This window comes from Triticum aestivum, chromosome 7B (genome assembly GCF_018294505.1).
Source record: "Triticum aestivum cultivar Chinese Spring chromosome 7B, IWGSC CS RefSeq v2.1, whole genome shotgun sequence".
Lineage (NCBI taxonomy): Eukaryota > Viridiplantae > Streptophyta > Magnoliopsida > Poales > Poaceae > Triticum > Triticum aestivum.
The window spans coordinates 728583166-728655254 of NC_057813.1; the positions used below are offsets into that span (position 1 = coordinate 728583166).

Here is a 72089-nt window from a genome sequence, read left to right on the forward strand (position 1 = left end):
TATTTAGTGCTAAACTTACGGAAAATATCAGTATCCATAAATGATTTAACACAATCAAACTTAGGTGTCATACCTGACTCCTTACCTTCGTCGAGGTCCCAATCTTAATAGTTGCGTTTAATTCTATCCAATAAATTTCATTTGAATTCAATAGTCTTCATCATAAAAGAGCCAGCACAAGAGGTATCGAGCATGGTGCGATTGTTATCAGAAAGCCGAGCATAAAAATTCTGAAGAATTGTCACTTTTGAGAGCTCATGATTGGGGCATGAATATAACATTGATTTAAGCCTCCCCCAAGCTTGAGCGGTGCTTTCTTCTTCATGAGGCCAAAAATTATCTCTTATTTACTAATTGGAGGCACCATACGAGGCACCACATTAATCCTTATAATTAAAAAGTTTAAACCGTCCAATTAATTTATGATGTGTTTGTAGCCATCGGATGAAACATGAGGTCCCATGTACATCAGATCTCACGTAGGCAAGTCGTCATGTACTTGGTCTCTCTCCTTTTCTCTCAGGAAAGAAAAAAATCAGGGTTGGAACTAAGAAGTTTAGGCCCGCTTCACCTATTCCACCAGCGTGAGACAGTTTTATTTCAGAAAAAACCAACGTGAGACAATCAGACTCCTCTTTCCATCTCTTTTCTAAAAAAAATAGAAGGAAGAAAGATAAAACGCATCTAATCACTTTCCATAATAAAAGGAAGAAAACAACCCCAATTGAACTGCCGATGCACTCGCGAGGAGAATTCATCTCCTGTGTTCATGCGCCTCCAGCTGCAGCAGCCAATCTTCCCTAACAACAAGTCAACAACCAACAACAACATGTGGAGCAGGCAATGATTCCCCTGCGGACACTCCAGCAGCGGCATGCTTTCTGGAAGGCCGGACTATTCGAAGGTAAGCATTAGAATTTTGTGTTGCTAGCAATCTGCAATCACCAATGAGGGACAAATTTCGTATTCCTTTTTTAATGGATCTTAGTTCCTTATTCTAGAAGCAGATGTGTGGATGATTTCCATATTCTCGGAGGGCAAGAAACCTCGAAGACCTCCATGAAAATAAAAACACCAACAAGGAATGTACTTTAAGGAGAAGGAAACCTGCAGGTCGGTTACAAAAGAAGCTCATAAGCGCGTTGTCCCGATAAGGTGAAGTGCCTAGGAGGCTAATGCCAGGAGACAATGATGAGTACAGGCCGGCAGGAGGACAGCCGCTCCATGAGCTTCTTCGGAATACCTCCAGACCCGGGGCTATTGTAGGCTCGATATCATTGTGTGTGCGCTTTAGATTTAGGCCGTTCATATGTGGGTGCTAGCGTGAAATTTCCTAACACTTTGACACATGTCTCTGCCTCCCCCATTGTCTCTCCAATTTGTGCGAGATTAAACTTTAGCACCATCACTATCGAGCGCCAAGTTCATGCAGCCATGTGCAGCAGCAGTGAGCCGGTAAACTAAGCGTGTCCACCTCCCTAGAAGATCATGTCAGATCTAGAACTATCTTGCTTAGCTATGGCTCATGCGTTGAATTGATTTTATAAGATCAATATAATTTTGACTTGCAAGTTCAGGACGACCCAGATGTTTTTTGTATGGACTGAGTGGTTTTAGCATAATTGCAGGTCTCATAACAGATTAAACTTTAGCACCATCACTATCGAGTGTCAAGTTCATGCAGCCATGTGCAGCAGCAGTGAGCCGGTAAACTAAGCGTGTCCACCTCCCTAGAAGATCATGTCAGATCTAGAACTATCTTGCTTAGCTATGGGTCATGCGTTGAATTGATTTTATAAGATCAATATAATTTTGACTTGCAAGTTCAGGACGACCCAGATGTTTTTGTATGGACTGAGTGGTTTTAGCATAATTGCAGGTCTCATAACATGAAACATTAATATGTCCGCTAAGTTAAACAAGGATCATTCAGTAAAGTTGATATGATTAGGATAGTCGGTTATGCAATTGATTAAAAGAACACATGTTCCAGTCGGTACTCTCCAGCCATTGAATCTTATTAACTGCCAACCAGGCACAAACAGAACATATATGTGTATCTATGTAGCTTATTGCAGCCAAAGTTTAAAGTAGGAGGAGTCATACCAACCGTATTTGGTGAAGACTTGGTTGCCGCAGTCATAGGTGAGGTAGCCAGGTGTATGCATTGCAGCAAACTAGCGCACCTGAAACTGTTCAAGTTCGGCTGTTGCCCGTTACCCATGCCTTAATTCAAGAAGTGTTCTTTGACCCACCGTTTCATTGTACAACCCGGCCAAATTGGGATGATTCCTAATGTAGAATCACTAGAAGAAAGTTCTGCATGTATCAATCTGTTCTCAAGACCTGATTAGGTGCTATACAGAGTTCTGCACGTACCAATCTGTGCTCAAGACCCGATCATCTGTTATTTTTAGAAAAGTATAGTTGAAAAGGTTCAAAGTAATTTTTGAATGGTTACAATGCTTTTTCTTACCAGATATGTGCAACTAGATAATAGTTTCTTATTTACCTAGCAGGAGCTGGCAGTGGCGTCGTCTAGGGTACAAGGGAATTGAAAAGGATCTGTAGAGGGAATGCCATGTGCTACTAACAGTTGTGCAATGGTATGGCGAGCAAGAAAAGGAAGTACAAGGAGGTCGTGCTAGCCTAGGGCAGAGGCGCATCCACGACGTATGGAGGCACATGGAGCCAATGGTAATGAATGTTGAGTACTTAATATAACTTACAAACATGTTAAATCACATTAAGAACCATACATACGTTTAGGAAAAAATGCATAGAGGGTCAAAGGAACTCTCATAGTAATTTGAATTTTTTTTTGGTAAATATGAGTAGCTGAACGAGTCAACTAAGTAACAAGGAACTAAATTTCAGTAGGATTTCCTACAAATAAAAGAGTACAAATTTAGTGAAATAGTATATATACGATAGATGGCAAACTTGCAAGGACAATAATCATGACACCTTAAAAGGATAGCAATAGGTTAAACAAATCATGCGACATAATCTTTTTGTATGAATCATTAATTTGTATTCGAAATTGATTGGGTTTTCCATCGAGTGATTGTATGTAAAACAGTTATGTGCATAGGCGCCCCGTCGTTTGATATTAAACTATGTTCACATTGTACGCAAGGAGAAATGGTCAGATGGTGAAAGAGAAGAAAGGGTAATTACTACTAGCATCTTACTGCGAAAATCTAAAGGTTCTGTAAGTGATCATGGTGGAGATATCCACACCTGTGGTCTTCAATTCACTTGATCAGGGATCACCGGATTGGATGTGTCCGACTGTGTTTGTATGACTAGAACCTTGGTCATGTCGAGAATACAACTTTTCTTCCTTAAGTATGTAGCCATTTCATCACAACTACAATAGTGGTAAATTCTAAGGTGGATTGACGAATTGATACGTTTTCAAGACCCGTGTCTTCTTCTAATGTTCTATGATGTTCTTTGTGAATTATGGTGTGCCTAAATATTTCAGCCTTGCACAATATATGTTGAAATGTTTGAGTTAAACTATATAGAAGAGAAACAGTAAAACAAATACTATTCCTTTGCTTTTACTATTTAATGTGTATGTAGTTTATTTACACGAATCAATAATGTAATCCTTATTTATAAGAAGAGGATAAAAAATACCTAGCCGTGCGGATGCACGGGTTGATGACTAGTATATATAATTGCGATCACGATGAACAAGATGCATAGGGTAATACTTTTGATGAAATTCCAATTTCAATCTTTTATAGTTCCATGATCCCGTATCATCACATAGCCTATACCATGTCAATGCGTTTTCCTTCAAAGATAAAGGGAAGACCTTCTTCTTAACAACATCATCGGGTATACCTGCAAGCTTAAATAATCCACAAACTTCATCCACATAGAGTAGATGTTCATCAGGATGCTTTGTTTCATCTCCTGTAAAAGTATTAGCCAGCAGTTTTTCCATCATACCCGAAGGAACTTCAAAAGGAGTTTCATTTTCAATAGGTTCAGTAGGTTGAGGAGCAACTCTTTGCTCTACTGGACGGGGTGAAGATACCCCGAACAAGCCCCTCAGAGAATTACTTTCCATAGTAACAAGTGACAGAAAATTTCAGCACACTATATAAATTTTTCCTTATCAAATTCCACTTACCAAAGGCGCTACACTCCCCGGCAACGGCGCCAGAAAAGAGTCTTGATGACCCACAAGTATAGGGGATCTATCGTAGTCCTTTCGATAAGTAAGAGTGTCGAACCCAACGAGGAGCAGTAGGAAATGATAAGCAGTTTTCAGCAAGGTATTCTCTGCAAGTACTGAAATAAGTGGTAACAGATAGTTTTGTGATAAGGTAAATTGTAACGAGCGACAAGTAACAAGAGTAAATAAAGTGCAGCAAGGTGGCCCAATCCTTTTTGTAGAAAAGGACAAGCCTGGACAAACTCTTATAATAGGAAAAGCGCTCCCGAGGACACATGGGATTATCGTCAAGCTAGTTTTCATCACGTTCATTTGATTCACGTTCGGTACTTTGATAATTTGATATGTGGGTGCACCGGTGCTTGGGTGCTGTTCTTACTTGAACAAACATCCCACTTATGATTAACCTCTATTGCAAGCATCCGCAACTACAACAAAAGTATTAAGGTAAACCTAACCATAGCATGAAACATATGGATCCAAATCAGCCCCCTACGAAGCAACACATAAACTAGGGTTTAAGCTTCTGTCACTCTAGCAACCCATCATCTACTTATTACTTCCCAATGCCTTCCTCTAGGCCCAAATAATGGTGAAGTGTTATGTAGTCGACGTTCACATAACACCACTAGAGGCTAGACAACATACATCTCGTCAAAATATCGAACGAATACCAAATTCACATGACTACTAATAGGAAGACTTCTCCCTTTTCCTCAGTAACAAACGTAACTACCCACAAAGCATATTCATGTTCATAATCAGAGGGGTAATAATATGCATAAAGGATGTGAACATATGATCTTCCACCAAATAAACCAACTAGCATCAACTACAAGGAGTAATCAACACTACTAGCAACCTACTAGCACCAATCCCGGACTTGGAGACCAGAATTGGATACAAGAGATGAACTAGGGTTTGGAGATGAGATGGTGCTGGTGAATATGTTAACGGAGATTGCCCTCTCCCGATGAGAGGAGCGTTGGTGATGATGATGACGATGATTTCCCCCTCCCGGAGGGAAGTGTCCCCGGCAGAACAGCTCCGCCGGAGCCCTAGATTGGTTCCGCCAAGGTTCCACCTCGTGGCGGCGGAGTCTCGTCCCAAAAGGTTGTCTCTGATCTTTTTCTCATCGAAAGACTTCATATAGGAGAAGATGGGCATCGGAGAGCCACCAGGGGACCCACGAGGTAGGGGGGCGCGCCCCAGGGGGGGCGCCCCCCACTCTCGTGAGCAAGGTGTGGGCCCCCTGGCCTTCATCTTTGGCGATGATTTTTCTTTATTTATTTTAAGACATTCCGTGGAGTTTCAGGACTTTTGGAGTTGCACAGAATAGGTCTCCAATATTTGCTCCTTTTCTATCCCAGAATTCCAGCTGCCGACATTCTCCCTCTTCATGTAAACCTTGTAAAATAAGAGAGAATAGCCATAAGTATTGTGACATGACGTGAAATAACAGCCCATAATGCGATAAATATCGATATAAAAGCATGATGCAAAATGGACGTATCATTGGGTTCGACACTCTTAGTTATCGAAAGGACTACGATAGAGCCCCTACACTTGTGGGTCATGAAGACTCTTTTCTGGCGCCGTTGCCGGTGAGTGAAGCGCCTTTGGTGAGTGGAACTTGGTAAGGAAACATTTATATAGTGTGCTGAAATTTACTGTCACTTGTTACTATGGAAACTAATCCTTTGAGGGGATTGTTCGGGGTATCTTCACCCTGACCAGTAGATCAAAGAGTTGCTCCTCAACCTATTGAACCTACTGAAAATGTTTACTTTGAAATTCCTTCGGGTATGGTAGAGAAACTGCTAGCTAATCCCTTTGCAGGAGATGGAACATTGCATCCCGATTTACACCTTATCTATGTGGATGATGTTTGTGGATTATTTAAGCATGCAGGTATGCCCGATGATGTTATTAAGAAGAAGGTCTTCCGTTTATCTTTGAAGGGATATGCATTGACATGGTATAGGCTATGTGATGATATGGGATCCTGGGACTATAAATGATTGAAATTGGAATTTCACCAGAAGTTTTATCCTATGCATCTTGTTCATCTTGATCATAATTATATATATAACTTTTGGCCTCGCGAAGGAGAAAGCATCGCTCAAGCTTGGGGGAGTCTTAAGTCAATGTTACATTCATGCTCCAATCATGAGCTCTCAAGAGAAACGATTATTCAAAAAATTTATGCTCGGCTTTCTCTCAATAATCGCACCATGCTCGATACTTCTTGTGTTGGTTCTTATATGATGAAGACTATTGAATTCGAGTGGGATTTATTGGAAAGAATTAAATGCAACTCTGAAGATTGGGATTCCTATGATGGTAAGGAGTCAGGTATGTCAACTAAGTTTGATTGTGTTAAATCTTTTATGGATACCAATGCTTTTCGTGGATTTAGCACTAAATAAGAACTTGACTCTGAGATAGTAGCTTCTTTCTGTGAATCATTTGCTACTCATGTTGATCTCCCTAAGGAGAAGTAGTTTAAATATAATCCTCCCACTAAAGTAAAAGTAGTTGCACCTGCTACAGTTGAAGAAAAGATTATCACTTATAATGATCCTATTGTTCCTACTACTTATGTTGAGAAACCACATTTTCCTGTTAGGATAAAGGATCATGCTAAAGCTTCAACTGTGGTTCGTAAGAGTAATACTAGAACATATACACCTCCTGAGCAAATTGAAGTTGAACCTAGTATTGTATGGTTAAAGATCTCTTGGCTGATAATATTGAGGGGCATGTTATTTATTTCTGTGATGAAGCTGCTAGAATTGCTAGACCCGATGCTAAGAAACATAGACCTGTTGTAGGCATGCCTGTTATTTCTGTTAAAATAGGATATCATTGTTATCATGGCTTATGTGATATGGGTGCCAGCTCTAGTGCAATACCTCATTCCTTATATGAAGAAATTATGCATGATATCACACCCGCTGAAATAGAAGATATTGATGTTACTATTAAGCTTGCAAATAGAGATACTGTTTCATCAATTGGGATTGTTAGAGATGTTGAAGTCTTGTGTGGGAAAGTTAAATACCCTGCTGATTTTCTTGTCCTTAGTTCCCCATAAGATAGCTTTTGTCCCATTATATTTGGTAGACCCTTCTTAAATACTGTTAATGCTAAGATTGATTTCGAAAAGGATGTTGTTACAATTGGCTTAGGGGATATGACACATGAGTTTAATTTTGCTAAGTTTCGTAGACAACCCCATGATAAAGAATTGCCTAGTAAGGATGAAATAATTGGTCTTGCTTCTATTGCCGTGCCTCCTAATGATCCTTTAGAACAATATTTGCTAGACCATGAAAATGAAATGTTTATGAATGAAAGAATGGAGATAGATGAAGTATTCTTTAAACAGGGTCCTATTTTGAAACACAACTTGCCTGTTGAAATCCTAGGGGATCCCCCTCGACCCAAGGGTGATCCCGTGTTTGAGCTTAAACCTTTACCTGATACTCTTAAATATGCTTATCTTAATGAAACGAAGATATATCCTATTATTATTAGTGCTAACCTTTCAGAGCAGGAAGAGGAAAGATTATTGAAAACTCTGAAGAAGCATTGTGCTGCTATTGGATATACTCTTGATGATCTTAAGGGCATTAGTCCCACTTTATGCCAACACAAAATAAATTTGGAGGAAGACACCAAACCAGTTATTGATGACCAACGACGGTTAAATCCTAAGATGAAAGATGTGGTAAGAAAGGAAATACTAAAGCTCCTCGAGGCAGGTATAATTTATCCCGTTGCTGATAGTCAGTGGGTAAGTCATGTCCATTGTGTCCCTAAGAAGGTAGGTATTACTGTCGTTCCTAATGATATAGATGAATTGATTCCGCAAAGAATTATCACAATCTATAGGCTGGTAATTGATTTCCGTAAATTAAATAAGGCTACTAAAAAAGATCATTACCCTTTACCTTTTATTGATCAAATGCTAGAAATACTATCCAAACATACACATTTCTGCTTTCTAGATGGTTACTCTCGTTTCTCTCAAACACCAGTGTCAGCGGACGATCAAGCAAAGACTACTTTTACTTGCCCTTTCGGTACTTTTGCTTATGGACGTATGGCTTTTGGTTTATGTAATGCACCTGCTACCATTCAAAGATGAATGATGGCTATATGCTCTGACTTTTGTGAAAAGATTTGTGAGGTATTCATGGATGATTTATCCGTTTATGGATCCTCTTTTGACGATTGCTTAAGCAACCTTGAACGAGTTTTGCAGAGATGCGAAGATACTAGTCTTGTTTTGAATTGGGAGAACTGCCACTTTATGGTTAACGAAGGCATTGTCTTGGGGCATAAGATTTCTGAAAGAGGTATTGAAGTTGATAAAGCTAAAGTTGATGCTATTGAAAAGATGTCGTGTCCCAAGGACACTAAAGATATAAGAAGTTTCGTTCGTCATGCCGTTTTTATAGGAGGTTCATTAAGGAATTTTCTAAAATTTCTGGGCCTCTGACTAATTTATTGCAAAAAGATATCCCTTTTGTCTTCGATGATGATTGTGTAGAAGCACTTGAAGTACTTAAGAAAGCTTTGATTTCTGCACCTATTGTTCAGCCACCTGATTGGAATTTACCCTTTGAAATTATGTGTGATGCTAGCGATTATGCTGTAGGTGCTGTTCTAGGACAAAGAGTTGATAAGAAATTGAATGTTATTCAATATGCTAGTAAAACTCTAGATGGTGCTTAGAGAAATTATGCTACAACTGAAAAAGAATTCTTAGCAGTTGTATTTGCTTGTGATAAGTTCATACCATATATTGTTGATTCTAAAGTAACTATTCACACTGATCATGCTGCTATTAAATATCTTATGGAAAAGAAAGATGCTAAACCTAGACTTATTAGATGGGTTCTCTTGCTACAAGAATTTGATTTGCATATTATTGATAGAAAGGGAGCTGAGAACCCCGTTGCAGACAACTTGTCTAGGTTAGAGAATGTTCTTGATGACCCACTACCTATAGATGATAGCTTTCCTAATGAACAATTAGCTGTCATAAATGCTTCTCATACTGCTCCATGGTATGCTGATTATGCTAATTACATTGTTGCTAAATTTATACCACCTAGTTTCACATACCAGCAAAAGAAAAAGTTCTTTTATGATTTAAGACATTACTTCTGGGATGACCCACACCTTTATAAAGAAGGAGTAGATGGTGTTATTAGACGTTGTGTACCTGAGCATGAACAGGAACAGATCCTACACAAGTGTCACTCCGAGGCATATGGAGGACACCACGCTGGAGATAGAACTGCACATAAGGTATTGCAACCCGGTTTTCATTGGCCTACTCTCTTCAAAGATGCTCGTAAGTTTGTCTTGTCTTGTGATGAATGTCAAAAAATTGGTAATATCAGTAGACGTCAAGAAATGCCTATGAATTATTCTCTTGTTATTGAACCATTTGATGTTTGGGGCTTTGATTATATGGGATCATTTCCTGCCTCTAATGGTTATACACATATTTTAGTTGATGTTGATTACGTTACTAAGTGGGTAGAAGCTATTCCAATTAGTAGTGATGATCATAACACCTCTATTAAGATGCTTAAAGAAGTTATTTTTCCGATGTTTGGAGTCCCTAGATATTTAATGACTGATGGTGGTTCACATTTTATTCATGGTGCTTTTCGTAAAATGCTTGCTAAGTATGATGTTAATCATAGAATTGCATCTCCATATCATCCACAGTCTAGTGGTCAAGTAGAATTGAGTAATAGAGAGCTCAAATTAATTTTGCAAAAGACTGTTAATAGATCTAGAAAGAATTGGTCCAAGAAACTTGATGATGCATTATGGGCCTATAGAACTGCATATAAGAATCCTATGGGCATGTCTTTGTATAATATGGTTTATGGAAAAGCATGTCACTTACCTCTCGAACTAGAACATAAGGCATATTGGGCTATCAAAGAGCTCAATTATGATTTCAAACTTGCCGGTGAGAAGAGGTTATTTGATATTAGCTCACTTCATGAATGGAGAACCCAAGCCTATGAGAATGCCAAACTGTTTAAAGAAAAAGTCAAAAGATGGCATGACAAAAGGATACAAAAGCTTGAGTTTAACGTAGGTGATTATGTGTTGCTATTCAACTCTCGTTTAAGATTTTTTGCAGGAAAACTTCTCTCTAAATGGGAAGGCCCTTACGTTATCGAGGAGATCTATCGTTCCGGTACCATAAAAATGAACAAATTCGAAGGCACAAACCCGAAGGTGGTTAATGGTCCAAGAATCAAACATTATATCTTAGGTAATCCTATAAATGTTGAAACTAATATTATTGAAACCGTAACCCCGGAGGAATACATAAGAGACACTTTCCAAAATGTTTCAGACTCCCAAAAGGAATAGGTATATGGTACGGTAAGTAAACCGACTCCAAAACAGTTCTAATGGAAATTTTTCTCCGTTTTGGAATATTTAAGAAAATAGGAAAACAAGAAGTAATCCGGGAAGGACACGAGGCACCCACGAGGGTGGAGGCCACGCCCTACCCTACTAGGCCCACCACCTGCTTCGTGGGCACGTCGTGTGCTCTCCGGACTCTGTTTTCTTGCACAATACTTCTTTTGGTCGGTAAAAATTCATTATACAATCTCCCGAAGGTTTTGACCACCATATCACGCAAACATCTTTTGTCTTTGTTTCGAGCTGTTTTTGCCGCAGATTAGAGCAATATGTCGTCCCAGGATTCGGAGGGAGAAAGCTATTTGGCTGATTACCTTGCAAATCCTAAGGTTTATGGGGACTTGGAGCATTGTGGCTGGACCACTAAGGATTAAGAAGACTATGAACCTAAGGGAAAGGAGGAGACGAGCGCAAATGAAGATGAAGTCCCGTTACCACAACCTGGGGACATGCATGTGGAGTTTAAAAAGTCAAGCCTCCCTAGTAGGGAAAAATGAACCCAAGATCGAGTTTATCCCTTTTTGTCTCTTGCAGGAAAACAAATAGGAACTATGAAAAAGGATATTAAGCCTTGAGCAGGAGATCGATGATCTAATTAAGGGAGCAAAATTCCATTCTCAAGCGCAAATTAAGGAAGAAACCTGCATCATCAACAACTCCATCATCACCACCTCCGAGGACATAATCACATGGGTATGGGCAATCCCCTTGGCAACTGCCAAGCTTCGGGGAGGTGTCCCGGTATTGTATCACCATCACACTCCTATCTTTACCGTTTTTTTTAGTTCGATCATTTTGGTAATATCTTGATCTCGTAGAATAAAGTTTTCGTATGAATTAGGTTTGAGTTTTGCTTCGTGATCCCTCTATGTAATCGAGTCCGTGAGCTATATATAATAAATATTAGTCTTGAGTCAAGGGCTTTGCTATATTACAATGCTCTTGAGAAAATAGAAAGAATAAAAAGAAATAAAAGAGACCATATTGATCTTATGGATAGTAATGACTTCACATATAAAGAGTATGGTACATAAAAGTTGTTGAGAGTTGGCAAACATAGTTTTGGTCATTGTTTCAATTAATAGGAAGTAATAAAGAAAGAGAGGTTTTCACATATAAATATACTATCTTGGACATCTTTTATGATTGTGAGCACTCATTAAAGTATGACATGCTAAAGAGTTGATGTTGGACAAGGAAGACAATGTAATGGGTTATGTTTTCTCGCATCTTAGTTAAAGTATATTGTCATTGATCGTCCAACATGTTGAGTTTGCCTTTCCCCCTCATGCTTGCCAAATTCCTTGGACCAAGTAGAAATACTACTTCTGCTTCCAAACATCCTTAAACCTAGTTTTTGCTATGAGAGTCCACCATACCTACCTATGGATTGAGTAAGATCCTTCAAGTAAGTTGTCATGTTGCAAGCAATAAAAATTTCTCTCTAAATATGTATGACTTATTAGTGTGGAGAAAATAAGCCTTATACTATCTTGTGATATGGAAGTAATAAAAGCGACGGACTGCATAATAAAGGTTCATATCACAAGTGGCAATATAAAGTGACGTTCTTTTGCATTAAGATTTCTTGCATCCAACCCTAAAAGCACATGATAACCTCTGCTTCCCTCTGCAAAGGGCCTATCTTTTACTTTATGTCTTTTACTCTATGCAAGAGTCAAGGTGATCTTCACCTTTCCTTTTTATATTTTATCCTTTGGCAAGCACCTCCTGTTGGAAAGATCCTGATATATATATATATATATATATATATATATATATATATATATATATATATATATCCAATTGGATGTTAGCGTGAACTATTATTATTGACATTACCCTTGAAGTAAAACGTTGGGAGGCAACACTATAAGCCCCTATCTTTCTCTGTGTCCGATTAAAACTCCCTAACCATAAGTATTGCGTGAGTGTTAGCAATTGTGAAAGACTAAATGATAGTTGAGTATGTGGACTTGCTGAAAAGCTCTTATATTGACTCTTTCCGATGTTATGATAAATTGCAATTGCTGCAATGACTGAGATTATAGTTTGTTAGTTCCCAATGAAGTTTCTGATTCATACTTGACATTCTGAATATATTGTTACTTGAGCATAAGAAATCATATGACAATATATATATATATATATATATATGTTGTTGTTATAAAAATGATCATGATGCCGTCAAGTCCGTATTTATTTTTATCGACACCTCTATCTCTAAACATGTGGAAATATTTTTCGATATCGGCTTCCGCTTGAGGACAAGCGAGGTCTAAGCTTGGGGGAGTTGATACGTCCATTTTGCATCATGCTTTTATATCAATATTTATTGCATTATGGGTTGTTATTACACATTATGTTACAATACTTATGGCTATTCTCTCTTAATTTACAAGATTTACATGAAGATGGAGAATGCCAGCAGCTGGGATTATGGGCTGGAAAAGGAGCAAATATTGGAGACCTATTCTGCACAGCTCCAAAAGTCCTGAAACTCCACGAAACTCATTTTTGGAATTAATAATAAATATTGAGCAGAAGAAATACCAGAGGGGGGCCACCCATCGTCCACAAGGGTGGGGGCGCGCCCTACCCCCTGGGTGCGCCCCCTGCCTCGTGGGCCACCTGGCAGCCCTCCGTTGCCCATCTTATGTTATATGAAGTCTTTTACCCTAGAAAAAATCATAAGCAAGCTTACGGGACGAAACTCCACCGCCACGAGGCGGAACCAATCTAGGGCTCCGGCAGAGCTGTTCTGCCAGGGAAACTTTCCTCCGGGAGGGGGAAATCATCACCATCGTCATCACCAATGATCCTCTCATTGGGAGGGGGTCAATCTCCATCAACATCTCCTCTCAAACCCTAGTTCATCTCGTGTATCCAATCTTTGTACCAAAACCTCAGATTGGTACCTGTGGGTTGCTTTAGTGTTGCTTACTCCTTGTAGTTGATGCTAGTTGGTTTATTTGGTGGAAGATCATATGTTCAGATCCTTAATGCATATTAATACCTCCCTGATTATGAACATGAATATGCTTTGTGAGTACTTACGTTTGTTCCTGAGGACATGGGAGAAGTCTTGCTATTAGTAGTCATGTGAATTTGGTATTCATTCAATATTTTGATGAGATGTATGTTGTCTCTCCTCTAGTGGTGTTATGTGAACATCGACTATATGACACTTCACCATTATTTGGGCCTAGAGGAAGGCATTGGGAAGTAATAAGTAGATGATGGGCTGCTAGAGTGACAGAAGCTTAAACCCTAGTTTATAAGTTGCTTCGTAAGTGGCTGATTTGGATCCACTTATTTCATGCTATGGTTAGGTTTACCTTAATACTTTTTTTTGTAGTTGCGGATGCTTTAAATAGGGGTTAATCATAAGTGGGAAGCTTTTCCAAGAAAGGGCAGTACCCAAGCACCGGTCCACCCACATATCAAATTATCAAAGTAACGAACACAAATCATATGAGCGTGATGAAAACTAGCTTGACGATAATTCCTATGTGTCCTCGGGAGCGCTTTTCTCTATATAAGAATTTTTCCAGGCTTGTCCTTTGCTACAAAAAGGATTGGGCCACCTTGCTGCACTTTATTTACTTTCATTGCTTGTTACCCGTTACAAACTATCTTATCACAAAACTATATGTTACCTACAATTTCAGTGCTTGCAGAGAATACCTTATTGAAAACCACTTGTCATTTCCTTCTGCTCCTCGTTGGGTTAGACACTCTTACTTATCGAAAGGACTACGATAGATCTTCTACACTCGTGGGTCATCCCGTACCAACACACCGCTTCCCACCTAATAGTAATTTTTTTATACATTACCACATATGACCATGGCATTACTATTCTGACACACAAGTCCCTTCAACTGGTAAAACATACTGGCAAATTACTATATGTAGCATTCTTTTACTATCGCTATAGCATGCGGTAAAATCTACCCATAATAACTATATTTTGTATAACTAGATCATGATCATAATTTTTTTTTCACACGACTTACTTAATTTTATGATCGATTTTAAATCTAATTTACTAGAGATGTCACGTATTTCCTACATTTCACCCGAGTCTTTACTAATAATTCATGTCCATGCATCGATAGTAAAGAGGTTAGTAATTTTACTACATTTTCTACTACCAATTACATTCCCAGGAACGTGTAGTAAAGAGGTTACCATGTTTTACTAGATGTTGCATGGGTTGTTACGATGAACTATTGACAAGGCGTGTGTAATAAAAAAGATGCATCTGCAGTAAAGATGTTACTAAGGCTACTATGGTCATCGTCGATTGTTCTTGCATGAATGCGTAGTAAAGAGCATAACTTGTATTACTAGATGTTACATGGGGTGTTACCATATAGTGCGTGACCAGGCGTCCAGGCATGTGTAGTAAAACAGTTAACATGTTTTACTACTTATTACTTAGGAGTTTACAATCAAGTGGGGACCAAACACACCAGCCGCACACATGTTGGTTCGTTGGTTCGGTGCGCTTTTCTGGCCAGAGCGTAGAATTAGCCCTCTACGCTCACGCACACATTAGCGCTGCCGTGTATATATATATATATATAAACACTATTCTGATCACGGGATCAGAATAATATTCTGATCACAACATGAACTTCCTGAGTAACACGCCTGACCTTCCCCGAGTACTAGGTTGAACTTCCGCAAACATTGCTCAAATTGGGCTTGCGATATACTGTTGGAAAGCTATGGACACCAGTATCATGACCCAACTTAAATTTTTGGCAAAATTTAAGCGGTTTAAGTGCAGTTTTCAAAACCGTTTTTTCTTCACACTAAAAATGTGAATCGTATATTCGATCGCATTTCTAAACCGTTTATCGGAATGAGGCATATAATATGGCGTTTGAAAGCTGCTGCAAAACCGTTATTTCCACATGTTGAAAGTTTTCTATAATTATCTATGGATAAAGAGTAATTTTAAAAATCGTAAAATTTCGCAAACCGAACAGCCGAGTTCGTATTTTCAACGTCATTTCTAAACTGCTAATCCAATTGAGGCATATAATATGGCGTTGGAAAGCTTATGAAAATTCGCTACTTTTTCATGTTAAATGTTTTTTCTAATTTGGAACAGTTTAAAAGTAATTTAGAAAACGGTAGAAGTTCCACCGAGTTCGTATTTTCGAGCTAATTTTTAACCGTACGTCCGAATGCAACAAATGAGACGGCGTTGGAAAGCCTGAGCAAATGCGAAACGTTTTTGTATATATTATTTCTCCTACAATTTTAAGTCAAATTGGAAAATGAATAAAAATGTATTTTTGGCATAATTTCTACATACTTTATCGGAATGGGCGAAATAATATACCGCTGAAAAGCTACGGAAAATGCGAAACTTTTTCATGTTGATGGTTTTCTATGATTCCTAGGCGTTTTCAAGTAATTTAAAAAACGGCGAGATCATTCGTTCTGCATTTATCGCGAAACAGATTCGCCAAAAATGCACCGCGTGAAGAACCTGAACTTCTCGGCACGTGTACTCGAACTTCACTCTGTTTTTCACGTGCTTTTGTTTTCTCGTATATCTCTATGCACGGCTCCCAGCTCTCCATCCACTCATCAGAATTGAGCAAGTGATATACCGATGGAAAGCTGCTATAAACACGCAACTTTCCCGTGTTGATCATTTTTTCATACTCGCAACGATTTTAAAAGTTTTTCATCTGAAATTCATTCAGCGTAGTAGTTGAACTTCATGCTATTTTCCCGTTGAACTTCTATGACGCATTTTTGTTTGTACACACGCCTGAACTTCCCTCTGTACGAACCCGACCTTCGGATTTTTCTCTCGGTTCGTGACGAAATTGCGTTTTTTGCAAGTTTACTGCCTGATTTGTTCGACCTGAGCTTCCCCTAGTGCTAGGTCTAACTTCCGTCAACATTGCCCAAATGGGGCTTGCGATCTACCGTTGGAAAGCTATGGACACCAGTATCATGACCCAACTTCAAGTTTTGGCAAAATGTAAGTGGTTTAAGAGCAGTTTTGAAAACCGTTTTTTCTTCATACAAAAAACGTGGATCGTATTTTCGATCGCATTTCTAAACCGTTTATCGGAATGAGGAAAATAATATGGCATTGGAAAGCTGTTGTAAAACCGCTCCTTCCACATGCTGAAAGTTTTTTCTAATTCCCTATGGTTAAAGAGCAATGTGGAAAATCGCAAAATTTTGCAAACCGAACAACCGAGTTCGTATTTTTGTTACCATTTCTAAATGCCTAATCCAATTGAGACAAATGATATGGCATTGGAAAACTTATGAAATGTGCTTTTTTCTCATGTTGAAAGTTTTTTCTAATTTTGAATAGTTTAAGAGTAATTTAGAAAACGGTACAAGTTCTATCAAGTTTGTATTTTTGATATATTTTTTTAATGATACGTCCGAACGTAGCAAATGGTATGGCATTGGAAAGCCTGAACAATTGCGAAACTTTTTGGTATATATTGTTTCTCCAAACTCATTACGGTTTTACATTGATTTTGAAAATGGCTAAAAACCTATTTTCGCTGTAATTTCTACAAACGTGACCGAAACGGGGCGAATAATATATCGTTCAAAAGCTACGAAAAATGCGAAACTTTTTCATGTTGATGGTTTTTCTTTGATTCTCAGCCATTTTTAAGTAATTTCAAAAATGACGAGATCACTCGTTCTGCCTTTATCGCGGAACAGATTCGTCGAAAATGCGTCATGTGAAGTACTTGAACTTCTGTGGTAGTTCTGCTTGAACTTCACTCTGTTTTTCACGTGCTTTTTTTGCTCGTAGGTCTTCATTCACACATCGGAATTAAGCAAGTGATATGCCGATGGAAAACTGTTGTAAACACGCAACTTTTTGTGTTGATCATTTTTTCATACTCGCAACGGTTCAAAATATATTTTTGAATGCGTAAAACAACGTCGTTTTTTGCCTGTTTTTTACATGTAACTGATGGTCGGACATCTCACACTACAGATCTTGAACTTCACCGGGAGGAGCACATGAACTTCTTGCAACAAACATTTTAAGCTCTTTGTTTTCTATTCATATATTCTTACGTGAAACACATTCCGTGTAGTAGTTGAACTTCCCGCTGATTTCACCTTTAACTTATGTCACGTATTTTTGTTCAACCTCTCTCACAAGAATTTTTCAACTTCTCGGGCCGAGTACTTGAACTTCTAGCCGGAAACTTTTAGGCTTTGCCTTTCATTCTTTCTTTTCATATAAAACGCACACCGTGTAGTACGTGAACTTCTGGCTATTATTATTTTGAACTTCTCTATATTTCGCTTTCGTACCGGAAAATGTCTGTGTTTTTTGTAGACATCGAACCTCTCTAACTTTTTTATTCGAACTTCTTTGTGTATTTATTTGAAATGTGAAAATTGGAGTTTTCTTAGAAACATTGAACTTCTTCGTTATTCTCAATTGACCTTTTTGGTTTTATTCTTTAGTAATTGGAAAAATCTGATTTAAATAAATATCAAACTGCCATGCCTTTTCTAGTTGAACTTCTTCGCTATTTCTAATTGAACTTATCGTTTTTTTTCCTTAGTAACCTGAAAAATCTGAGTTTTCAAATATAATATCAAATTGCTCCAATTTTTAAATTTGAACTTCTCTATTATTTTCATGAAGTTTGGTAATTGAACTTCTGTATTTCCCCCTTTCCTATTGTTTGTTTTATATATATATTGTGCACTGAATGAAGTTTGGTAATTGAACTTCCTTTATTTTTTATATGTGAATTCTAGAGATTTAACATTTCCTACATTACTTTTTCAAGAGAGAATCCGTGAAACTTTTTCTAATGGATGATTTAACATTTCCCGCTCCACTCCAAGGAAAAGCCTCAACAGTAGTAGCACTAGGAAGCAATCATGCTACCTACGGATGCACACCGTGCTGCTACATGCACGCACACCACTCGCAAATATTTTTTGGAAATATACTGAAGAAACGCTGCAGTTTTTTGCTGCAAGAAGTGTCGTTGTCCTTACTGACGACGCATCCCCGAATGGGTCGTTCGAGGATAGAACGAGTGGAAGGAGGCTAACAAATACATCAAACAAATACAGAGTTGTTCTTCCTCAACTTGCTCGACTGAATCTGCCAACCCTTTTTCACCGTTTTTCCTCCTCTGTTTCTGCACGGGGTAGCTCCCCACCTGCACCTTCTGGTTCACCTACAAGACGGACTGGCTAGCAAGAGGAACGCCAAGACAACGAGGCAAGAGGTTGGAGAAGTTCTAGGCAGAAGAGGAAGACGTCCAAGGTGTGCTAGCTAGGAAGGACGGTGTTGGGGGATGGGGCCCTGGGCCGTTGGGCAACGCGCCTGGGGGCTGCCGGTGGACGCCGACGCTCGTGTGCTGGGATCGATGGGTGGGTACAGCGCGGCGGTCGGACCTAGGCACGGGGCGACACGGTGGATATACCCCGGCGCGGGGCAACGCGGCGGCCGAACCCAGGCAAGAGGAAACGCGACGGCCGTACCCAGGCGTCGGGCAACTCCATCGTGAATGGAAGGCCGCCGGTAGCCGCCACAGTGAAGGGCGGAGCGGGAGGTGGTTGGCCACGGCAGGGGGTCGGGCCGCCGCCGTCCCCAGCAGATCCCTGGCAGGGGAGTTGGCCGCCCTGTGGTGGGGGTGGATCTGGGGAGGCACCGGTGGTTGGGGAGGAGGCGGCGTCGGTGTTGGGCGGGGCGAGAGCGGCGGCACCGGTTGTGGGCGGGGCGGCGGCGGGTGCGGGGAAGGTGGGAATCGTGGGGTCGGGGGAGGAGGGGTAGGTTGACCAGGCGTGGGGTGTTTTTTTACAGGGATGTACTGGTTGGGGAGTTCGGGAACAACCCGATCGCTCCTATATAGGCAACTGTGATCCAAATAGTTATTCTAATCCCATGATTTGAATAGTGTCACTATATATATATATATATATATATATATATATATATATATATATATATATATATGGTGTGATTGTGAAAATATGCATGTATGTGTCCTCAGCGAAAAAACAAACATTTCAACTCACTGCAAGATCAATATATATTGAAAATTTTGTTCTTTTCGTCCCGGACACATACAGTCATATTTTTTCAATCCCTCCGTTGGATCATGTTATATTATAGGTGTGTTGGTTCACTATTTTTTTTAGGATTTTTGAGAACTTTTACACCGTCGAAAACCTTAGCTAGTTCTGTGGCAAGCTATTGTAGAAAATAGGCTTTCATATGTAATGTACACAAAAAAGACAAATACACCGATGAAAATAGGCTTTTTCTTTGTTGTATTTGGGTCGTATATTTGTCTTTCTCGTGTAGCATGCAAATAATCAAATTAGTTGATGTATTTGTAGGAAAAAAAATGAAATTTCTTGAAACTTTATTTTTGCAAAACGAGCTCCATGGAGCTCGGTCTTTGCAACGCCACACTCGGCGATCATGCCATGTCCTTCTTCTGTTTACATCTTCCCAATGTTAAACGAATTTGGCGTGACGGCTGCGTCCGGGCGTCCCCATATCCGGCTCAAACGTGTAGGCGACCTACGCAATCATGTCCGAATGAACGCCACCTCTGTAGATGCTCTTCGGACAAATAACAGATCAGCATGAACTGGAGTTGGCCTAGGGCTGCTACTAGAGTTTTTTATCAAGTCGGCTCTCCATCCTTAGCCGACACAATCATGCAAAAATTCACTAATCCAAATTAAATCGTCATTAACTAGAGAAGGATTGCATCAGACTAAGAGTAGCCACCACCACGCATCCATCCAGGTGAGCACACCGCCCTACAAATTCTCACCCAACTCCATCCTACACTAGTAGAAAACAGGGCTTTGGTTGATGCCAGGATAAGGGCATTACTCCCGGTTCATCCACGAACAGGGACCAAAGAGTGCATCAGTCACGGTTCATGAGGCCAGGGCGCCGGCCAGGCCTCGGGGCCATTGGTCCTGGTTCGTCTGACCCCTTTGGTCCTGGTTTCTGACACAAACCAGGACCAATGAGCCTCGCTCCTGGCCCAGCACCTTTAGTCTCGACCGGTGGCTGGAACCGGCACCAAAAGTTGTCCTTTAGTCCCGGTTTTAGCCACAAACCGGGACTAAAGAGAGGCCTATATGTACCCCCGCCCTTGCCGCGAACAGAGCCACTGCTCAATTTTTTTGGCCGGCCATGGGAGAGGTTTGTGGTGCTAGCTCACCTCCTATGCACATGAGGTGTTCGATGAAATGCCCGAGCCACACTTAAGCTTTCTCATATCGAACCTCCTTGTCCAAGATTTTTCCTCAAGATTTGTCTAGCTTTGGCTATTCGTCCTGTCCCGTCTCCGTCCTCACCGCCATCGATCACCCGTGCCGATCTCGTCGCCGGCACCGTTGTGGTGAACCTCTTGTTCTTATCTTCTTTCTACAAGAAAAAAAAATCTTACTTGTATAATTTTCTTACTTTTATTATTGTTTGTTATTATATAGTGCGATGGCTTTGGTATCCGCCTCCGTTGGCCCTCGTCCTGTCTATGATTCGGATGTGGTATATATTATCTTTTATAACTATTTGTTTCATTTAGTGTTTATGACAATTATGCCGACCAACGTAGCATAGATGTTTTTATCTAGGAGGCATGTGAACCGAAAATTCCAACCGATCCTATTGTCAAGAGGTTAAATTTAGTTAAGAGAAAAAAAACTACTTGATTTTTTTTGAAAAGAATTGAGGAGGAGAATATTAAATTGGAGTTGCATGTTGCGGATGTCGTCCATGATCAAAAGATCAAGGTGGATGCAATGCACTTGAAGATTAGAAAGATTAGAAAAAAAATGTAATTCATACTGAGGCTTGGTATCATTATGCCGTTGGATCAATTGTTACTTTAGTTGCGATTATGATCGCATTTGTTGTTGCATTGAAATGTTTTACATAGTTTCAACGTATGGTTTAATTAGATGCTCTAGAGAGCTATATGTTGTTCAATGAGAACTATGTATGAACTTTATGTATTTATTTTTTCAGTAATAACATTTTATCACTACTCTACTTTGGTTTTAATGTGATGATGAACTTCTATTAATTTGGTCACTTCTCTATTCATGATGTTCTGTAATGGTTTTTGACACACTTAATTATATATAATGCACGCAGATGAACCGACAATGGATGTATGGTGATAGACACACCTTCAAGTACAATAAGGGCGTGCAGAATTTTCTCGAAGTGGTTGAGGCAAACAAGCAGAATGGTTTTATGTGTTGTCCATGCCCTATATGTGGGAATACAAAGTCTTACTCTGACCTGAAAACCCTTCACGTCCACCTTCTTGAGAAGGGTTTCATGCCACACTATAATGTTTGGACCAAGCACGGAGGAAGAGGGGTTATGATGGAAGACAACGAAGAATAAGAGGATGATGACAACTATCCGCCCCCTGAATACGGTGATGCTGCAACGGGGGAAGCTGAAGATCAAGAGGAACCAGATGATGTACCCGATGATGATCTTCGCCGGGTCATTGTTGATGCAAAGAGACAATGCCAAAGTGAAAGGGAAAAGTTGAAGTTTGATCGCATGTTAGAGGATCACAAAAAAGGGTTGTACCCAAATTGCGAAGATGGCAACACAAAGCTCGGTACCACACCAGAATTGCTGCAATGGAAGGCAGACAATGGTGTATATGACAACGAGTTTGAGAAGCTACTGAAAATACTCAAGAAGAAGCTTTCAAAGGATAACGAATTGCTTGAAAGTACGTACGGAGCAAAGAAGGTTCTACGCCCTCTAGGATTGGAGGTGCAGAAGATACATGCATTCCCTAATGACTGCAACCTCTACTACGGTGCGTACCAAGATTCGAATGCATGCCCGGTATGCGGTGCATTGCGGTATAAGATCAGACGCTGGTGGTGCTGACGGCGAGCACCCTAGGAAGAGGGTTCCTACCAAGGTGATGTGCTATGCTCCTATAATCCCACGGTTGAAACGTATGTTCAGAAACAAAGAGCATGCCAAGTTGATGCAATGGCACAAAGAGGACAGTAAGAAAGACGGGAAGTTGAGAGCACCCGCTGACGGGTCGCAGTGGAGAAAAATCGAGATAACATGGGGGGACATTGCAGGTGATGCAAGGAATGTATTGTTTGATTTAAGCGCGGATGACATTAATCCTTTCGGGGAGCAAAGCAGCAATCATAACACATGTCCCGTTACTCTATGTATCTATAACCTTCCTCCTTGGTTGTGCATGAAGCGGAAGTTTATTATGATGCCAATACTCATCCAAGGCTATAAGCAACCCGGCAACGACATTGATGTGTACCTAAGGCCGTTAGTTGAAGAACATTTACAACTGTGGAATGGAAAAGGTGTACGTGTGTGGGATGAGCACGACCAGGAGGAATTTGACCTACATGCGCTCTTGTTTGTAACCATCAATGATTGGCCTGCTCTCAGTAACCTTTCAGGACAGACAAACAAGGGATACCACGCATGGACACACTGTTTACATGACACCGAAAGTATATATTTGGACAAATGCGGGAAGAATGTGTAACCGGGACATCGTTGATTTCTTTCGACCAACCATCAATGTCGAAAGAAAGGCAAGCATTTCAAAGGCGAGGCAGATCACAGGAAGAAGCCCGCGGTCCGTACTGGTGATCACATACTTGCTATGGTCAATGATTTACAAGTAATATTTGGAAAGGGTCCCAGCGGACTATCTGTTCCGAATGACGCTAAGGGACGCGCGTCCATGTGGAAGAAGAAATCTATATTTTGGGATCTATCCTACTGGAAAAACCTAGAGGTACGCTCTGCAATCGACGTGATGCATGTGACGAAGAATCTTTGCGTGAACCTGCTAGGCTTCTTGGGCGTGTATGTGAAGACAAAAGATACACCGGAGGCATGGGAGGACCAGCAACGTGTGCATGAAAAAGATGGCATGCCTCCAAAGCAGTATGAAGGTCCTGCCAGCTACGCTCTTACCAAAGAAGAGAAGGAAATCTTTTTCGAATGCCTGCTCAGTATGAAGATCCCATTTGGGTTCTCGTTGAATATAAAGGGAATAATAAATATGGCAGGGAAAAATTTCCAGAACCTAAAGTCTCATGACTGCCACGTGATTATGATGCAGCTGCTTCCGGTTGCATTGAGGGCTTCTACCGGAAAGCATTCGATTCGCCATTGTGAAGCTATGTGCATTCCTCAATGCAATCTCTCAGAAGTTGATCGATCCAGCAATCCTACCAAGGTTAATTAAGGAATGATTTGGCGCAATGTCTTGTCAGTTTCGAGTTGGTGTTCCCACCATCCTTCTTCAATATCCTAACGCACATCCTAGTTCATCTAGTTAACGAGATTGCCAATCTAGGCCTTGTATTTCTACACAATATGTTCCCCTTTGAGAGGTTCATGGGAGTCTTAAATAAATACGTTCATAACCGTGCTAGGCCAGAAGGAAGCATCTCCACGGGCCATCAAACATAGGTTCACTTCATTCCTGGCCTTAAGAAGATTGTTCTCCCTCAATCGCGGTATGAGGGGAGACTGACTGGAAAAGGCACGCTAGGAGCGGACTCAATAATATGTAGGGACGGGCATTCTTGGTCTCAAGCACACTACACAGCTCAACATAATTCTACCTCGGTGACCCCGTATGACAATGAACACAAGAATATTCTGCGCTCCAAACACCCCGAGCAGTGTGATGACTGGATTACATGTGAACACATCAGGACTTTCGACAGTTGGTTGCAAACACATCTCATGGGTGACACCACTATTTATGATGAGTTGTACTTGTTGGCCAGGGGACCATCTTCGACTGTATTAACTTATAAAGGGTACGAGATAAATGGGAATACATTTTACACGATCGCCCAAGATCAAAACAGCACCAACCAAAATAGTGGTGTCCGCTTTGATGCTGCAACCAAGAGGGGAAAGGACACATATTATAGTTACATAGTGGACATATGGGAACTTGACAATGGACATGATTTTAAGGTCTCTTTGTTTCAGTGCAAATGGGTCAATCTATTATGAGGCGGGGTACTGGTAGACCCACCGTACGGAATGTCAACAATGGATCTGAACAATCTTGGGTACACGGATAAACCATTCGTCCTAGCCAATGATGTGGCACAGGTTTTCTATGTGAAGGACATGTCTACCAAACCAAGAAAAAGAAAAGATAAGGACGCGAATACATCATACGATGAGCTAAAGAGCCACATAGTTCTTTTAGGGAAAAGAGACATCGTGGGAGTGGAGGGAAAGACTGACGTGTCTGAAGATTATGAAAAGTTTCATGAAATTTCTCCCTTCAAAGTCAAGGATGACCCAAGCACCCTGTTAAACGATGAAGATTATTCATGGTTACGGCGCAATAAGCAAATGACACACACGAAGAAAAAGTGAAGACTTTCTCTCCACAACTACTATGATGATGGCTTTGATCTAGAATATCATTGCAGTTACATGTCAAGAAATGAAATGCCTTTTGTAACAGATGAGTTTTTGTGAGAAACCCTGATACTTCGAAAGAGATTGTCCATTTTGTACACGAAGTGCATCCAGTTTTTGCCGTAACCCTCTCAACTTTTTAGAACATGCTATGTGGGTGAAATGATGATACCATGTCAACTTTCAAACTTTTCAGACTTCATTTGTAGTGCTTTTCAATTTCAGGGTAATTTAGCTAAAAAAATCAGTAAATGCATGAAAAATACCAAATGAAGTCGGAAAGGGTTGAAAATTGATAATGTGGCTTTGAATGGTGCATTTTTATGACACAAAAAGTATTGAGTTAAAATAAGTTCAAAAAATGAAATCCTTTGTAACAGATGAGTTTTCGTCTGAAACTCTGATACTTCGAAAGAGATTGTACATTTTGTACATGAAGTGCATCCAGTTTTTGTCGTAACCCTCTCAACTTTTTAGCACATTCTATGTAGGTGAAATGATGATACCATGCCAACTTTCAACCTTTTCGGACTTCATTTGTAGTGCTTTTTAATTGCAGGGTCATTTAGCTAAAAAAATCAATAAATGCATGAAAAATACCAAATGAAGTCGGAAAGGGTTGAAAATTGATGATGTGGCTTTGAATGGTGCAATTTGAACACGCAAAAATTCTGGAGTGAAAATAAGTTTAAAAAATGAAATCCCTTTGTAGCAGATGAGTTTTCTTCCGAAACCCTGATACTTCGAAAGAGATTGCCCATTTTGTACACAAAGTGCATCCAGTTTTTGCCGTAACCCTCTCAATGTGGGTGAAATGATGATACCATGCCAACTTTCAACCTTTTCAGGGTTCATTTGTAGTGCTTTTTGATTTGAGGGTCATTTAGCTCAAAGAATGAACTAATAGCAAAAAGCATGAACAACAAAACTTTTATAAAACTCTAATAGCAAAAAGAATGAACTAAAAAGAATCAACTAAAATATTCTGTTATGATCAACTAAAACGAAACTATAATATTCTTCAATAGAAAAAAGAATCAACTAAAAAGCTTTTATAAAACTCTAATAGCAAAAGGAATCAACTAAAAAGAATCAATAAAAATAAAATTAATGCAATTGAAATCATATAACATTTATGCAACTAAAAAGAATCAATTTTTTTGTTAAGATCAACTAAAACAAAACTATAATATTTTAAAGTAAAGTTATTCATAAACTAGTGATTCACACAAATTTCATAGAATTCAAATTTAAACTATTCAAATTTAAAAACTAATGGCACTAACAGAAACTTTATAATTTTTGTGACCTAAAGCAAAAAGAATCACTCAAAAACTCTAAAAAAATTAAATAAAGTTAAAAACAAAACTAAAATACTGGAGAAAAATAAAAAAAATGCTGCCTACAGGGAACAGCACGGCCTGCATAAGACTAGAAACCCAACTACCTAGTTGGGCCAGGATGCAGGCCCGCAGCAGGCCCGATAGGCCCACAAGCAGAGGTGTGTGATTAGGCCCGTAGGCCTGCAGTTGAGAGGATCTCGAGAGGGTTGGCGCAACAGCGCTTATAAACCACTCTCGAGGCCTCTCAGCTAGCGAGGTGGGACTAAACATCCAACCACACCGCGGCTATGCCTGGCACAAGCCTTTGGTCCCGTTTGATGGCTCGAACCGGGACCAATGCCATCTTTTCATCCCGGTTCGAGCGACCAATCGGGACCCATGCCACCCTTTCGTCCCAGTTGGTTCCACCAACTGGGATTAAAGGTCTCTGCTTCCCGCCCTTTGGGCTGCTGAAAATAGACCATTAGTCCCGATTGGTAGCATGATGTCTACTATGCAACTTTATTCTTGTAGACATGTGTTAGTCCTCCACGCGCAGAGTTTTGTAGGATAGTAGCAATTTTCCCTCAAGTGTATGACATAAGGTTTATCAATCCATGGGAGGCGTAGGATGAAGATAGTCTCTCTCAGACGACCCTGCAACCAAATAACGAAGAGTCTCTTGTGTACCCAACACATCAAATACAATGGTAATTTGTATAGGTGCCCTAGTTCGGTGAAGAGATGGCAATTAAAGTGTAGTAATGATAGTAGATATTGATTTTTATGACAGGAACGATAAAAAAAAGCAAGGTAGCAATTGATAAAACAGAGCACAAACGATATTGCAATGCTTGAAAATGAGGCCTAAGGTCCGTACTTTCGCTAGTGCAATTCTCAACAATGCTAATATAATTGGATCATATAGCCATGCCCCAACGTGCGACGAAGAATCACTCCAAAGTTCCTATCCAGTGGAGAACATAAGAAGAAAATGTTTGTAGGGTACGAAACCACCTCAAAGCTATTCTTTCCGATTGATCTATCTTCGTACTAAAATAGAACCAAAGCAAATTCAGATTCATAATACTCAATCCAACACAAAGAACCTCAAGGAGTGCCCCAAGATTTCTACCGAAGAAACAAAGACAAGAACGTGCATCAACCCCTATGAATAGATTACCCCAATGTCACCTCGGGAATCCGCGAGTTGAGTGCCAAAACATATATCAAGTGAATCAATACGATACCCCATTGTCACCACGAGATAGCTTCGACACAGGTTTCCGAACCACGATCATGATGGCAAACTTTTTCTTCCGCAAGTTCGACAATTTATTTAGTCAATGCTTGAGAGTCTGGATCCTCCTCGTCCACCAGTTTACACATCAACATCATGTCACCATCATCTCCTTGCTGGGCAGTGAGCGCCTTCTGCTTCGTCTCGCAGTCAGCCTTGAAGTGACCGAGGAGGTCACAGTTATAACATCTCACTTTCCTGATGCCAATTTTCTCCTTGGTGGTGGTGCAGCCTCATCGCCTGGGTCGTCATCCGATTCGGTGACGTTCTTTGTCGCCGAGCGCTGCTTCCACTTCTTCTTGCCGCTGCTTGTGGATCCGCCTCGCTTTTCCAGGGCGATCCACTGCGCCTTTGTGAGCATCACAAGTTCGTCGTTCTTCCCGTCCCCAAGACTGTACGGCATCCGCTCATCATGAGCTTTGTACCGTCCAACGAGATCGTCGATGGAGAGAGTCACGAGATCAACGCACTGCTCTGATACCAATTGTTGGCCCGGTCCCGACGCCGAGTACTTCCGGCGACGGTGATACGACCGATGACGAACGACGATGACGAACGAAGCTCGCTGACGAACTCAACGAAGTGCTTTACGCCGAGTTGCACCGTAGTACAAACCTAGCCTCTTGCTATTGATTAGACACCTCAATTGTACTAGTACTAGTCTAACCGGAATTGCTTTACCGATCTAGCTATGTCACGTAACCAGCACAAGGCAAGAATCGATCTGATGGCCACAGGTACGTATCGTACCTGATGTTTTTCTTTATTGCTTCCCACGGTACAGCTTACAAGGGGTATACACACGTATATATAGTACCTAGGACCGATCTAATCTAGCCTACTCGGATAGATGTTCTAATCCTAGTACTAACAGGTGACTGCTCCGTGTGCGAGCCGGACACGGCAACTAAGAGTTGGGTTTAATTCCAACACCCTCTGTGCTCCGTTTGTTTGAGAGCTTAAGTGCCGAACTGGTGATTCTTCTTTGTGTCGAACTGGCGCAGACCTTAATGGACGTGGTGTTGTTGAATTGGTGATGCTTCTTTTTGTTGACTAGTAGGGACCTTGAGATATTAAGTGGTGAACTAGTGATCCTTGAGACCTTGAATTTATATAGAATATTATGATGCATTATATAACTAGTGTTGGTGCTTTATATATAAAGCGGATGGGAAACCCTTTTTCGTATATAGAATATTATGTGGTGAATTGGTCTCTGTTGTAGACCTCTCTTGCGCTGGTTATGTCTGAATTTCTACTGAAGATCCCCTGTTTTCTGCAGAAAATCCTCTGTTTCTAAGACAAATATGCACATATACTAATTGGCGTTTGGGAGGGTCAGCCGCTAAACACGCGATCTTAAACTTTGAACACTAGTGATACTGGTGGCCGAGACATCCTTGCTTAGCACGAACAACTTTGGGCACCAGTGCTGATCAAGGATGCAGCTCCTCTGACGTGCCATTGGCCCACTGAAATATGGACCGGAGCCCAAACTTCAGTGGCCAACGTCAGGGTGCAGGTAGTACGTCGCCAGCGGAGTGGCAACTCTTTGTGGGATTCCTCACACATGGAGTACTTTACAGGTGAGCTACATTTGATAATGTGGAAAGCAAATGCTAGCAACCTTTATCCACGTGTAGACTATATTTTTCTTCTGTTTGGCCATCCGATGGACCACAAGCATCAAAGAAATGTTTTTAAAGTACTCCACTACTAAAGCTTACGCTAGATCTAACCTAGAATTAGGAGCCAGTACGAAAAGCTGTGTCATTTGTTTAGCAGGATAGACCGACCATTGAGGTCGTTGTTTCTGACGCTGTTTGATTAACCAAGAGAGGAATCTTAGGCCCCCATTCAGTGGATGGATATTCTTTACGCGTAGCATTGTACTCCTAGGCATCAATCAATTGGATCATACGAGGACGCATCGTGAACCTCCTGACATGGTCATGCTGCGCACTAAGGACGTGTTTTTCTAATATATATGCTTCAACCCCGGGCCATTTAAAAAAACACAACCCAATGAGGACAGTCCCATGCGAGGTTCAGGTTTCTTTACCTGTAATGCAGAGGAGGCATCCAAGAAGTTGCCAACTCAATCCCTGCAAGACTAGCAGCCAGTAGGTAGGAGTAATAAGCAAACAAAGAAACAAGAAAGGTAATAAAATGATGGTGGTGATAAAGGTTTTGGATGCAAGGGGTAAACCACTAAACACGACACATCGAACAAAAAGATACTGATTTTTTCCAATCACTTATTGAACAACATACTAAGAAGTGGTGTAGTTGTAAAACTTTGCCCGCCATATTGGCATTTCGAATCCCAGGTGCTTAAACATTTTCTATTTTTAGATACGCATGTTGAAAATAAGGTGGACATCCTTGAGACTGCTTGCAGCGCCAGCAAGTTGCATGTAACCTTAGGATCAACATGAGAGCTGATATACGTATGATCAAATTCTGTATGATGTTTGTACGACAAGACTCATCTCGTGTGATGGACCCAGACCTCAAGGAAACGGGTCTGTCTCTTGTCGTACAAATCATATGACAGTTGAGGAGGAATCTTGAGCTGCCGGAGAATGCCTGCTCCAGTATGTTATATAACATTAAACTCACCGGCCTTAATTATCCATCAGAACTGAAATAAGTCATGCTGAAGGGTACGAATCTCAAAGCAGTCAAGGACTCAAGGCACACCTTGAGAGCAAGCTTGTGAACCATCCAAAGATACCTACTATGAAGGTGGAAGAACTACCATGTTCCTCCTAAAATGTACTCCCTTCATCCCACAATATAAGATCTTATTAGGACGGAGCAAGTGCCATATATTCTCTTTAACTTCCTTTTCTTTTCACCTACCACTGCCTCGATCCACTGTTTGCAATCTGACGTGTATTTGTGCATTTCTTTTGTACACGGGTTATGTTTCATTGGTTATAAACATGTTTCTGGTCATTCATATCTTGCATTCCTGCGTGTAAAGCTGATCGTCTCCTCTTGCAGTGTAGTGCTGCTGTTGTCCTCTTGCAATGTATTCTCCTCCCCTGCCTCTACATATTCTAGATTTGTGCATATAATGGTGCTCATTTCATGATTTTACTGATTAATTAAACCCTCTTGAAAGGAGGGTTTGTTTACATGCAACCAAATAAGATGCTCTCAAATTGCCCATATTTTAGTGCTCACCTACCGCTGCACCTTTGAACTATCACATGCATTGTCCTCTTATGAAGTTGTTAAATGTTCTGTTCATGTCGTCTTTTTCCCTTTTCCTTCTCAAGATGCGCTTGAAACTTTAAGCTACACCGAGACAACCGTGGTTACCTAGGCTGGATTTGTCGGCCTTCACGTGTATCACCCTAATCTGACGATGTTAATTAATAAATATCTATAGATCTTACCCTTACTTAACGTCTCGTCTTGCAGCTCTCTTCATTTCTATGTATGCAACCCCAAGACCTCTCCTCCTTTCAACGTATGCAACCTCAACCTGATCCAGTCTTATCTTCCTGCGCCTCTCGTCTACTCGGATGTTCCTTGAGTAACTAGCTGGATCCCCAAACAGATCCTCCAGGTCAGTGATCCGGTCTTTTGTAATCAAATAGGCTTCAAATTTACAGTTTGTATATTTCCTTTTGGGTTATATCATGAAATTTTATGGCTGTGTGCATTCTTGTGATGTCGAGGCTGGGGTAATCCTCCTTTTGAAAAAAGGTAATGACATTTTTCAGATCTGAGGAACAGATGAAACTCGAGTTATTAAGTAGCTTGTTAATTAATAGCAGGATATACAATTGTTATGCAGGACATGCGCATGAATTTCTGCTACACCAAGGCTATTTAGAAAGTACTCCCTCTGTACCGAAATACTTGTCAAACAACAAGTATTTAGGTACAGAGGGAGTATGATATTCTTAGAATAAACGGAAGAGAGGGATTAATTGGAAGGGTGGACTACTACTACGCTAGCTAATGTTTATGCATGTGTTCCTAAGAAATAATTCCAGGCCCGGGGTGCCAGTGGGCTAGCGCCGCCCGTGTTCCTCATTCGGTCGGAGAGTCAGCAGGCGTGGCGTGCTGTCTATCCCGTACTGCTCGTGCTAGTTCTTCTGTATCTTCGCCGAACAGTCCCTGCTCCGCCAACAGAATTAAAATAATTTCATGGGAGCGCCAAAATTAATTGGGTGCCTAACAAGATTTTGACTAATTGGACCATCTATTCTTGCGTTAACTGGATTTTTTCTTTCTGACAATCCCTCTCCCTCATATCCCTGTAGTCTTCTTCTTCCTCGCACACCCGTCGATCCACCTGCTGCCACCGGTTGAACCATAGTCAGTGTCGCTGCTGCGCCGCTTCGATCGCCTTGCCCTGCCCGAGCCACACCTAAGGTGCATTGCCCAATTATTCTGCTATTCTCCTTATCTCAAAGTTCAGGTTCCTGAATATTGTATGTTTAGGGAATGATTACATTAGCTGCATTTCAAATTAATTGTTATGGAACAAGTTAGAGTCCCACAACTAACTTGATTCTATAGTGATGAGCGCATCAAAGGCCAGTAACCTCAAATAATAAGTCTTCGATAAAGAGTTTTATTTTATTTTTCTCCTTATATTCGTGAATCTATTTCTTATTTACTTATATTATGAACAGTACAAGGCAACAACCTTTTATTTTGCATGCATGTCTACATAGCCCAACCATATAGCTAACTTCATATTTTTGTTGTGCAAATACGGTCCTAATCGCGTATGGATAGGAAATCAACATTGACTTGGCGTGCCAGCGTGGCATGGGGCCTGCTGTCAACGACTTGAAGCGTGTGGCGTGTTTTTTTGGCACTTAAAATGTTTAAAGAATATGAAAAATATAGAGTTGCAGCTATATTTAAATTATTCAAACTGATGAATGTAAACATTTACTAAATATTTATGAATATTCACTTTTGACTTATATTCAAAACAATTATCTAATTTAAATATTAGCACGACTGAATATTCATATTAACATTTTAAATCTTCAACTACCTATTTTTAATTATACAAACATCAAATTATACAAATATGCGCATGATTATTGAAATGTTTGTAGAACTAAAATAACATTTATGAATTGTAATGCTAAAACTATTTGTATTTCTTATTATACAAATATTTTTATAATTTCACAAATATTTTACATATATATGTATAATTTTAAAATTATATGTGAACAGTTTGCCATCTTTGTATTCTAGAGGATTTTGGAGCTTGGCTTTGTACATGACCTGCCTTGGCTCTTGTTTGCAGGTGCATAAGCTTTAAGATGATGCACATAAAGTAATTTTCTAGGATTTCTTAAATAGCACAAGTATCTAAAGCATAAACTCAGGCACCCACCATTACACTGCACATTTGCATTTCCTTATTACATTTAAAGAAGATTACAGAAGCATCATTGGAAGTTTAAATATTGCTGTCATAAATATTGGTTGGCGCAGAAATTATTTACTATAGACATTTTTGTTTGTAGAATGACCATATCCTGCCTTAAATAACGCTAATTTGGAACAAACATCTTTTTGTTATTGGTCATAGTGGATAGTGTGAAATTGATTGCACATCAGATACATCATACATGGATCATGAGGTCCTGGAGCGTATACTTGATGGAAGAGAAAATCCGACAAATCTATCACTCTCACTTTTGAAGGATATCACTGAAAATTTCTCAGAGGATCGAGAAATCGGCCATGGTGGATTTGCAACTGTTTATAAGGTAAAATTAATTTTTACCACAGATTAGGCATAGGTCATCTAGATATCTCCCTTCGGAATTATTATATTGACTTGAGCAGTATTTGGTGTACGGAAGTATGTTAATACTCAGTGTTACAACCTAGTAAAAATATCACTGTATATACAGATGTTACATACATCTTCAAGATGTCACTTATTTTAATTTTAAAGGCGTACCCAGTGCTCAAAGCTTCCACACAAGGTGGGGGTATGGGGATGGGAATATCTAGACAGCCTTAACCATCTCGCAAAAAAAAGATAGAACTTGATTTACTTATTTTTGGTATATACTCCTGTATATTGTAGTCAGTCAATCAGGCAGATACTTTGGGTGGTCTATTGCGAAATTTGGTTTCCAAGATAGAGAGAGAGTGTCACGATGAGAGTGCAAGATTAGACGGACGCACACATGCATTAATTGGGAAAAATATGTGCCTCCTTAAGTTGACTAGGGAGTTTCATATTTTTTCTTAGCATGTGCGTATGGTCGAGCTGAGTGCAGCGTATTTCCACCGAGTTTGTGTACTTTGCGCTCTGTCAAAGAAAAAAGGAGCTGTGTCCATTAAGTGTTGTGTACCAAACTTTCAGTACTATCTTTCATGCACAACATATTCAAATTCAGCTAAAAGCTTTTAAAAGGCTTACAATAGAAGTTAAACAGGGAGTGCTCCCGAATGGGAACGTTGCGGTAAAGAGGATAAAGAACAGTCATTCAATCAAGGAGACATTGTTTTATCACGAAGTTGACAGCCTGTTGAACATTGAACATGAAAATATTATACGGTTTCTTGGCTTCTGTGCTAGCACAGATCAGACGGCAATAAAAATTGAAGGATTGAAACAACATATTTATGCCGAGGTACGAGAAAGACTACTCTGTTTTGAGTATGTCAGCAATGGAAGCCTGAGAAAGTACATTACAGGTACGTCATTCTTTCATGTGATAGAACTCTTATCTTTACCTATTTGTCCTTTTCCTTTTTAACTTACGTTTCGATACATTTTACCCACAGTCAAGAAGTGAGATAGACTGAAAACAATTTTAAGGGTCACTAATTGTGCAATCTAGCATGCATCAATTAAATGTTTGAAACTTTGGTGGCTCAATGCTACTTTTCCATTATGCAGATGAATTAAGGGGACTTAAATGGAACACACGTTATGAAATAATTAGAGGCATTTGTGAAGGTTTGTACCATCTGCACCATGAAAAGAAAATATACCATATGGATATGAAACCTGAGAATATACTGCTAGACAATGATATGGTTCCGAAAATCACTGATTTTGGTTTATCGAGACTCGATGAGAAGTCACAAACCATGAGTGAAGTCCGTCTTGGATCACTGTAAGCTATGCATCAAAACTATCTAACTTTCTTGACATTTACTCTCATATTTTCTGATGTTATAATGCACTGAAATACTGGCCTTTTATGTAGTGGATACTGTGCTCCAGAATACCTATTTCAGGGAAAGATGTCATTCAAATCAGACATATTCAGTTTGGGAGTTATAATTATTGAACTAGTGACAGGACAAAAGGTGATCCCCAAGAATAAAAACAATGTAAGAGGTTTTTAACTCGCCTTGCTGGCAATTTTTTTTTCAACTGTCCGAACTTTCTACCTTGCATATTTGTTGCCATTTACTAATCCTACTTAATTTGCATTTTATAGTATTGGGTGACATAAATAACCAGTTAAATAATACTCCCTCTGTAAAGTAATATAAGATGCTTTAGGTCACCAAGTTAGTGACCTAAAACATCTTATATTAGTTTATAGAAGGAGGACATATTGGAAAAGAAGGACAAGCTACACATGGAAGTAAACTCTGTACCAAATGGTGATATTGAGTTACACATTACTTGTATGAAGATCTTGGAAATTGAATGGCTCTAAGAATTTTAATTTCAGCCATGTGGGCCCCGACTCACCGGCCATGTCCCTCTCTAGCTTCCTGAACTCTCTAAATCATGTGCAGTATACCACACTAGGAAATACCCACGCACATGTTTCTTTTCCTCCTAGAGAACTCAAGTTGTGAGTTGTGCGTGTTGTTCATTCTATTTTTTACAAGACAACTACAAGAGAGTAGGCTGCTCCTGGACATTCATATATAAGGAAGACTGGCCTGGTTTACGAAGAAACCTAGGCCAGAAACCATATAGAGTTTGGTTGATTAAAGGACGACCATACAAAACCTTGACAAGAGAGACAAACCCCCTAGCTAAACTAGGCTAGAAGTGTCATATGAAAAATACAAACACTACCAACCCAATGCCACCAGCTTTTTGAATCACTCATGCCCTCTTGAAATTAAAACGCCATCACCGGTCCAAGCTAACCTCCACTGCCGAATTGATTGTCATCTGCAATGGGTTGTGAGCTTGTTCTTTTGCAACGTCTTCAAGGAAGAAAACGGCACACATGCGCAATTTTGCTGGCATTAACCGAACATGACCACCCGCCGAACCTTGGGGAGGGTCTTGCCAAACCAAGTATACATGTTTACCTCAAGATCGAACATCTCCAACATGGGATATGAAGACTGGAAGGGGAAGCGTGGTGCCAACGAGAGGGTTCCCGGGCTCGTCTCCTACCGCAGATCCGACATCTCCGACATGGAAGACCAAGACGGTTGTGAAAATGTGAGGGATGACGGTGACGATGGTGGTGCCCGGTAGCTACAACTGCTTCTTGTCCCCGTGGAGTGGCATCCACACAATAATGGTGTTCCGGTCAGCTACCAGACGAAAAAGGATGGCCACAGGTGCGGCACAGGCTGGGTGGCCAGTGGGCTTTTTTAAAGTAACCACCAGTAACCAGTGTGTTTACTCTGCTGATGACGGAAACTCTCCATTGAATTTTAATCACTTGTGGGCGCAAAATGCATTAGTTGTTGGGACAAACCCACCGGCGACATATGCCGAACCGCCCTCCGGCGACGAACGCCGGACGAAGGTAGAAGAAGATGAACAGCATTTTCCGGCGACGAACGCCCCGGCCGCCGAACGGCCTGTATGTTGGCTTCTATTCAACTCAACTACCCAAACACACATACATGGAGGTACACACGCACACACGCAGCACAACCCTGGAAGAACTCTCACATCGTCCGGGCGCATACCACGGTCCCGACGGAGACTACATCTTCCTTAGGCCCCTCCCCCTCGGCTCTGCAACAGACCGGCACCGTGGCGCGGCAACAAACCGGCGCACTACATCAGTACACAGCAGGGCTTTTTATACCCGGCTGCTCACACGCACGCACGGCCTGAACTCTCGGCCACTTAACCCATGCACACACTAACTACCATGACGCCACACCGGCCAGTACCTCCATGCACTAACCAACTCAGCTAACATGCAGACTAGAATCGCTCAAGCCTTAGCCCACTAACTAACCAGCCATGCATGCACGTAGATGGAATCCCGGGCGATACGCACGAACGTGACTCGGCCAGGTCGCCATACCACGCCGTGATCAAGATTAGTGCTGGCATTAGTGGCGTGTTTTAGGTGCCCGGAAGTGAAGTATGAATTCATAGTATAGCTAGTGTTAGCGTAATCTTATCTCCAGTGCAGTTTGGTAAGTGTTAAGTAAGTTAGTGTTTGAGTTCTACCACTAGCCGTAGTACTTGTCCAACGAGTATTCTTGGAGGCATGGATTCTAAACAGAGGTCGTATTAGAATTAGTTTTTCTTCTATGGTTGCACAAAGTTGATATATGGCCATGTGTCTTTTTGTAGAGCTTAGGAATTGTAGCACCACGTTGACCTTTCGGTACTCTGAGGCTCGTGTGTTAATTTTAATAATATGAGCCGTATGCATCTTTCTGATGCAGAGGCTGGGGTATGGCCCTTTTTCCAAAAAAAGGAATTGTAGCACCACGTGAATGTGGTGTGCCCGAGTCTAGAGGCCGGGCATGTTTAGTTTGCCGAGTTTGAGTGGTATTGTTGCTGATCAGGTTGGTGTGTATATATGTATTGTAAAATTCCTTAGTACACCTAAGCTCTACGACAACACCCTCAGAAGGGAGAACGGTGCAAAGTGTCGCCGCTACCGGGCCCGAAGTGGGCAAGGATATTCACCCAGAACCCTAGCATGCAGAGGAAAAACACGGCGACATCTCCAAGAAGATAGCGGCACCCACAGGTGTTCCTGCCGCCGGCCCCAAAGCGCGGAGTTTTCACTTGGTAGCTCACTCGTGCCACCATGAGGCACCCAAAACATCTGCGACAAGACCAGTCCTCCAGATCCGTATTTGGGCCTCTCCACTGCCAACGACAGAAGCAAGCACAAGCCACCCACCGCTACACTCCTCGCCATCTAGACGACCAAGAAGCATAGCCACCAGTCCACCACAGTTGTCATGGAGCCTGCCGAGAGGGCACCATGCAAACCGCCACCTAGGGCCGCCGCCCCTTCATCCAAGTCCCGAGTCACCGCCAACCGTCGACATCACAACACACTCACTACAGTAGGAGAAACGAAAGACTCATCCTTCACTCCTAGCCCAGCATCAGCCACCGCCCCTGGGTTAACGCTTCCATAGTAGGAGGTGTCGACGACTGCATCCCAGCTAGGCCTAGTGGAGCCAGGGGACCCGTCCCAACAGCTGCCTACGGCAACCGTCGATCAAGGCCCAACACTGTTCCTCCGACCTTGGTCGATTCAAACTCACATGCCGCCACACAACCATGGCCATCAGCATTGAACCGACCTACAACATAGCAACAACAAGGGCACTGACTCGGACTGACGCCGCAATGGAGCAACAAGGAAGGAGAGCACTAACATGAAGGCATACCAATGGGACTAGGTTGCCCCCTGCACTTGCACTCTCTCGAAATAGGCTTTCTTCCCACTCTATATATAAAGCAACAACCCAACAAAGTACACGACCGACCAATACAATATGGTGGGGAGGCTCGCTTACAAAGCAGATCAGAAGATAAAAATGAATCTCAAACAAGCCTAACACCTAGGCGAGGCCCGACTGAAGACACCAAGGCACCACGGCAATGACCCAAGAGGGTGATGGCATGAAGCGTTGTCGCTGCCAAGTCTAAAAAAAATTGACTAGAGTTTTCATCTGGATACCTGGCACAAGGGAAAATCCAGGATGACGTCCTCAGGAAGCAAGTGGCAACCACGGGCGCCGTCGGGGCCGGCGCCGGGAATGCAAAACTTTCACTTAGAAACTCGCCTACACCAAGGAGGGGTCCCAACCACTACCACAATAGAGCCTCCCGCCACTACACCCCTTGCTGCCCACATGACCAGGAGGTGAAGCCACCACCGCCACCATGAAGCCTACCGAAAATCCAACCCTAGAGCCCGACATTCAGGACCACTGCCCCAGTCATACCCCTAGGGGCCACCAGCCATTCACATCACGACCACCCGACCACAATAGTAGAAGCCAAGGGCACCTCCTTTCACCCCTAGCCCGACATCAGCTACCGGGCCTGGGTTGGCGCCTCCTCCATAGAAAGCACCCACACCCGCATCCCCAGCCACCTTGGTGGGTCGAGGGAATACAACCTAGTCACTACCGACGGCCGCCGCCAAATCCGCGGTCCTCCATGTTGATCCATCCGATGGCACAGTAGTTCCCAGAGAGTGAAACTCGGACCGATGCCACATACATGAATCATGCAAGTGGACCATAACGTGAAGGCTTGTGCCATTGTGGACCAAGTCAGCCCAAAACCTGGGAACTGTCGGACATCGCCCACCACCATGGGCCAAAACCACACCACCCCTCGACATTGATGCCAGAACGTGTGGACGCACCTCAATCGTCGGAGATCGCAACGGCCAGGTAACGCAGCCGGCCAACTCCAAGGCAATGCCACCGGGAGGAGCAAAGACTGCCACATCAGATCAGACCTTTTATAATCACATACAGGGACGCCCAAGGCAGTCATTCAGATTCTAACATGTCGATGCCATCAGGCCGCTGGCAAACTGCAAGGCAACACCATTATTGTTCGGCAGCGGCACAAGATAGCCTTATCCTCCCAGGCACCCAACTCACCACCACCTCCAACCTCAATCGAGCTCCGTCGAACAGCCGCCGGTCCCGCCTCCACATGCACTCCGCTGGATGACATGGACCACCGCAAAACAGATTCGCGACGCCCAGACAACAACCGATGGCCATCGCTGACACGGATCATCGCTGCAAGAGAGTAGCGGTTCATTCCGCGGCCAGGCATGTGCAGCTCCACCATGTCAGGTCTGCATCACCCCACTAGGACACACCAGATCCATGCCGCCATAACGGGATCAGCCAGCACGGCTACCCCCACATGGCGCGGGCCGAACCGAAGCACTCCGCCGAGTGTTGCTTTCCATTAGATTGTGATGTGAGAGAATACTTTTGGGAAATAAAGTGAAAAAGGGGTGCGACATGTGCCCTTGGCTATAATTTTTGTGTGTGCATGTGTTTGTTATCTTTGATGTGATCAATAAACCACTAGTGAGAGGGCCAAATTGCTGCCAACCTGCAGAACCAAGCCATAATTCCATGCGACAGTAATGGTATACGAACCAACCGGATCTGAGCAAAAAGAGCAACCATCACCTTTCTACCCTAAAGATCAACCTTTGTTCATGGCCGCCACTACCACCACCACCACAACAACTATGGCCTTAGCCTCCACCATTAGCTACAGCACCCCGCATAGAAGAGACACAGAGAGGTCACAAGTAGGAGATGGTCCTGCAAAAGCACAAAATGGTGATTCGGAGCAAGCAATCAGGGCATGATGAAACTGTGGCAACCTTCAGGCGTATCCCCATGCATAGTTGGTGTCTTTGTTCTGCATCAGCCATCATGGTTTCAAAAACCGCCATGCATGTCTGGCGTCGACTCTACTCTGGACCGTCTATTTATGACATAGCTTTTGCACCGAAATGCTATTTTGAGAATGGAGATACTCTAATTTTCGCACTTGCATCGTTCTTCTAGATAAAAGAAAAACTTTCCAGCCCTGCATTGAAAGATACACAACCACATTTACACCATCCTATACATGTAAAGAAAGTAATTTGCACAATAAATAAAAACACATGATTCCCCATACTTAAACTACCACTTTAAAATCTTCAAGAGTTTTTATATAAAGCAACAATATCCAAAAGCTGGAATCAATACCCACACATTCACTACATGCTAACGTGTGAGCACCTCATCTAACTTTGTACGTATCATAATTCTATTACATGAGATTATTGGTTAAACATTTTGTCTTATTCTATATGTCATCTTTTATGGAATGACAGGTATTTAGGAGATGGAGGCACAGATGGAGGAAAACAGGGAAGGAAACACAGTTGGTTTACCAACAAGTATCAAAATGCATGGAAATTGGGTTACTTTGTCAGGAAATTGACCCGTCCGAACGACCTTTTATATGGGATATCATAGATGATATCAGACAAGTGGAATGTGTCAATGGGTCAATTAGAAATGTCTCTGAATATAAGTTTGGACAGGCAAGCTCGTATGCTCCCCTAGAAGTACAAGTTATCTATGGACGACTCTCCCTAGTTGTCTCCGTCTTATGTTATACACAGTGGTGGAGCTACAGTCCAGCCAGCCACGGCAGCTGCCTGGGCTCTGGAGTGGATCCTCATTCAACCCACTGCATTAAATGAAGAACTAATGAATATTTTCAATGGGAAAATGGTCGGAAGCCTTTGTGCTTTGTCGAAGCTCTCTCACCGAGTGGGCTCCATCACTAGTTATGTAACACATATATCATTTGTCCCAAAAAATGTAACATTTTTGTTCTTCTTTTTTCTTGCAGATAAGCCCTTACTCGGAGGACGACGATATGCTTGGAATTGACCCGCTCGAACTACATTTTCCTTTCCAGCTTAACAAACAGATGGCATGCACCATTCAGATAACCAACGAGACGGGCTCTTACATTGCCTTCAACGTCGAAGATATGAACCCTCTGTCATACTGTGCACAACCGCAGAAAGACATTATACCACCACGATCCAAGTGTAATGTCGAAATAACAATGCAACCGCAGGCCAAGGCACCGAGAGATCATACCAACGAATTCACTGTTTGGAGCACCAAAGTGAATGATGGCCTTGCCATTGAGGATATGGCTACAATCAAGTTTATTAAAGAGGCAGCCAACGTGGTTGATGACGTGAATTTGGATGTGGTTTTTGACGTCAGTGAGCCACAAGAAGCAAGAAGCAAGAAGCAAGTGGTGAGTTATCTAAAAATACTAACTTGCAATACTTACTCTATTCAATTAGTGTCCCGTGCAAATGATCTTTTGTTGTAGTTAGAGTGCCAAATTGATAGACATTCTGATCAAAATATATTTACTTACGCTTTGTTGTAGAACTGAACTTTTTTGTTTTGTGAATGAAATTGGGGAGATATCGCTTTCTTCAACAAATAAAATATCGCCCAGAACAAATACATTTTAAGATTATTTTAATATAGAGTACCGCAATATAATCAGTAGATTAGGTTGGGTTACGCATCTTTTCCTTTTTATTTTCATGTAGTATTAAATCAACAATAAAAAATAACTGTTGTGTTGAGAAGTCAGAATTTTGTTTGTTGACAAGTCTCACCAGTTGTGTGCGTGTGTGTGTATCAGCACGTGATACAGCCACCCAGACACAGGTGAGATCTGTAAACTAAGAAAGAAAAGCTATTTGCAAAAGCTATGTATGGTTAATTATTTGCTAGTAAAAATGAAATTTGTGGGTAGTGAATAATGGTGCAAGTAAGAGTAACAACATGGCAGAAATTTAATTAGTACAAATGTCAAAATGGGCAAGGGCAGCATACTATACTCCCTCCATTCCTAAATATAAGTCATTATATACGGAGCAAAATGAGTGAATGTACACTCTAAAATATGTCTATATGCATTCATATGTAGTCCTTATTAAAATCTCTAAAAAAGACTTATATTTAGCAACGGAGGTCGTATATAACAGGTCTAACGTTTCGAGTCAACAATGTTTCACTCAGCCGGTAAAAGTGAACTATTGGTTAGCAGGGGTGTTTCATCCTTGTTTGATCAAAGCTGTACATTACCATATAATGCACCAGAATTGGGTGGGGTTGAGAGCTCGTCCAGACGAGAGGGTGCGGCCAGGATGAAGCTCCGCGGTGTGGGAGCCCTTGGCGCGGTCGATCTTGGCATCCGTAGCACCGCTCGGTATCCAGCTTGTTGCTACTCGGTATGCGTGGATAGGTCAGTGTTGCCCGCCACCGCTGTGTCCCTGGTGACGCCGATCGATCGAGTCCTTGAGAAACCTTCGCTTACAACCTACTTCTCATATCTTTTGCTTTTTTTCCCATACGACCATTAGTCCGACAACCTAATTATCTCCGCATGCGCGAGCATGATATCTTCCTCCCAGAGCCCTTCGTGCTAGTTCGGACACCTACCACGTGGACCTTGATCCCCAAGTTCTGTAGGTGGCCTCAGCCATATAGCCGAGCAATGCCCGGCGTGCAGGCACATGCATGGGCGTCCCTACTAGTGCTAGCACTGCCGGTCGCTCATGCGGGTTAGTTGGCTTGTGGGTGGTTGCCTTGGCACGATGATTCACGGCAAATCAGTGTTATGTGTCACGACATTGTTCCAATAGTGGTGGTTTTGTGTCAAAAAAACAAAAGATGGTTCCTTCTAATTTACTCTACTGTGTAAGATAGATGATTCGAGATGATCAAGGTAGAAAGAGATCCCAACTATATTCATTTGAGTGTAATTGGGTTGTGGCATTGGAAAGTTGCTGCTTAAATGACAGGTCGAATTGTACTGATGCTTCCTTTTTTCTGTCATCTTTGATGCATTGACGACATAGCAGACAATCCAACCTTTACTAGAGGTATTAGTTTTCGGGTTTTCATTTTCTTCTCTTCCCAAAACCTTCCATCTTGGTGGTGGTTTGGTTTCTCTAATGTTGACAGGAATCTTGTTTGGTCAGATTAGAGGAGATGATGCAGTCGGTCCGATCTTTTGTATGGATGTGCATCAGACAAAGCCATTGTAAGTGTGTAGGATAATATATATGGGCATTTTAATCTTTAATCTTCCTTTTCAAGTCAGTGCATTGGATGTGATTATCCTGCTTTAACACCTCATTATCATACAGGATTATAACCGGTCACCAATTTGGTGATGTTCAGATTTGGAACTCTGACACGCAGGCACGTTACCTCTATTGCTTCTTCTGCTAGTATTTTGGATAAAGAAAGAAAATTATTGCCGCTGCCCTTTGCATCAGAAAGATGCTCGTGGCCCAAGCATTTACAGTTTTTAAGTACATATATGGATTTTGTTGATTTCCAAATATAGGAGGAAAAGTCTATGGTTGGTGATGGTCAATGGGAGTTGTACCATAATGTTGAAATTTTTGCCCACAGCCAAGAAAACACCACATTATATTGGCAAATGTTTTGGCCTACTTTTTTCCTGTCATAGTATTTCAATTACATTACCATGATTAAATGTAAAGGGTCATCACCAAAAGCTCAATTTTGTTCGCAAATATACCAATATTTTGTTTACATTGAACCAACAAATGACTCATTTATGTTTACTGGCAGAAAGTGGTCGCTTCGATTAAGGTCTCAGAGGAAGTAGGTAAGCTCTATGACTTCTTTATTAACATAATTTTCTTCCACCATATGTACAGTTGTACAATGATATGCTAATCAGACGATTGCCCTCACTGCAGTATCCAAAATAAAATTTGTTGCACGTAAGCAGTGGCTTGTGGCTGTATCTCATGATTGTTTCGTCCATGTTTACAAGTATGAAAAGGAACTCGAAAAGGTCACGAGTTTCAAAGCTCAGGATCGTGATGTCTCCTCGTGTTCATTAGACGTTCATCCAACCCAGCCGTATGTGCTGACAGAATGTGGTACTGAAATAAAGCTTTGGGACTGGGAACGGGGCTGGAGCTGCATACAGACATTCGAAGAACACTCAAATCTTATTAACGAACTAAAATTTAACCCAGAGGACACCAACAGTTTTGCAAGTGCTTCATGGGATAGGACAGTAAAGGTTTTGCTTTCTCTCTCTTATTTGTTTGCTAAGTAACCTTTTTGATGCAGTAACCATTTTCTCTCTCTTATGGTTGGTATTTAGGTTTGGAGTCTTGATTCTCCCAAATCCAAGTATACTCTATGTGGGCATTCAGACAGCGTGCACTGCCAGGATTTCTTCAAGCGTGATGGTCAGCAGTATTTGATTAGTGGCTCTCGTGACAAGACTGCTAAGGTCGGCTATTATGCTGGAAAGTACATTAATACAGCATGTATCTAGCATTTCTAATATATGGGTGCCTTGTTTTTTTAATTCAAAACAGATATGGGACTTGCAGAAGAAGGAGTGTGTTCATACACTCGAACATGAGTGTGACGTCTATTCCGTCTTTGCCCATCCCAGTCTTCCAGTTCTAATTACAGCTACAAGCAATGGTGCTGTTCGTGTGTGGAGCTCCACTGATTTCACGTAAGCACGATACAACCACGCCTCGTCATGTCTCGATACAGCCATCCCTGCGACCGCCGCGCCCGGATCCAGCCTCCGCGCCATCTGCTATCTCCATCCCTCCCGCAAGAAAAAGCAGGAGTGGAACATGAGCCCTTGCAACCTTGCGCCGTTCATCCCGTCCTCACCGCCAGCAGCCCCGTCGGCCACCCTGTCGCCGCCCCGCGTCCCGGCCAGCTCGTTGCCGCCGCCTCTTAAAGAGCTGCCTACTGGCGTGCGTCGTCCTATCGGTCCCTCGTGCGCTGCATGGTCTGATTCGGATCGGGAGCACCTGTCCGCGCCACTGCAGCTAGCGCTAGGACGCCCAGCTGGGTACAGTGTCCGTGCAGGTGCTGGAGGAGCCCCAGGCCAAGCCTGCGCCCGCGAGGCTCCCCGTGCCGGCTGCTCCGACTTCGCCCGTCCTTTGTCCACGCCCCCGTCTTCCCTCCATGGTGGCAGCGACTGCATCTGCCACTCCTGCCGTGCTGCGCACTGGTTCATCATCCGCGTCGGCTCCTGATGTTCCGGCCATGCTGAGAGCCGGCTCTGCAGCCGGTGGCGGCGGTCGCTCCGGTCATCGTCTTTGCAATGCGTCTGACCCCCCACTATTCGTCGACCCTGCATCCTAGACGACCTCCATGCTGCTAGCGGCTGCCTTGCCCAGTGACCCCTTTGGTCCAGACAATGCGGTGGTGACCGTGGCTGTGCAGGATGGGGCTCCAAATGCTCGGTCTGGAGCTTGTCGCGATCGCTCCAGTTGCAGCCTGCACCGTCCATGAAGCCGCCCACTATCGCCGATCTGTCATGCACCATCCCGGTGGCTCTCCTGTGCATCCTGGTTGGTGGACTGGCTTGGATGCATCAGCAGGAAGATGACGCCCGCTGATCCCATGTGCTGCGCACCAGCAGGAAACGTTGGGAGATTGGCACCTCATCACCGGACGCCGCCGTTTTCCATCTACAAAGCCCTTCCGTCGGCTTGCTTCCATTCAGGGGCGGACCTACGTTGGTCCAGCCGGTGTCACTGGACACCGGGTAGAAATCCAGCTTACGTTATGTATAGTACGCAGTTTGGGCCTTGGACACAGGTAAAAACTAAAGCTGGACACCGGTTGAAACGAGCTAGAGAGAGAGAAACACACGGCGAGCACTCAGCGCAGGTGCGGCCCATCCCGCTGTCGATTATTTGGAACCTGACGTGCTCTCTGTACGTACGTGCCTAACATGGGCCGGTTGTGCTGCTGCATGCCCGCTTACACTTAGTGCATGTACAATAGTCTTATTTTAAGTCTTGTATGTGATTTAAAGATGATAAAAAAATTTGTCTACAATGGGTCATCTCTTAGCCTTATCTTCAATAACTAGCAATTCCTAAAAATGTGGTGAGATATATTGTACTAATAGATCACCTCTTGTCTTCTCTTAAATAAGAGAAGATTAGCCTTTTCTTATGAGTTCTCTCTCCTCCACCTCATCATCTATCCTACGTGGCACTCGTAAGATAGTACCGTTGTACATGCCCTTAGTGGCGCGGTCGCCAGTCACCAACCGGCGGTCGGCTAGAAAATGACACCATCCGCCAGCCCCTGTCCTCGCCCGCTTGCCGCTGCAGACCACTAAATAATCGAAGGAAATCGCGGTGGCTCAACGTGTACCTATCTCAAATTCCGGTTACCTAAATTACATGGTTAGAGTTTTCAAATTTATCGGTATTACAATCGAGAATCTGATTGTGATTTGATAATTTTCCTTAGTGATTCACATCTATTTGGAATTTTAGATTATTTCTTGACCATATGCGACGGTAGTAAGATACAATTTTGAATAACTTTTTTGTAGCGGGTATTTTTGAGTAACTTTTAACTCTACAACCGTACAGTTCACTCAATATATATTTTATTTATTGTTTCTATTCTTGCATCCATAGCAGTTGTGCACCTGTGATATTATATTAAGCAGCAAATTATATGGGAATTTTTGTTGCGGTCGCTGATCATTTTTTTTGTTGGTCATCGTATTTGTTTTTATTGTTTGGGTTTCTTATGTTTTATTGTACAGCTTTACATAATCAACGAAAATTTCAAGTAAAATGCTTCATTTTATAAGGATTTATATCGTCGAACATTTTAGGCTGTCGAGTTTGGTGTACACGTGGACACCGGGTGGTTTTTGTTCTGGGTCCGCCCCTGCTTCCATTGCCCCGCCTGCTCCTTCGGCTTGGCTCAGGGATCATTCTTGTAGCGTCTCTCCAAAGGTCATCATGCCCATTCTTGTAGGGACCCAATCCGGTGCAAGGGTTGCCTTCGTTTTGGCCACAAAGTGTGTTTCTGTTGGGCTCAGTATGGTTCTGCTTTTGCCCTACTGCCTGCACTGGAGGTTGTCGCAACATGGGTGGATGTGCAATTGCAGCCCATCATGGCGGAGGAGACTGAGCTGCTTCGCACTGAGCGGGGGTGTTTGTGTAGAGCGGGGGCCGCTCCCGCCAAACTAAAGGTTCTGCTGGTTGTGCCCTCTCTGCTTGAGCTTTCGATTGGGTCTTCCATTGGGGAGGAAGCAAGCCTTTATGGACATCATGTACGTCATCGATGCCTGTGTTGTTGACTGCCTCTGGGTGTGTAGTCATCGACGAGGTCGTGGCTCTAGTGCTGCAAATTATGTCTGAGATGCAGGTGCGTTGTGGGGAGCCCGCTTCACCTCTTTCATTGGTGCTTCTGAAGGAGATAGAGCAGGTGGTGTCGGTGAGTGAAGAGGTTGATGATGTAGGTGCATTAGCACCTAATTACGAGGTGCAACTACCGGGTTCTCCTCTGCCATGTGAGCAACTGTAGGCACTTGAGCCGTCGTGTCGGTTGTACCCGTGCTGAGGATGTTGTGGCAATGGTGTCTGTGAAGGACAAGGTTGATGACATTCTATTTGGGATACAGCTTTGCAGCTTGCTCATGAGTTTGGAGGTAGCCAGCCCTGGATCTGGCAAGACAATTGTGGAGAAAGCAGTCAGGAGGAAAAGCAAGAAGCATGGCGCCACAGCAAAGGCGTCTGTAGCTGCTTGATGGATGTCCTTATGGCCTGGCTTGTCTACATGGATTTGGCTCTTCAGCCCAGGCACTTTTGTTAGGGGTTTCCTTGCCGTGTAGTAGTGTGGGGATTGTTGGTCGTCGCGTATTGGGTATGGTTGTAGGGCTGACCGTCCACTTTTGAGGTTGCCTGCTTTATGAGTAGTCCGCATGTGGTTTGTTTGTGTCGGTTTTTGTCCGATTATCCGTAATTGACTGCCAATTGTCTTCTGCTTAATTAATCGATGAGCCAAATTTTTTGACTCGGTTTCCAAAAAAAATGCTGGTTAGCGCCTCTCTATATATTCTAAAATAGTGAGCTCCATATTTCCCAGGCTGAAGACAAAGCTTGGAGTCATGCTTGGGGTTGGTATTCGTGGTTTCACATGTTTGACGGGGTCAGAAAGGTAATCATCGGTGTTTCCAGTTCTTTTTTTATTGCTGTATTACCCTGTTGTTGTATGCTTAGTTATTTTGATGTTGTACTCCTTTACACTGATTAGGTTTCTTAAAATTCCTGACTAGTAAAGCGTGTACTCTTCAATCTATCAGGGTTGCAGTTGCACAATTTTACACAGTGTCAGTGATGAAAATTGGTGATCAAGAAGGACAAGGTGGTAGTGAAGGCAGCAGCAACGAGAATTCCATAGCAGCAATCGAGATGACTGCTAGTAAGTCTACGCAGTCTATGCTAGCACGTCAACTCTAGCAGGTGGCAACAGCTTTGTGTGCAGAAGGTGACATTTGTTGTCCGCGAGGAGATTGCACTTGCGTGCATCATGACTCGTGACTGAAGCGCATATAAGCGTGTAATTTAACAATCTCATTGCCGGTGATCCATTCATACATTCATAATTGACCTATAGATTGCACGTGAACTAATTTCCTTCCGTTAATTAAAGCACAGTTAGGTAAAGGTAAGCAGCATGCGTGCACATGTTGTGTGCTCGTAAATCTAATTTAGCACACCTCGAGGGGGCAGCCGTCTTTTTAGAAAAAGTTTTTGTCCTCCATCCTGATTAGAAAACCGTCAGCGTCAAGTTTTTGCCGGTCCGATTCATCCACCTTCCCACATGTTGACTGGTTCCTCTGCACTCCTAATATGTTCATCACGTGTTGATTGTGTTTCATTGCAGCCTGTCATCATGTCTCGTCTATATATGAGGTAGTTAGAATTCTCAAAGAAGAAAAGGGTTCAAAATCCTGTCCAAAAGCTAACATATAACCTAACTGGGACAACTAAGCCCCGAGCCTTCGAGCCCAATTTTCAAGCAATCCATTGTTTTGGTCATGTAGGTCGCATATGACGTTGGATTGAGATGATACAAAAACCAAAATTGTTCTCCTCGACGGGGCACACAACTTTCATGTTCAACAATTCTCCATTTGAGATCGCTTTAGTGATGTCTCATGTAGGCAAAACTGCGTAACATATTGCGATGTTTCCGTTAAATACGGAGCGTCTGGGTTCTGAGACAATGTCTTTGTTAAGACAGTCCCTCTAGGCCCAATTGTGTGCAGATCACTATTTTGGCACTTGAGGTTGCAGATGATTCATCTTCAGATAATCTAAAACGCAAAGTTGCTTGCTTCGATGAGACGTATAACTTTAGTGTTGTGCACATGTTCATTTGAGGTCATTTTGAGGGTGATTCTTCGTGAACACACGATTCTTTGAATTGACATAACTTTTGGTTTTGAGATCTTATTCGAACTATCATTATATCCATTCCAAAAATCTTGAAGAGAGCTATCTAGGTGGACACTAAATTTCAATTTGAATTTCTATCTATATAGGTTTAATCTACTCCGTGTGTTCCTTCCTATTTTGTCCCTCTGACAATTTTTGAGTGTCAATGCATGCCCCCTGTTTTTTTGGTAAATGTTGGGTGCAAACAATAACTTCCACCATTCTTGTTCTAAGGGCTATGTCAACACTTCATTGTCCATGTTTATGAACGTGCTTATGCGATAAATCATTTAAAGAATCTCGACAATGTGTCATATGCAACATTTCTTTTGCCTCATGATATATGTTGTCAAGCTCAAGACGGGTACTTGTCACCCTTGTGCTAGCTCGACCTCTCTTCTCGAAAACGTGATACAAATTCTGGCACTGGATTAAATCTTAATCCAAGTCGCATGGTTATGCTTTCTGAATCCGATCACTCGAGAGGTCCATGGGAATGTCTCTCCCTATTAGAGGGGCAAATCCCATCTTGGTCAACCATGTCTCATGGCATGTCTCACGACTCACCCGAAATTTAGCTTTATGACTACCTAGTTACGCCTAAGTGAGTCAATCCTCATCCTTGGAACAAAGGATCTCAACTCTAGGACATAGAGACTAACAGATGACAGTATCTCACTGCGTTTCAAAGTGGTTATGTCTGACTCTGTGATCTCCATCCACTAGTCCATACTATCGAGGTAGCAACTCTATGCCAATGACTCATGAAACATAGTCATCAACCGAACCGTATACTAGTGAAAGGGTATGGGCCCAAACATTCACCAAACATTACATAGTCTCACAAACAAGTCACATACTTATTGATACATATCAGTGATGATGTCAAAGGAATCTAGTTATTTCTTATTAAAAGTTCCCATCTCACGTTTAAACAATGTTTGCGTGACTTTTTAGAAATCTCCAGTATTTTAAAAATAGTCCAGCTTTTCAAGAAAAATGTTCTAAATTTTTAAAAATTACTAAAATTTTAAAAACTGTTCATGTAGTTTCGAAAATGATTCATATCATTCAAAAAAATGTTCAACACATGCTTGAGGACAATGTTTTTCATATATTCAAAAGGAAATATTCAAAAATGTATCTAAAAAAATCTTATACAATTTTTAAAAGTATTTTCTTAGCTCGAAAGATATTTTATACCATTAAAAAAATGTACATGACACACTAAAAGAATGTTCGGGTGATTCCAAAAAATGTTTGTGCAATTTTTCAAAATAATTTATACAATGTAAAATTTTGTTCAATATCACTTAAAAGAATGCTCGACATTTATATGAATTTTTAACACATATTCTATAAAATACTTAAAATGTACATCATATATTTCAAAAATATTCAACATGTGTAAAAAAAATGGTCCAGATGAATGCCAAAATTGTGATAAAAATAGATATGGAAAAAAATCAAATACAGAAAACAAAAAAAAATACGCAGAAGCTTTTTAAAACATGTCCGAATTGGTCGTAGAAGTTTCCTGAATCTGCTCGCAGGAAACACATATTGGGCTCGCCCCGGTGGCGATATATATAGCTCTCGCGTATTTCCTCGCCCTGCTTTCTCCCTGTTGGTTCACCCGAGGGCCGAGGTGCGCCCCTTCTTCCCCAATGTGGGGACAATGCGTCACGCGTCCAGTGCCCCAGGGCGGAGCTCAGGTTCCCGTGCGGGTGGAGTGCACGCAGCTGCGCTGCTAGTCTGACGCGCTGCCACGGCTGCAACGGCTACTACTCCTTTTCATCACCCCCATGGCCTGATGCTCCCGTGTGTACCAAATAAAAATCCTAACAATTTTAGTGGTGACCATTTCACGATTTTGCACCGATCAATAAACAAGGATCTCGGGATAATACTAGCAAAATGACATTTCCAGATTTTCCCATGTGTTAATGCTCAACTAGCGTATAGCTGGGCCACAACATGCATGCCACCCTAATCAAGTTGTTAAATCTGAAGTAGTATGGTCTTCCTACTTAGAGTAAATTTGGAAGTCAGCCGATATGGCCCAAACTTCAGCTATCACGTCCGTCATCCTAATCTTGTGTAGAGGTCTACACCTGTACTAAGTAATTTACCCTGTATCATGCTGTACACCAATAAGGCCTGCTTGGGAGTTCAGTAATATTACACTCTTGTAAAAAAAAATTAGAACAATTCTTCACACTAGGCCTGTACTAATTTATAGGGGTATTGACTCCAGAACTAGTCTTTCAAACTACCCCAAAAACGTCTCTATACATCGGTATTTCATCTCCCTAGTAAACTGGCATTAGCAATGCCTGTGCCGTTTACGGTTTACTCAATACTCTGTTAATGACCCGATGCTCTGTTTTCCTCTTCAGTTTCTTCAGGTCAGTGCTCGCGTGCCTCTCCGCCACCGCTGGTCTTAACAGAAGCAGATCATCAGGTAATCGCCGCAACTTCAGTCTCTATCCTACCATGGAAATGGTCTGACACTTGAAATGAATCCTTGGAAGTGTAGTGCGAAATCTGTGGAGAGCTTGACCAGTGTTCCATGCATGTTGGTTGTGTACGGCTCCGGCCCCTACCGTGAATTCCTTGTTGATCCATCAGCAACGGCGGCTGGAGCATGCGTGGCTGCCTCGGCAGATCGATCAACTGCCAATATCAAAAACAGGAGGAAAGTTGTGTTAGGCTTTGTAGATCGACAGAGAACCAAACACATGAACCAAGCAAGTTTCAGGAGTAAATTATTTAGTGCGCATGCTGGTTTCCTGGGATGAATCAAATTAAAGTACTGTAGGAATTCAAGTAGGCAGAAGTTTGACTAGGAGGGTACCTGGATCATTACCTTGCCTTTCCGCCTCTTCGTCCCTATCAGAAGTGTCACTGGAAAGTTCATGGATCTTACAAAGAGAGTTTCTGTTATCTGTAGGCCTGATGTTGATGCTCGGGTGTCCTGGATAGACGCTGATGACATTCTTCAAGATAGCCTCCGCGTCGGCAGCCCTTCTTTGTGACTCTGTATCAGCTCCCTCAAAGTGAATATAAACATCAACTTGCCTGAGTCTCGACAGGTGCTCCACGCCCTGAATGGTCGAGGGGCCATGACGCTCCCCCCCGTCCTCATGGATATCCAGTTCCAAGGTTTGGAGTTCAGACACTGCCCCTGCCATGAAGGTTAGGCAGGGAGCGAAGCACGTGATTCTCAAATATTTTAGAAGCTTGAATGCCATCGCACCACCATGGATGATAATCCTCATTTCTGGGGATTTTCGTATCCACAACCACAGGTGCAGTAGATTAGGTAACCCTGCTAGCAAATCAAAGTCCACCGGCATCATCTTCTCAACACAAATTCCTAACGTGGAGAGCTTTTGGAATTGACCAGTCCAAATTGGCACCCTCGGAAACATCCAAGTTGCTGCAACATGGAGTTCCATAAGATTGCTCTCACTATTGCTAGTGATCAGAGAAGCCAACTCAACAGATGGAGGACAAAATATGTTACTAGCAGATCCAGGATTTCTCAGATTGCAACAGAGAAGTTTGGCCACAGAACACCAGAAAATGTCCATGTGAATTCCATGTTGGCTGGTGGTATGTTCAGCATGATCGCAGCAGAAATTAAGAGACCTGAGATTTCTAAGTTCACTAAGGCCTGTTAAATTATCCACCGAATTCATGTGCAAATCAAAGTTCATCAGAGTACGTAGGTCCTCATCCTATGAATTCCATCAGGTAGCCTTGTTCCAATAGGAACACGTAGATGCAACAAGCAAGGCAAATCAACAATATCAGATGGCATGGCAGTAATATCCATATCCAACTTCAATGTCTCCAAATGTTTCAGGTCCCCGATTAGGGTTGGCAGAATAAGGGTTGCCGTCTGTTCCTCGGGGATGCTGATGCTCAAATATCTGAGATGAAATAATGTACATATTGGTGTGAGGTCAATCCTATCACCCATACGAGCACCCTGACAATCCACATTCAGAACCCGGATGGACTTGAGTTCATACATAGAAAATATGAAACGGGACTTGCCAAAAAGAGCAAGAGATCGAATATGCGGCATGCTTAAGCTTGCTTCTACTGTGCCTTCATTTGCTCCATATTCCAACTGAACGGAAATTCGATGAACTTTGCTCCGCAATGCTGAGATCATGCCGTGTAGATCATCTACCGCACTAAGAAACTTCTCTTCTTCTGAGTTGTGTCTAATTAGATCAAGAATCATAATTACATTCCAAGACCTGCCTGTTATACCAAATTTTTGTAGGTTTGATCATGCTCCTATTGACGAGCTCATTAAAGTAATTCCAGCGACCTTATTTGCATCCTGGCCATGTACTTTCGGGATGAAACCTTAAGCCACCCATTGCCTCAAAAGATAGCAAGCATGATTTGAGATGACGAGGAAGATTGTTGTAGCTAAGGTTCAATACTTGTCTCATCCCCTCCAAAGTCTGATTTGTTCTCAGATTTGAGCTTAAAGAATTGCACACATTCTTCCATTGCTCTATTGATCTAGTTGGCTGACTGACCAAAAGACTAGCAATACTGATAATAGCAAGCGTGAGACCACCACATTTTTATAGAATTTCATTCGAAATCTCTTCTAATGACGGAAGATTAACCTGTCCAACTATACTGAAAAATAATTTTCATGAGTTTTGATCATTAAGAGGACTCATCTTGTAAATGAACTCATGGTGATCGTTGCAGGTTGCATTAGCTACGGTCTCGATCCTCATGGTTGTGATTACTTTGCTACCTTGTTGGTTCTTTGGAAACGCACAACGAATAATTTTCCATACTGATTCGTCCCATATATCGTCAATGATGAAAAAGTACCTGCCAATGGTTTACATTAAATATGCACTCAATTAGTATACAACAATTTAAATGTTAAAATAATAGTATAAGGGGCAAATTGGGGACTGTAAAACCTCAAAGCAACTGTGCATACAATAGGGATTGAGAAGTTACTAAAGTACCTTTTTTTCTCTTAGATGTTCTCTGATGGTGTCAATGAGATCTTGCGCCTTGTCTGTATGGGTTGGTTGTGGCATCTTAAGTTTTTTGATGATCCTACCGAGAAGCTTCATCATATTAGGTGTTTGTGATATGGACACAAAAACCTTGCAGTCATATTGCTCTCCAAGCTCATGGTATACTTGATTTGCAAGTGTGGTTTTTCCTAGACCCCCAAACCCAACAATAGACACCACTCTAGGAGGCTGGACAGATGCAGTCCCCCCGGCCGTCAACAATTTGATAAGCTCCTCTTTTGGACCCTCCATGCCAACAAGGTTGTCCGCCTCTGTGTAGAGGGCAGGCACCCGAGGATCTACAACTACATAGCTAGAACTAGGGGCACACTCATCAAGCTTATACCTTTTCCGGCGCTCACTGACGTCTTTGACCAATGTCTTCAGCTGTTGGATTTGTTTGGCAAATTGGTGACGCGTTCTCAACGCGTTGATGTACTGAGCAATTTTGCCAACAAAGCCAACACCTCCTCTGTTAGAATCCTCACCAGATTCATGCATAAAGTCGTCGATGCAGTCCTCGATGTGGAACGCCATTTCCATCACCTGGTTCTTCCACTCCCTGGTCTGTGGATCCAGTTCATCTTCCATGTTCTCGAGCTTCTTGAGGACAGCATCGATGCTGCTGAGCTCATCCTTGAGAAACGCCACCTCTCGCTGCATGCTCTTGTGCTTTGTGTACTGCTCCCCCATTAAAGTGGCTAGCTTCTCTAAGACAGAGTTGATCACCCCTGTAGAGATGCTCACCAGCGCCTCAGCCGCCATCTCTATGGCTAGCTTCCTTCCTCTTTTCCCTCAGCTCTCTTTTTCTGGATTAACATAGCAAGATGCAGAGCTCTGTGGTGTCCATGGTCTTATCTCTTCTAGTGCAGAAAATTCAGCGGATGAAGTTACTATTTTTATTTGTTTTCCTACTATATGTGGCAGAGGTTGTGTGTGTTCTCTCCTCCTCGTGCCCATGGTCTTATCTCTTCTAGTGCAGAAAATTCAGCAGATGAAGTTACAATTTTTATTTGTTTTCCTATTATATGTGGTTGAGGTTGTGTGTGATCTCTTTTAGTGCAGTCACTTAATCGGAAGGAATAGACACTTAGCTCACCAACGGGCCAACGATTTATTATTTTGTTTGTGTCTGTTGCATTTTTGGCAGTACAAGTGCAAGCCATCTATTCAAATGTTGTTTCTCCTCCTACCTTCCCTTCTCATTGTTGTTTATTTCTGTCATTTTGTCTATTGTCAGCTTCATCTAACATTTTGTCTTCTGTCCATTTTAATGTTCTGTCCTAGTTATCACGAAATTAGAGCGAATGCAATGTCATCGAATTTCGTATGAAAAGCCATATATAAATATGCCTTGATTAAAAGAAAATGTAGTATTAAGTAAAAGGACATCCAAGACCTAGGGTAGTTATTTACGGTAATACCGAGTCTCGGACACCAGCATTGATGTTGGCTTCACATACTGCGATCATGATTTCTTCCCCAATGATGGCGACCATGTCCTGTCCTTCTTTTGTTTGACATCTTCCCGATGTTAAACGGATCCGGCGTGGCGGATGCATCCGGACATCCCCATATTTGCCTCAGACGTCTGGGAGACCTACCGAATCACTGCCCGAACAGATAAATGCCACCTCTGTAGATGCTCTATCGGACCAATAACAGATCAGCATGAACTGGAGTTGACCTAGGGCTGCTACCAGAGTTTTTGATTAAGTCAGATCTCCTTCCTTAGCCGGCGGAATCACGCAACAAATTCACTAATCCAAATTAAATCGTCATTACCTAGGGAAGGATTCCATCAGACTAAGAGTAGCCACCACCACGCATTCATCCAGGTGAGCACCCCACCCTACAAATTCTTATCCAGCTCCATCCTACCCGATCACCACCACCACAGCCCACAGACAGCACAGCACAGTGCACACGTACAACGATCAATATCTCAGGCAAGAGCTCGCAGTTCGAGCTACACGCGCCATGGCACGACAGCTCATAGCCTTGGTTGCTGCTCTGGTGGTGGCCGTGTGCGCGGTCACCATCGCCAGCGCTGCTGCTCAGGCGACTTCGCCACCAGGTCAGCCGCTGCCAAAGAACTTCAAGGTGGTGACTCCCGAGGGACAGGTGCTGTCGTGCCCGGACACAGCCGGGAAGAAGAATGGGTGCATGTTGAAGTGCGACAAACGGTGCCCCGACGGCTGCATCGTCAGCTGCAAGACCTTATGCAGTAAGTACTTTATCAAATCGAAATGATGTTGCATACACTTATGTTTGTACTAATTCTGAAAAAAAAAATCCGCTCCATCAAGTGTGTGACTTCTACCCGGGCTCTCATGTGGATGTGGGCGACCAGCGATTCACTGGTGGCGACGAGAACACCTTCTACTTCCATGGCAAGAAGGACCGGGACTTCTGCATCGTCTCTGACACCAACCTCCATATCAACGGCCAGTTCACTGGCAAGGACGAACCCACGATGAGCCGCGACTTCACCGCGTCTTCATGGGCACAAAGAAGAATTCGAAGTGGAGCAATATCGTCGATCGCATGGGAAAAAGAAGGAAGAAGGGGAAACGTGTGTGCAATAGCTGTTAAAAATGTAACAAAAAATGAATCAATTGAAACTGTCTCACATTTAAGTATTACATATTAGTAGATTAACTTGATGAAACAAAAAGTGGTGCCACGGAAGGGTAAGGGCATCTCTGACGCCGCCCCTACAATGGACACACTATTAACCGGTCCAGACCAGTCCGTAGACACTTATATGCAGTGGCGGAGCTAGAGAAGAAATGATGGAGGGGCGAAAGGTAATTACATCAATCTTGAGGGGGCCAAAGACTAATACTTTTTCTAATTAAGCACTCCCAAAAAAAATCCTTCAGACATTTTGTAAATGTTGGGGGGGCCATGGCCCCTGTAGACATACATGTAGCTCCGCCAGTGCTTATATGGAAGCCGGCCATTCAACACTGTCCCCTATATGTCATAGCTTGTTTTTTTTTCTAAGTACACAACAATTCAAATAATATTGAAAATAGCATCCAAATATCCCTAGTACAACAGTAGTTCGAATGTAAGTATTACATATGTGATAACCGGATGTTGAACAAGTTTTTGAAATCATCGATTCCAAATTCAGTGATACTCGAGTCAGAATCAGCATACGTTGTCACATGCATTCCTTGAGCTTCATCCAACAAAGTATGAGCATAAACGGCTTGCCCTCGGTCCGTGGTACATCAAGTTGCAACATTGTGTGAAGCAATGAATTGACCAACAAGTAGAATAACAATAAGGAAAACTTATATCTTCAAGGCTGACGAGTCTGACGACCATATAGTCTCCACTCGTGGAATCACACGGCAAAACCTCATGAGGAATTTGCAGATGGTTTTCACCGATGCGCTAGTGACTTGGCATTGCGGTCATGGATCATGTGCAAGTCATAGGTCACAAAGTTCTTTTGCTCAAGAACAAAGCATGCACGTTTTGTCAAAAGATCGAGCCTCCTTCCCTCACGCTTAAAAGTCTGCATATACAACCTTCCACGCATCTGCATAACAACTCATCCTCCATTAGTGAGTAACCTGCAATTGTTTTACTCTAAAAAACAACAAGAAGGTAAAAAAAGCTTAATGTCATTTGACCGAACATCTAGTAGACGTGGTGTCCACCATGGATGGCATTGGTAGTGGTCGGAGGGTACCTGGCTACTGACATGGCGCCTAACCGCTTGCCTCACACACCAGTACAACAAGCTCCTCCACCTTCTCGCGTCCGTTGACCGCGCCGCGTTGCCCGTCCACCCTGCCAGCACCGAACGTCATGTGTTCGCTCACATGCTTGAGGCCGTGGCGCCCCATGTGTAAGTGCAAAAACCCCACCCGCATTTTAGTTGGCCAAGTTCAAATTTCGATCATGAGAATAAGGGAGAAACTGTTGCTGTAATCTTCAGTTTCAGAAAACAGTAGGGTTTAAGGTGTCGAAACTTTCAGTTTCGAAAGTAGTTCGTTTATGTTTCAGTTTCGTCAGAGATAAACCGAGCTGCGCCTCGGAGTAGCTAGCTAGTTTTGCGGCGCCTTGACCTGATCGTGGGATGGCATGACTGAACGGTCATGGCGCCATGACGGGCGACGAGCGGGGAGTGCTGGGATGGCGGCACTCGCTACCCAATCGCGTCTGGATTTCTTGTTTCAGTTAGATCATGTAATACTGAATAAATACAAAGCCCAGAAAAGCTACAGGCAATTGAGCAGCGCAAATACTCTCTCCTTCTTCGACACACTCTCTCTTCCTCATCTCCGGTGATCGCCGGAGCTATCAATGGCGGGGTCCATCTGACAATTGGCATCAGAGCTGGTTTGCTCAATTCCCAGTGGAGATGGCGGGACCTGGCAGCCCGAAGAAGGGTGCGGTGGACACGGGAAGCAGTGGCGGCGCCATGGTCGTCCATCAGCACGTCGTCTGCGACACCGGCAGGGCCTGGCCCATGCTGACGCACACGAACTACGTCGACTGGGCCCTCCGGATGCAAGTCATGTTGGAGGCGCGCCAGCTCTGGGTCACCGTCAACGACGGAACCACAAAGCGCGAGGCCGATCACACGGCAATGGAGTGCTTGCTGCGTTCGGTGCCGCCGGAGATGGTGTGCACGCTCGCCGTGAAGGCCACGGCGAAGGACGCCTGGGGCACGATCAAGGCGATGCGGCTGGGCGTGACGCGCATGCCGAGGCCAAGGTGACGTCGCTGCGTCGACATTACGAGGAAATCAAGTTCAACGACTGCGAGCACCGATGACTTTGGTATGTGCCTGTCTTCTCTAGTCAGTCAACTTGAGTTGCTAGGTGACAAGATCGGTGAGCCCGCCGTCGTCCGTAAGTTACTCTCGGTCGTCCCCAAGGCGTACTCGCAGATGGCGTACGCGACCGAGACGTTGGTCGACCTCAACACACTAGCTCTCGAGGAGCTGATCGGGCGGCTAAAGTCCGCCGAGGAGAGATAAGAGCTGGACGCGAGATACGAGCTGGACGCGGCGTCGGGCGCCGGTGGCAGCAGCAGCAGACTGCTCCTCACTGAGGAGGAGTGGTTTGCACGCCTCAAGTTGCGTGATAACTCACAAGTATAGGGGATCAATTGTAGCCTCTTTCCATAAGTAAGAGTGTCGAACTCAACGAGGAGCTAAAGGTAGAACAAATATTCCCTCAAGTTCTATCGACCACCGATACAACTCTACGCATGCTTAATGTTCGCTTTACCTAGAACAAGTATGAAACTAGAAGTACTTTGTAGGTGTTGTTGGATAGGTTTGCAAGATAATAAAGAGTACGTAAATAAAAAGTAGGGGCTGTTTAGATAAAGAAGCAATAAAGCTAGTATAGCGAGTGTGGAAAAGTGGTGGTAGGAGTTGCGGAATTGTCCCTAAGCAATTGACTACTTTACTAGACCGATAGCAAGTTTTATGTGGGAGAGGCATAAACTAACATACTTTCTCTTCTTGGATCATATGCACTTATGATTGGAACTCTAGCAAGCATCCGCAACTACTAAAGATCATAAAGGTAAAACCCAACCATAGCATTAAAGTATCAAGTCCTCTTTATTCCCATACACCATGACCCACTTATCCATGCTTGTGTTTCAGTCACTCACGCAACGCAGACAATAAGCAAACCATGAACATATTGGAACACCCTATAGGCGGGATCCCTCACACTTGCGCGACACGGAGAGCACCATAGGACAGCAACATAACCACAAGCAAATTAAACCAATCATAGCAATTCACCAATTACCGATAGGACAATGAAAATCTACTCAGACGTCATCGGATGGCAACACATCATTGGATAATAATATGAAGTATAAATCACCATGTTCAAGTAGAGGGTACATCGGGTTCCGGGAGAGTGGACCGCTGAATATAGATGGGGGAAGGTGATGGAGATGTTGGAGAGCCCCCCTTCTTCTTCGTCTTCCTTGACCTTCTCCCTAGATGGGAGACGGGTTTCGCCTCTGGTCCATGGTCTCCATGGGGTGGGAGGGGCGAGATCCCCTCTGAGGTTGGATCTGTCTCTCTGTCTCTCTCTGTTTCTGCATTCCTGATTCTGCCCTTTCACCGTTTCTTATATTCCCGAAGATCCGTAACTTCGATTGGATTCAAACCTTCAACACAATTTTTTTTTCCTGGAAATTAGCTTTCTTGCGACAAAAGAAGAGCAGCAACCACCTTACGGGGTGTCCACGAGGGTCAGGGGCGCGCCACCCTGCCTCGTGGGCTCCTCGAGCATCGTCTCGCGTTGATTCTTCTTCCGAAAAATCATAAATATTCCAAAAATATTCTCCGTCCGTTTTTATCCCGTTTGGACTCCGTTTAATATGGGTTTTCTGCGAAACATAAAACATGCAACAAACAGGAACTGGCACTGGGCACTGGATCAATATGTTGGTCCCAAAAATAGTATAAAAAGTTGCCAAAAGTATGTAAAAGTTGTAGAATATTGGCATGGAAAAATCAAAAATTATAGATACGATGGAGACATGTCAGCATCCCCAAGCTTAATTCCTGCTCGTCCTCGAGTAGGTAAATGATAAAAAAGAATTTTTTTTGTGTGGAATACTACCTAGCAAAATGTTGATCGTATATCTAATCATGGCATGAATATTAGGACATGAGTGATTCAAAGAAATAGCCTATCATTTGACATAAAAGAATTTAATACTCGAGCATCCCAACAAACAATCATGTCTTTCAAAATATCAATGCTTCAGAACGTTATACCTACAAAATCATATAGTCTTTTATGCTCCCTTTGCTTAACACAGGGTACTGTTGGGGAACGTAGCAGAAAATCAAAATTTTCCTACGTGTCACCAAGATCTATCTATGGAGAGACTAGCAACGAGGGGAAGGAGAGTGCATCTACATACCCTTGTAGATCGCTAAGCGGAAGCGTTCAAGTGAACGGGGTTGATGGAGTCGTACTCGTCGTGATTCAAATCACCGATGATCAAGTGCCGAACGCACGGCACCTCCGCGTTCAACACACGTACAGCCCGGTGACGTCTCCCAAGCCTTGATCCAGCAAGGAGAGAGGGAGAGGTTGAGGAAGACTCCATCCAGCAGCAGCACAACGGCGTGGTGGTGGTGGAGGAGCGTGGCAATCCTGCAGGGCTTCGCCAAGCACCGCGGGAGAGGAGGAGGACTTGGGAGAGGGGGAGGGCTGCGCCAGAACTTCGTGTGTAGCTCCCATGCGCCTCCCCACTATATATAGGGGTGGAGGGGGCTGGTTTCTTGCCCTCCAAGTCCATTGGGGCGTTGGCAAAGGTGGGAGGAAAGAAATCACATCATTTCCTTCCCCACCGATTGTTATCCCCCCTTTTTAGGGATCTTGATCTTATCCCTTCGGGATATGATCTTATTCCTTCTAAGGGGGGATCTTGGTGCGCCTTGACCAGGGGTGTGGGGCCTTGCCCCCACTACCCACGTTCATGTGGGTCCCCCCATGCAGGTGGGCCCCACTCCGGAACCTTCTAGAACCTTCCCGGTACAATACCGAAAAATCCCGAACATTTTCCGGTGGCCAAAATAGGACTTCCCATATATAAATCTTTACCTCCGGACCATTCCGGAACTCCTCGTGACGTCCGGGATCTCATCTGGGACTCCAAACAACATTCGGTAACCACATACAAGCTTCCTTTATAACCCTAGCGTCATCGAACCTTAAGTGTGTAGACCCTACGGGTTCGGGAGACATGTAGACATGACCGAGACGTTCTCTGGTCAATAACCAACAGCGGGATCTGGATACCCATGTTGGCTCCCACATGTTCCACGATGATCTCATCGGATGAACCATGATGTCAAGGACTCAATCGATCCCGTATACAATTCCCTTTGTCTAGCGGTATTATACTTGCCCGAGATTCGATCGTCGGTATCCTTATACCTTGTTCAATCTCGTTACCGGCAAGTCTCTTTACTCGTTCCGTAACACATCATCCCGTGATCAACTCCTTGGTCACATTGCGCATATGATGATGTCCTACCGCGTGGGCCCAGAGATACCTCTCCGTTTACACGGAGTGACAAATCCCAGTCTCGATTCGTGCCAACCCAACAGATACTTTCGGAGATACCTGTAATGCACCTTTATAGCCACCCAGTTACGTTGTGACGTTTGGTACACCCAAAGCATTCCTACGGTATCCGGGAGTTGCACAATCTCATGGTCTATGGAAGAGATACTTGACATTGGAAAAGCTCTAGCAAACGAACTACACGATCTTAGTGCTAGGCTTAGGATTGGGTCTTGTCCATCACATCATTCTCCTAATGATGTGATCCCGTTATCAACGACATCCAATGTCCATAGCCAGGAAACCATGACTATCTATTGATCACAACGAGCTAGTCAACTAGAGGCTCACTAGGGACATATTGTGGTCTATGTATTCACACGTGTATTACGATTTCCGGATAATACAGTTATAGCATGAATAAAAGACAATTATCATGAACAAGGAAATATAATAATAACTAATTTATTATTGCCTCTAGGGCATATTTCCAACAGTCTCCCACTTGCACTAGAGTCAATAATCTAGTTCACATCGATATGTGATTAACACTCAAGGTCACATCCCCATGTGACTTACACCCAAAGAGTTTACTAGAGTCAATAATCTAGTTCACATTTACCATGTGATTAACACTCGATGAGTTCTGGGTTTGATCATGTTATGCTCGTGAGAGAGGTTATAGTCAACGGGTCTGAACCTTTTAGATCCGTGTGTGCTTTACAAATCTCTATGTCATCTCCTAGATGTAGCTACCACGCTCTATTTGGAGCTATTCCAAATAACTATTCTACTTGGAGCTATACTAAAAGTTGCTCCATTATACGTATCCGGTATTTCTACTCAGAGCTATCCGGATAGGTGTTAAGCTTGCATCGACATAACTCTTTACGTCGAACTCTTTATCACCTCCATAATCGAGAAAATTCCTTAGTCCACTAGTTAATAAGGATAACTTTGACCGCTGTCCTGTGATCCATTCTTGGATCACTCTTGTACCCCTTGACTGACTCATGGCAAGGCACACTACAGGTGCGGTACACAGCATAGCATACTGTAGAGAGCCTATGATAAAAGCATAGGGGACGACCTTCATCTTTTCTCTCTATTCTGCCGTGGTCGAGATTTTAAGTCTTAACTTCATACCTTACATCTCAGGCAAGAATTCCTTCTTTGACTGATCCATCTTGAACACCTTCAAGATCATGTCAAGGTACGTGCTCATTTGAAAGTACTATTAAGCATTTTGATCTATCTTATAGATCTTGATGCTTATTGTTCAAGTAGCCTAATCCAGGTTTTCCATTGAAAAATAGTTTTCAAATAACCCTATATGCTTTCTAGAAATTCTACATCATTTCTGATCATCAATATGTCAACAACATATACTCATCAGAAATTCTATAGTGCTCCCACTCACTTCTTTGGAAATACAAGTTTCTCATAAACTTTGTATAAACCCAAAATCTTTGATCATCTTATCAAAGCGCACATTCCAACTCCGAGATGCTTACTCCAGTCCATGGAAGGATCGCTGGAGCTAGCATACCTTTTAGCATCCTTAGGATCGACAAAAACTTTCTGATTTGTATCATATACAACCTTTCCATATGAAGACTGGTAAGGAAACTCGTTTTGTCATCCATCTACCAGATTTCATAAATGCAGCTAATGCTAACATGAATCCGACGGACTTAAGCATCGCTACGGATGAGAAAATCTCATCGCAGTCAACTCCTTGAACTTGTGAAAAACTCTTCGCCACAAGTCGAGCTTCATAGATGGTGACATTACCATCCACGTCCGTCTTCTTCTTAAAGATCCATTTATCTCAATGGCTTGCCGATCATTGGGCAAGTCCACCAAAGTCCATGCTTTGTTCTGATACATGGATCCTATCTCGGATTTCATGGCTTCTAACCATTTGTCGGAATATGGGCCCACCATCGCTTCTCCATAGCTCGTAGGTTCATTGTTGTCTAGCAACATGACCTTCAAGACAGGATTACTGTACCACTCTGAAGTAGTACGTATCCATGTCACCCTACAAGGTACGGTAGTGACTTGATCCGAAACTTCATAATCACTATCATAAGCTTCTACTTCAATTGGTGTAGGTGCCACAGGAACAACTTCCTGTGCCCTGCTACACACTTGTTGAAGTGACGGTTCAATAACCTCATCAAGTCTCCACCATCCTCCCACTCAACTATTTCGAGAGAAATCTTTCCTCGAGAAAGGACCCGATTCAAGAAACAATCCATATTGCTTTCGGATCTGAATTAGGAGGTATACCCAACTGTTTTGGGTGTCCTATGAAGATGCATTTTATACGCTTTGGGTTCAAGCTTATCAACCTGAAACTTTTTCACACAAGCATCGCAGCCCCAAACTTTTAAGGAACGACAGCTTAGGTTTCTCCAAACCATAGTTCATACGGTGTCGTCTCAACGGAGTTTCGTGGTGCCCTATTATAGTGAGTGCGGTTGTCTCTAATGCCTAACCCATGAATGATAGTGGTAATTAGATAAGAGACATCATGGTATGCACCATATCCAATAGGATGCAACTATGATGTTCGGACACACCCTTACACTATGGTGTTCCAGGCGGTATTTGTTGTGAAACAATTTCCATAATGTCTTAGTTGCGTGCCAAAGTTCGTAACTCAGATATTCATCTCTATGATCATATCATAGACATTTTATCCTCCTGTCACAATGATCTTCTACTTCACTCTGAAATTACTTGAACCATTCAATAATTCAGACTTGTGTTTCATCAAGTAAATATTCTCAACATCTACTCGAATCATCTGTGAAGTAAGAACATAACGATATCCACTACATGCCTCAACACTTATTGGATTGCATACATCAAAATGTATTTCTTCCCACAAGTTGCTTTCTAGTTCCATTTTACTGAAACCGAGGATTTCAGTCATCTTGCCCATGTGGTATGATTTGCATGTCTCAAGTGATTCAAGATCAAGTGAGTTCAAACGGTCCATTTGCATGGAGTTTCTTCATGCATATACACCAATAGACATGGTTCGCATGTCTCAAACTTTTCAAAAATGAGTGAGCCCAAAGATCCATCAACATGGAGCTTCTTCATGCGTTTTATACCGATATGACTTACGTGGCAGTGCCACAAGTAGGTGGTACTATCATTACTATCTTTTGGCATGAACATGTGTATCACTACGATCGAGATTCAATAAACCATTCATTTTAGGTGCAAGACCATTCAAGGTATTATTCAAATAAACAGAGTAACCATTATTCTCCTTAAATGAATAACCGTATTGCGATAGACATAATCCAATCATGTCTATGCTCAACGCAAACACCAATCTCGATGGTAGAGGGAGCGTGCGATGCTTGATCATATCAACATTGGAAACACTTCCAACACATATCGTCAGCTCACCTTTAGCTAGTCTCCGTTTATTCCGTAGCCTTTTGTTTCGAGTTACTAACACTTAGCAACCGAACCGGTATCTAATACCCTGGTGCTACTAGGAGTACTAGTAAAGTACACATCAACACAATGTATATCCAATATACTTCTATCGACCTTGCCAGCCTTCTCATCTACCAAGTATCTAGGGTAATTCTGTTCGAGTGGTTGTTCCCCTTATTACAGAAGCACTCAGTCTCGGGTTTGGGTTTAACCTTGGGTTTCTTCACTAGAGCAGCAGCTGAATTGCCGTTTCATGAAGTATCCCTTCTTGCCCTTGCCCTTCTTGAAACTAGTGGTTTCACCAACCATCAACAATTGATGCTCCTTCTTGATTTCTACTTTCGTGGCGTCAAACATCGCGAATATCTCAAGGATCATCATATATGTCCCTGATATATCATAGTTCATCACGAAGCTCTAGCAGCTTGGTGGTAATGACTTCGGAGAACCATCACTATTTCATCTGGAAGATCAACTCCCACTCGATTCAAGCGATTGTTGTACTCAGACAATCTGAGCACAAGCACAACAATTGAGCTTTTCTCCTTAGTCTGCAGGCTAAGAAAATCGTCGGAGGTCTTATACCTCTTGACGTGGGCACGAGCCTGAAATCTCAATTTCAGCCCTCAAAACATCTCATATGTTCCGCGATGTTTCGAAAAACATCTTTGGTGCCTCTACTTAAGCCATTTAACTGAACTATCACGTAGTTATCAAAACGTGTATGTCCGATGTTCACAACATCCACAGACGACGTTTGGGGTTCAGCACACTGAGCGGTGCATTAAGGACATAAGCTTTCTACTGTCCGCATAATCGCTACTGTCAACTTTCAACTATATTTTCTCTAGGAACATAACTAAACAGTAGAACTAAAGCGCGAGCTTACGACATAATTTGCAAATGGTCTTTTGACTATGTTCAAGATAATTAAGTTCATCTTATGAACTCCCACTTAGATAGACATCCCTCTGGTCATCTAAGTGATCACATGATCCGAGTCAACTAGGCCGTGTCCGATCATCACGTGAGACGGACTAGTCATCATCGGTGAACATCTTCATATTGATCGTATCTACTATACGACTCATGCTCGACCTTTCGGTCTCTGTGTTCCGAGGCCATGTCTGCACATGGTAGGCTCGTCAAGTTAACCCTAAGTGTTTTCGCTGTGTAAAACTGTCTTACACCCGTTGTATGTGAACGTAAGAATCCATCACACCCGATCATCACGTGGTGCTTAGAAGCGACGAACTGTAGCAACGGTGCACAGTTAGGGGAGAACACTTCTTGAAATTGTTGTAAGGGATCATCTTATTTACTACCGTCGTCCTAAGTATACAAGATGCATAAACATGATAAACATCACATGCAATCAAATAGTGACATGATATGGCCAATATCATTTTGCTCCTTTTGATCTCCATCTTCGGGGCTCCATGATCATCATCGTCACCGGCATGACACTATGATCTCCATCATCATGATCTCCATCATCGTGTCTCCATGAAGTCGTCTCGCCAACTATTACTTCTACTACTATGGCTACCGGTTAGCAATAAAGTAAAGTAATTACATGGCGTTGTTCAATGACACGCAGGTCATACAATAAATAAAGACAACTCCTATGGCTCCTGCCAGTTGTCATACTCATCGACATGCAAGTCGTGAATCCTATTACAAGAACATGATCAATCTCATACATCACATATCATTCATCACATTCTTGTTGGCCATATCACATCACATAGCATACCCTGCAAAAACAAGTTAGACGTCCTCTAATTGTTGTTTGCATGTTTTACGTGGCTGCTATGGGTTTCTAGCAAGAACGTTTCTTACCTACGCAAGACCACAACGTGATATGCCAATTGCTATTTACCCTTCATAAGGACCCTTTTCATCGAATCCGTTCCGACTAAAGTGGGAGAACTGGCACCCGCTAGCCACCTTATGCACTAAGTGCATGTCAATCGGTGGAACCTGTCTCACGTAAGAGTACGTGTAAGGTCGGTCCGGGCCGCTTCATCCCACAATACCTTCAAAACAAGATTGGAATAGTAACGGTAAGCATATTGAACAACATCAACGCCCACAACTACTTTGTGTTCTACTCGTGCATAGAATCTACGCAATAGACCTAGCTCATGATGCCACTGTTGGGGAACGTAGCAGAAAATCAAAATTTTCCTACGTGTCACCAAGATCTATCTATGGAGAGACTAGCAACGAGGGGAAGGAGAGTGCATCTACATACCCTTGTAGATCGCTAAGCGGAAGCGTTCAAGTGAACGGGGTTGATGGAGTCGTACTCGTCGTGATTCAAATCACCGATGATCAAGTGCCGAACGCACGGCACCTCCGCGTTCAACACACGTACAGCCCGGTGACGTCTCCCAAGCCTTGATCCAGCAAGGAGAGAGGGAGAGGTTGAGGAAGACTCCATCCAGCAGCAGCACAACGGCGTGGTGGTGGTGGAGGAGCGTGGCTATCCTGCAGGGCTTCGCCAAGCACCGCGGGAGAGGAGGAGGACTTGGGAGAGGGGGAGGGCTGCGCCAGAACTTCATGTGTAGCTCCCGTGCGCCTCCCCACTATATATAGGGGTGGAGGGGGCTGGTTTCTTGCCCTCCAAGTCCATTGGGGCGTTGGCAAAGGTGGGAGGAAAGAAATCACATCATTTCCTTCCCCACCGATTGTTATCCCCCCTTTTTAGGGATCTTGATCTTATCCCTTCGGGATATGATCTTATTCCTTCTAAGGGGGGATCTTGGTGCGCCTTGACCAGGGGTGTGGGGCCTTGCCCCCACTACCCACGTTCATGTGGGTCCCCCCATGCAGGTGGGCCCCACTCCGGAACCTTCTAAAACCTTCCCGGTACAATACCGAAAAATGCCGAACATTTTCCGGTGGCCAAAATAGGACTTCCCATATATAAATCTGTACCTCCGGACCATTTCGGAACTCCTCGTGACGTCCGGGATCTCATCCGGGACTCCGAACAACATTTGGTAACCACATACAAGCTTCCTTTATAACCCTAGCGTCATCGAACCTTAAGTGTGTAGACCCTACGGGTTCGGGAGACATGTAGACATGACCGAGACGTTCTCTGGTCAATAACCAACAGCGGGATCTGGATACCCATGTTGGCTCCCACATGTTCCACGATGATCTCATCGGATGAACCATGATGTCAAGGACTCAATCGATCCCGTATACAATTCCCTTTGTCTAGCGGTATTATACTTGCCCGAGATTCGATCGTCGGTATCCTTATACCTTGTTCAATCTCGTTACCGGCAAGTCTCTTTACTCGTTCCGTAACACATCATCCCGTGATCAACTCCTTGGTCACATTGCGCATATGATGATGTCCTACCGAGTGGGCCCAGAGATACCTCTCCGTTTACACGGAGTGACAAATCCCAGTCTCGATTCGTGCCAACCCAACAGATACTTTCGGAGATACCTGTAATGCACCTTTATAGCCACCCAGTTACGTTGTGACATTTGGTACACCCAAAGCATTCCTACGGTATCCGGGAGTTGCACAATCTCATGGTCTAAGGAAGAGATACTTGACATTGGAAAAGCTCTAGCAAACGAACTACACGATCTTAGTGCTAGGCTTAGGATTGGGTCTTGTCCATCACATCATTCTCCTAATGATGTGATCCCGTTATCAACGACATCCAATGTCCATAGCCAGGAAACCATGACTATCTGTTGATCACAACGAGCTAGTCAACTAGAGGCTCACTAGGGACATATTGTGGTCTATGTATTCACACGTGTATTACGATTTCCGGATAATACAGTTATAGCATGAATAAAAGACAATTATCATGAACAAGTTAATATAATAATAACTAATTTATTATTGCCTCTAGGGCATATTTCCAACAGGTACCCCTCATGCCCATCCCGGTGTCAGCCAAGCAATTGGTTCATACTTTTTAACGCGCTTCAGCTTTTTCAACCCTCACGCAATACATGAGCGCAAGCCATGCATATAGCACTGTAGGTAGAATTGAATATGATGGTGGAGGTTTATGTGGAGAAGACAAAAAGGGAGAAAGTCTCACATCGATGTGGCTAATCAACGGGCTATGGAGATGCCCATCAATTGATGTCAATGCGAGGAGTAGGGATTGCCATGCAACTGATGCACTAAGAGCTATAAGTGTATGAAAGCTCAAACTGGAAACTAAGTGGGTGTGCATCCAACTTGCTTGCTCATGAAGACCTTGGGCGTTTGAGGAAGCCCATCATCGGAATATACAAGCCAAGTTCTATAATGAAAATCGCCACTAGTATATGAAAGTGACAATATAGGAGACTCTCTATATAAAGAACATGGTGCTACTCTGAAGCACAAGTGTGGTAAAAGGATAGTAACATTGCCCATTCTCTCTTTTTCTCTCATTTTTGTTTTCTCTTTTTATTTTTTATTTTTTATTTTTTTGGTGGGCTTCTTTGGACTCTTTTTTTTTATTTTATTTTTGGGCTTCTTTGGCCTCTTTTATTTTTAATAAAGTCCGGAGTCTCATCCCGACTTGTGGGGGAATCATAGTCTCCATCATCCTTTCCTCACTGCGGCAATGCTCTAATAATGATGATCATCACACTTTTATTTACTTACAACTCAATATTACAACTCGATACTAGAACAAAAATATGACTCTATATGAATGCCTCCGGCGATGTATCGGGATGTGCAATGATCTAGAATAGCAAAGATATCAAAAAATGGACAAGCCATAAAAAATATCATGCTTGCTGTCTTACGATCATGCAAAGCAATATGACAATGAATGCTCAAGTCATGTATATGATGATGATGGAAGTTGCATGGCAATATATCTCGGAATGGCTATGGAAATGCCATGATAGGTAGGTAAGGTGGCTGTTTTGAGGAAGATATAAGGAGGCTTATGTATGATAGAGCGTATCATATCATGGGGTTTGGATGCACCGGCGAAGTTTGCACCAACTCTCGAGGTGAGAAAGGGCAATGCACGGTACCGAAGAGGCTAGCAATGATGGAAGGGTGAGAGTGCGTATAATCCATGGACTCATATTAGTCGTAAAGAACTCATATACTTATCGCAAAAGTTTATTAGCCCTCGAAGCAAAGTACTACTACGCATGCTCCTAGGGGGGAGGTTGGTAGGAGTTAACCATCGCGCGCCCCCGACCTTCACGCAAAGATAAACAATCAAAATACAATGCGCGCCAATTTGGTTACATAGTTAGGAGACCATACGTGCATGTTTTGGGAATCACAAACCTTAACACCAATATAGTTACTAAACACAACCATTTACTAGAACCTCCCACATATTATTATCTCTATATCGCAAAACTATTGCAAGGAATCAAACATATCATATTCAGTGATCTACAAGTTTTATGTAGGATTTTATGACTAACCATGTGAATGACCAATTCCTTTCATCCCTCTAAATGGATATAAGTGAAGCAAGAGAGTTTAATTCTTTCTACAAAAGATATGCCCACGCTCTAACAAATATAAGTAAAGCAAAAGAGCATTCTACAAATGGCGGTTTTCTATGTGAAGAGAAATAGGCAATCCAAACTTCAAATGATATAAGTGA

The 72089-nt window shown here is 42.7% G+C and overlaps 1 protein-coding gene and 1 pseudogene across 3 annotated transcripts; one reads left to right on the forward strand and one right to left on the reverse strand.

Annotated features, from left to right (window-relative positions):
* Positions 1 to 31205: 31205 nt before the first annotated feature.
* LOC123155664 (uncharacterized) lies at positions 31206 to 49040 on the forward strand. Of its 3 annotated transcripts, none has more exons than XM_044573817.1 (16): positions 31211 to 31359; positions 33361 to 33541; positions 34223 to 34484; positions 34690 to 34909; positions 35003 to 35129; positions 40859 to 41071; positions 41386 to 41808; positions 43433 to 43456; positions 43556 to 43617; positions 43724 to 43778; positions 44178 to 44214; positions 44309 to 44640; positions 44725 to 44856; positions 44945 to 45090; positions 48498 to 48569; positions 48715 to 49040. In XM_044573817.1, exons 2-16 carry the CDS (start codon positions 33401 to 33403, stop codon positions 48869 to 48871), a joined length of 2403 nt encoding a protein of 800 aa, XP_044429752.1. In that variant the 5' UTR covers positions 31211 to 31359; positions 33361 to 33400; the 3' UTR covers positions 48872 to 49040. The 3 variants fall into 3 exon arrangements, with proteins under 3 accessions (XP_044429754.1, XP_044429752.1, XP_044429753.1); XM_044573818.1 differs by having other exon boundaries at positions 43436 to 43456; XM_044573819.1 differs by lacking the exon at positions 33361 to 33541 and having other exon boundaries at positions 31206 to 31359.
* Positions 49041 to 52016: 2976 nt separating this feature from the next.
* Positions 52017 to 55712, reverse strand: LOC123159843 (disease resistance protein RGA5-like; annotated as a pseudogene).
* Between the last annotated feature and the right edge of the window lie 16377 nt (positions 55713 to 72089).

What these genes read in the sequence shown, in the direction of transcription:
- LOC123155664 (XM_044573817.1), top strand. Translation starts at nt 33,401, where the DNA reads ATGGATCATGAGGTCCTGGAGCGTATACTTGATGGAAGAGAAAATCCG. An exon ending in GTGCATCAGACAAAGCCATT is followed by an intron (nt 43,618 to 43,723) that starts GTAAGTGTGTAG and finishes ATTATCATACAG; the next exon opens with GATTATAACCGGTCACCAAT. An exon ending in TGTTTGACGGGGTCAGAAAG is followed by an intron (nt 48,570 to 48,714) that starts GTAATCATCGGT and finishes TCAATCTATCAG; the next exon opens with GGTTGCAGTTGCACAATTTT.